The 72,089-nt window shown below is 34.8% G+C and overlaps 1 pseudogene; it reads right to left on the bottom strand.

Annotated features, from left to right (window-relative positions):
- Positions 1-49,350: 49,350 nt before the first annotated feature.
- LOC149170516 (U4 spliceosomal RNA) lies at positions 49,351-49,487 on the bottom strand (annotated as a pseudogene).
- Between the last annotated feature and the right edge of the window lie 22,602 nt (positions 49,488-72,089).

Raw genomic sequence — 72,089 nt, 5'->3', positions numbered from 1 at the left:
TGTTGAGTGATCTATGATCCAGGTGGATGTTGGTGGCCACCCACCTATCCCATTTGGACCCCCACAACTATCTCTTTCAGCTTTATCAGTTTCCTAAATTGTAGCACAGTTTACTATTTTTAGCAGTTTCTCGGGTCCTGAACTTCCGGAGTCGTTTTGAGGCCCTAAACGACATTTTTTGGGAAATCTGGGGCAACATGGGTCCATGGACTGATGTTGCCTCCCAAAGTGGTAGTGCTTGGATAGATCTTTCTAACGAGCTATTGTACACGTCACACGGAGATCATATGCCAAAGTTACTACCCCGGGAAATTGATGTACCAATTTACCCAAACGGGGCCCACAATTTGGTGTTTCATCTTCTAGGGTTAGGTTTTGGAATGCTAAGGGTTTTCCATTATTTCTCAACAATAAATAGGCCTTCGAGCCTCATTGTAACACAATTCAGAATAGCTCAGAGGCATGTAGCCACCACATCTCTTCTCATAGATAAGCTACCATTGCCCTAGCTGGTTTATTTCGATTTCTGGTTGTAAGCATATTTCAGCATTTTCCATTAATGAAATGAAGTATTATTTCCACTGCATCTTTGTGTATATGGTTATCGCTGTAATTTGTTGCATTCTTGTTTAAATCTGGATCAGTGGTATCAGAGCGGTCTACCTTTTCTCTGTTTTTCTTTGCATGTCCCCAACGAGGTCGGGATATAAGAAGTTAGGGTTTGAACTTGTCGAATCTTTGCAAGACCAGCCTCAAAAATCCCGACGGCCTCCGATGGCAGATGAGAAGAAAGACGAGGGGGCAGGAGATCCTATCAAAATCTTGCTCGAAGAAGCCCTCGAGTGAGAAAGGAACGCGATGATGGATAGCTTTACGTAGATCCTTCAGCGACTACCTAAAGGCACGCATCAGCTTCCAACGGCTACTCTGAAAATGCGACACCGTTTAAGGTACAAGTTAATTTTGAAATCTGCATCTTCGAGGGTCAAATAGATGTGGATGTCGTAGATAAATGGTTAAATCTGCTAGATGGGTATTTTTCTGTTCATGAATTTTCAAGTCGGGAAAGGATTGTTTTCTCTCTTCTCAAAGCAGCCCCCCACGTCAAGGGCTGGTGGGAAACCTACAGCGAGTAGAAGGATGAAAGTACTGGCTCACTATTTTCAGCTACACCCACCTGGAATTCATTCTGGGATGCCATCAAGGAGTAGTACTACCCTGTCGGAAGCTATGAGGATGAACACATAAAGTGGACCACGCTGCGGTAGGGAAGGGACCAAGACGTTCACGAGTTCACCAATCTTTTCCATACCCTTCGCACAAAGTTGGGTATTAAGGATTCTTAGCTGCATCTGGAACTCAAATACCGCGATTGCCTACACAGATATATCTAGGAAGAGATGGGGTTCTTGAACATCTCCTCACTCGGCATAGCATACCGATACGCTGTCAAAATCGATCAAAAGTTCAAACAGAAGAAGCGAGACTTTGGATATGAAAATCCGAAGCCCAAAGGACAAAGCGAAGGTGGGATGACCCAAGACAACCCGTCGAAGCCGCAAGAAAGGAACAACACCACGAAGGCGAAGATGGACACAGGAAAGTGGTCTGAGTTTCAAAAGAGTCCCACTCATAACACAAGTGAGTGTCGGACCAAGCAGTCGCTGGTGGCCAAGTTGAAGGCTTTTGAATCAGATGCATGTTCTGACCCTGAGCCAGAACCTGACAAGGGGAATGGCAAAGGGAAGCAGGTCATTGATGCGAATCCTAGAGCCACTATTGCCACTGCCAAGATCCAGAAAGATGAGCCTGAAAATCCAGAGGAAGGGGAGCCTCTTTTCCACTCACATATGTGGGTGAAGGGCTCGCCGATACAATTCATTGTCGACAGTGGCAGCCAAAAGAACCTCGTTTCAGCAGAGGTCGTGAAGCGGTTGGGCCTACCGATTACACCACACCCATAGCCATATAGTATCGGGTGGCTTCATGAAGGACGAGATCTCAAAGTTTGCTAGCAGTATCGCCTTCCCTATAGCATCAAGCCCTTCACAGACGAGGTATTGTGTGATGTTACACCTCTGGATGTTTGTGATGTATTATTAGGCCAACCATACTTGTGGAGGCGACATGTTGTGTATGAGTCAAGGCCTCGTGTTGTCGTTATTTCTTTAAATAATTCATTATACATGATACCAGAGGTAGCCCCACCTACTGCCACATCTTTGATCCTTACTAAGAAAGGTATCAAGCTCATCTCCACACCAGGAAATTTATCTGTCTGGTTCACTCCCAAAGTAAGGGGAAGATCGTTGCTACATCCATGACCCCTGTAAAGGGTTCCTCAATGCAGCAGCAACAACAAAGGGATACGGTCACGACAGAACACAAGAACAACTTCTCCTCACCCACATAGATACCACAGAAGTTTCAGGTGGGCAACAAAGTCTGGTTGCATCTACAGAGAGAACTCCTTACCAGAACCCATTAGAAGCTCAGACCACTCCGACATGGTCCTTACAGCAGTACCAAGGCTGTGGGGAACAATGATTTGGAGCATAGCATTCCTCCATTCCTTCGCTTGCACCAAGTGATCAATGTGGACCGTCGTTGACCATGCTTCCCACCATTTTTGAACACATCAGAGATTGCAGAACAGCTCACCAAGAACCAAGTTTAGCAGATGGAGGAACTGAACGCAATGGGGACCATTGCTTCCTAAGGGGGGAGGAATGATCCAGGTGGATGTTGGTGGCCACCCACCTATCCCATTTGGACCCCCACAACTGTCTCTTTTAGCTTTATCAGTTTCCTAAATTGTAGCCCAATTTACTATTTTTAGCAGTTTTTCGGGTCCTGAACTTTCGGAGCCGTTTTGAGGCCCTAAACAATGTTTTTTGGGAAATCTGGGGCAATATGGGTCCATGGACAGATATTGCCTTCTAGAGTGGTAGTGCTCGGATAGATCTTTCTAACGAGCTATTGTACACGTCAAACGGAGATCATATGCCAAAGTTACGACCCCGGGAAATTGATGTACCAATTTACCCAAACGGGGCCCACAATTTGGCGTTTCATCTTCTAGGGTTAGGTTTTGGAATGTTAAAGGTTTTCCATTGTTTCTCAACAATAAATAGGCCTTCAAGCCTCATTGTAATACAGTTCAGAACAGTTCATAGGCATGTAGCCACCACATCTCTTCTCAGAGATAAGCTACCATCGCCCCAGCTGGTTTATTTCGATTTCTGGTTGTAAGCATATTTCATTATTTTCCATTAATCAAATGAAGTATCATTTCCGCTGCATCTTTGTGTATATGGTTATCGCTGTAATTTGTTGCGTTGTTGTCTAAATCCGGATCAATCTACTAGATAACCTTACGACTAGGTACCTTACCTACTTGACCTAATCTATTGACCTTATGTTGGTGGTCTGACTCATTCAATAAATAAGCCTACCACAATATATAGCAGCTACGAGTATTATATGTTATAGCCATATGTATCTTCTAGAATAATAATACTCTGTGGTTTAGAAATTGCCCCGGCTATAGTAAGTAGACACCATACTGAGCTATTTCTTTCATATATATTAAGTTTTTTCATAGTGACCATTGAATCCACTCCAAGCAACTCTACAAAGTTTGCTCTGAAGGCTAAGAGATTTGTAGTTTTTGCTAACCACCTCGAGTTGGACCTTCTAGGGTTTGCTTTTCCCCCCTAACCAACCAATTTCGGTAGATAGCAATCGGTCTTATAGATATAGATGAAATAGCTTACTAAGATATCATTGAAGTATGTCAGCCATCATCTATAGTTTAGCAACAAGATGGATCAGAGCTATTAGCCGTTCGCTGCTTCAATTGTTCTAGCCATATATACCCTATTTTAGATTTGAATATATATATTTTCACTGATCTACATCCTTTTTTCTTTTCTTTTCATTGAACCTTTGTGACCAAAGCACTACTTTATTAATATTTTTATTTATTTACTTTTGTCATTTTATATTTTATATTTTATTAACTATACAATTCTTAATATTAAAATCTAGTTGACTTACCCAAACAAAATGAAATATTTTCAATTCATATCAGTAATATCCAATTCATATTAGTAAAATCCACTCTAAGTGCCCAAATAAAATGAAATACATCCATTTCATAACTTGGATAAAAATGATATTGAAAAAATGATTGTCATATAAAATAAAATACATCCATTTCATAATGGAATTAAAATATATTTCAACAATTAATTTTATTTTTTAAATCAAATTTTATAATATCACTGAATTTAAGATTCTGAAATACTAAAATCCAATAAAATTGATTAAAAATAATCTTAAAATACATCCATTCCATAAAAAAATTAAAATATATTTCAAGAATTAATTTTATTTTTTAAATCAAATTTTATAATATCATTGAAATTATAATATATTTCAAGAATCAATTTTATTTTTTAAATCAAATATTATAATATCACTGAAATTTAAAATTCTGAGATACCAAAATCCAATAGAATTGATTAAGAATGATATTAAAATACATGAAATTGAAATATATTTTCAGAATTAATTTTATTTTTTAAATTAAATTTTATAATATCCCTGAAATTTAAGATTCTGAAATACTAAAATCCAATAGAATTAATTAAGGAAGATGTTAAAATACATCCATTTCATAATAGAATTCAATATATATTTTAAAATTTTATTTTATTTTTTTTAAAATCAAATTTTATAATATCCCTGAAATTTAAGACTCTGAAATACTAAAATCCAATAGAATTGATTAAGAATGATATTAAAAAATTTGAGTCAACGAGGGGTGAAGGCAATGTTTAGAATGCCATGCCACTGGAGAAATGAATGCGGCCTGTATCCAGTATGAAGCTTTTGTTTGTTTCTGTGAGTGACAAAGCACCACCATCATTGAACCATGTGGCGCGAGGGCTATAAAAGGGGGTGTCCTCACCAGATTGATAAGGATCGCAATAACGTTTGCGAGTGTGATATTATTTGATTACCATGACGATGACGATCGGGTCATTTGGCTTTGCTTTGCCTCTCATGTTACTACTGCTCGTATCTCTGGTGGGCGCGGCGCAGACTGTACCCGTAGTGTCGTATGCTTGTAACGTGCAGAAATTCGATCCCACGGCTCCTTTTAACGCTACCCTCCAATATGGAACAGCACACGCCCTCGAGCGGTGTCGGCTACAAGAAGTCGGTTGCAGGCAGCGAGGCCTCACCCACTGCCTACGGGGAATCAGTCTGCGATGCGCCACTCTGTGCGACTGATTGCACCAACTGCCTTACTTCCATCTTCAACCAACTTTTGGCCATTTGCGGCTTTGCCATCGGTGCTCAGGGTAAATCCACTCAATGTTCCCTGCGCTACGAGCAGTACCAGTTTTAGTGAATCAAATGACCGACGAGTATCATCATCTAATATGGCTAAATAAAACACTAATATGTGTCTAAATAAAACCCCAAGGAATCACTCGATATTGATTCTTGTTTGATGATGTATCTATATTGTTATAGTCATGATTGTGTGGTGTGTTGTTTCAATGTAAATTTCAATTATAATGGAATAAGAGTATGAATGTCTGGTACATTTTAATGTAAATTCCAATTATAATGGAATAAGAGTTGAGTTATTAGGACTTTATAATGTGGTTTGTTTTAATAATTCGTTGCAGACGAATAAGAGTCATAGTTATTATCTAGGTTAGTGTGATTAATATTTGCATATTTTATATCATAGTTATTAAACTCAATTTGATATAAAAGGAAACTGGTTTATTTAAAATTTAATATAGAAAAGAAATTGAGAATATACTTCTTAATATGATTAACATATTATTTAATTTTTCTTTTCAAAATTTCAAAAAATTGAATTGAATAATTGATATATTAAAATTTTCAAAAAAAAAATCTTTAGATTTTTTTCTTATACTTATTTCCAACATTTACTTTGCATGCCTATATAAGATGATCCAAAAATAATGAAGGACAAAAAGCATCAACTTTATTGGTATTACAAAGTGAGAAAAAATGTAAATAAAATCTAATAACATAAATAACAAAACTTGAAATATGAAGTTCGACATACAGAATAAGACACCACATACTAAAAGTAAGTTTAAAGTGATCTCCACATTCCAAGAAATTTATACCTCAATCACTATTTCTATGGGATCCAATATATTTAACAATGTGTGTGTGCATATTATCCTTTGTAATAAGCCCCTCATTGAATTCCACACAATTGATCATCTATTTTGGAGTGGATTTAATAGCTATAGTAATTGCTATCATCCAAAAGAATTAGGAAAATGAATTATAAGTTTTCAAATTTTTATTTTTTAAAATATTAAACTTATACTTCTCTACAATATTTTGATAAAAAAATTGTATTTTTATTAGTTAGCTACAAATTTTTAATATAGAATTTCTATAATCTGGAAGGATGAATGTTGGCTCAAAATTTTGATGATGTGAATAATTTGGAATGCATTAATAGAAACTTCTGTTTTTTATTCCTATATTTTAATAATAAACTTCTCCAAAATTTTAATATAATATTTTCTTAAAAAACTACTACTTTTCATTCTTTTTAATATAAAACTCATAATCAACCAATCATTCCATTGTTTTAATAAGGAACTTCTCTAAATTTTTAATATAAAATTTTTAAAAGAGCTACTCCTTTTAATTTTTTTTAATATAAAATTCATAGTTAATCAAAGAAACCATATAATATGAGGATCAAAGTATCTTTCCACGCATAAAATATTACCAAATTTTCTAAAAATTTTCCTCAATACCAACGAATTTAGTAACTATGTTTTAAAAGCAAATCTAATCTATGTAATAAAATATTGCTATCTTTTTGTCAACTTGTGCTATGCCCCATATCTATTTCTTCTTCAAAAATAAACAAACTAATGAAATTATTACTTTTGTTGTCATCATATCAAAATAACTCGCTTTACATATCTTTTACTATTTATTTATAGATAAACTAATAACTAATTTATAATCATCATTATCTAACTTGATCTATCATCTAATAGATATTTGTGCATTTCAAATATAAATATAACCTATCTAATAAAATATTGTTGTCTTATTTGTCAACTTGTGCTATGACCCATGTCTATCTCTTCATAAATAGACAAACTAATGACGTTACTGCTTTTGTTGTCATCATATCAAACTAGCTCTAGCCAAAACACTTACATATCTTTTAGTATTAATTTTAGTAAATTTATTTCGAGCAAAGTAATCTTGAGTATGGTTATTTTTAGTTTTTTCTTTTTGAGCTTTTTATTTGTTATTCAGGTAGATCCTTGACATTGTAAAATTCTTCAAAATAGCTCGAGTCAAAGAGCTTACATATATTTAGTTTTTGTTTTCTAGTTTTTTTTACACGTTTTTTTTTCCAATAGAAAAAAACCCTTTCGATTCATTAATAAAAAAAAATACATTCATTTTAGATTCCATACATTCTATTAATCTTTCCTATATGTATTTTATCCTACCATTTTCTGTGACAAAAGTATGCATATTGTTTCAAACACGTTCTCTGTATTCATAGATAACCTATGTTTCTGAAAATTCCTTCCATATTCTATCCGTTTGAGTTACAAAAAGAAAAGTTCTATCTGTTCTCAATATCAAAATGGAATTCTATTCCCGATCATTATGTTCTTGCTTTTCAACATGAATTGAACCCTGCATTTACGACATATAACCATCAAATACTTGGTATCAAAATGGAATTCTATTCCCGATCTTTACAGCCTATAACCATCAAAAAAATTAATTGCCTTCCCTATATGGAATTGATGCACCCAACATTCATAAGTCTTCCCTATATAGAATTGATGCACCCAACATTCATAAGTCTGTCGTGCACATAAGCCACAAAATTATACTTACATGTCTCCGAATCAATTCCCCTTTTAGAGAGTCTGATCTCTCTGTCCTGCTCTTTGTCGGTTATTCCCACGAATCCTTGACATTGTAAAATTCTTTAAAATTAAAACTATTTACAATGTTAAATTATTTAAAATTAAAACTATTTACAATCCTACTCAAGGTATCATGTGATGTACCATCGGTGGGTTGGCCGGGGGTAGTTGTGATATTAGCCATCGGTATTGGACAATATAATCCGAGTTCAACATAGAATTTTGTTTATAAATGGATTTTCTGTTTGGTACCTTATGAAATCGCTATTCATGGTAGAATACTATGGTAACTGTTTGAATATAAAGAATAAGTACGAGGATGAAGAAATGAGTATTACACCAATCATATCTTTTTCGTCAAATGATAGTTTAATCCCTCGAATAGTTGGACCCATGATTTCAATTCTCTTGTGTGGGCTGCTATCGACAAATTACACATTCAAGTGAGATATTTCATTTGACATAACGACACTCTTTAACATCTCGGAATCAATCATCTTCAAAGCACTTTCCCCCCTCGATTTAGAAGCGAAATTTCAAGGATGCATATAATTCTATCGCACGGTAGAAATCATCTTCAAACCACCTTCATCGGTCGATTTTGAAATGAAATTTCAAGGACGCATATAATTTTATCGAATGGTATCAATTTATGCTAACCTTAGTTCTTAGTTCGGTGGAGTTCCACATTTTCTTTTTTGCCTCGGTCGATTTTTCAATATTAAAAAAAAAACATTTTTCTAATATTTGGATTAAGTTTTTTTTTATATATTAATGTGGATAACTCCATTACATATTTTATATCATAATTTATAGTTATGATTGTAATATTCATCAAAGATTTTTAGATATTTGCTTATTGATTTTTTTATTCTTAAACTAAACCATCTAAAAGATAAAATCCTTGAAAATAGCTCATAATCAAGTAAATAACATATTCCCCATTAGTTGTTTCCCACTCTACTTTAAACAGGTAAAATGGATCAGCAAGTGAAAAATGGATAGGAATAAGGTGTAAATAAATATGTATAGACTTACTATTGGTTACTACCTACCAAAATTTATGTAAGTCCTTATGTGAGAGCAAACAATTAATTATCCACTTAACATCTCTATTTATTAGTTCCTGCAACACTATATGAAAGCACATAATTTTTGAATGTTGTATTAATATGCCATGTTATTGGCCTATGATATTCTAACAAATACGATTTACAAGTTAAGATTTTTCTTTGTAAAGTAGTGGTAAATCTCTATAATTAGCAATGTTACACATTTTTAGAATGTATATGTGTTTTGATTAATAATAAGAACAAATTAAAATTAAGTTATAATTTAGTTAAATTTCATTCAGATATATATATATATATATATATATATATATATATATATATATATATATATATATATATGTTGGAAATATGAAATGTAATATAGGACAAGTGTTTTGATATTTATGATGGTTTGGCTCCTACCAACATGTACCAATAATTTAATTGATTTAGTTGTGCTAGGTATTTTGAAATCACTAGGTGTAACAAACACATATTTTGTAATTAATTTGAAATGGTCACTTGCACATGGGTATTTTCAGGGCCCCAAGTTGGTGCACCAAGGCCAACGAGCACCCATGACGAGCTCGAAAAACTGACTTGGAGGTGGGACGAGCATGCCTACGTGGAGGAGGGGTGCCTATGTCCACATAGGGGTAGTGTGCATGAATTGAGGGGCACATGCCCTGGGCCCGGCCCTACATGGCAGAGCGTTGGGCACTGCGCTAAATGAGAAATAGCAGGCACGTGACGATGGGCGTGCCTGCTTGACTACATGACATAACAAAGGGCACATGAGGGAGAGAGCGTACTTAGCATTATGATAGTCCAACTCAATGGATCCATACCCACTAGGATGCGCAAACCAAGGAGGGACACCCCGACAAGATGAGCAAGGCAAGGAAGTGCGATCGCCACGGCTGAGACATAGTGAGTGGGGGTGCGATGAGCGAGCAAGCGGGCAAAGTGATATATAGTGTTGGACATGGCAATGACCAATGGTGATAGTGTGGGATGGATGACAAACGAAATGCCTAGGCAAGGGCACACCCACCTAGTGGGGTGCCCACATGCCCACATGTTGGTCGGCCAAGCGGCGCACTCGCACAAGGAGTGAAGTTAGCTCAAAATGTGAAAGGGAGTTGGCCCACTTAAACTAAAAGGATAGAGCGACTATAAGTAGAGGAGAATGACACTTGGAGGAGGAAGAAAACAAGTTCGCATAAGACAAATAGATCATAGATAAGATTCCAAAAAGGGTGAAGTCTGCGATATTACAAAAATGTAAGTTGTGCGGTATCCCAGAGTTGTAAGGTGCACATTGCAAAATATGGAAACACAACGAAGGCACGTTCCAGAAAGAGGAGAGCTCGCCAAGCGAGATGGTTTCTGGGAAGGATCGAGGGTTGGTTTTCTATACTTTTTTGAGGTGTAAATCTTTGGGTTTCTGTTAGAGAAGGTACCAACCTTGGGTTGGGCACGCCCTAGTTGCAAAACTTGGCACTTTTGGCTAGTGCGTTGGGTTGGCCAACAACTGCCACTTCTTTGTAAAGCTTGGGCAGTGCATGGGTTTGGCCATGGTTGATCCTTTGTAATTATTTTGTAAATTATTTGAAGTTAATAAAAAGAAGAAAAGGGGAAATGTGTTTTGGGAGCTACCCCCTCCCATTGCATACTATTGTACATTGTTGGTTTTATGATGGCGCAGATTGTTAATGAAGTCTTATTTTGCTTCTTGTATTGAAGTTACAATATCACATAATTGTATAACCATCTAATGAAGTAATTAAATAACGAATATTGGAATTGGAAAATTGACAAAGTGTTGAATTATGCGTACTCCGAGTTAGAGTAGTTGTATAATTGCGAGGAAATATAATTGGTGCCACGCATCGCCCACGATGATCTTAAGGCATCACAACAAGGGGCCGTGACATATGGTATCAAATCCTACTTTGCGAAAGTGGGCGCTTGAAAAAAGTTGAAGTAAATAATGGTGTGGTAACCGCTATTGGAATGGCTAATGAACTAATCTTGTTGGAAGAATTGCGAGATGCTCAACAAGGGTTTCAACGAAGATTGATGGAGTTGCAAGAAGAGTTTTGTGTGAAAGAGAAGGGCCTTCATGATCCGGATTTAAACAGGAACGCAACAAATTACAGAGATAACCATATACACAAAGATGCAGCGGAAATAATACTTCATTTCATTAATGGAAAATACTGAAATATGCTTACAACCAGAAATGGAAATAAACCAGCTAGGGCGATGGTAGCTTATCTCTGAGAAGAGATGTGATGGCTACATGCCTCTGAACTGTATTACAATGAGGCTCGAAGGCCTATTTATTGTTGAGAAACAATGGAAAACCCTTAACATTCCAAAACCTAACCCTAGGAGATGAAACGCCAAACTGTGGGCCCCGTTTGGGGTAAATTGGTACATCAACTTCCCGGGGTCATAACTTTGGCATATGATCTCCGTTTGACGCGTACAATAGCTCATTAGAAAGATCTATCTGAGCACTATCATTGTTGGAATGCCCCGGATTCCCCAAAAAACGTCGTTTAGGGCCTCAAAACGGCTCCGGAAGTTCACGACCCGAAAAACTGCTAAAAATAGTAAGTTGTGCTACAATTAAGGAAACTGAAAATGCCGAGAAAGACAATGGTGGGGGTCCAGGTGGACTTGGAAGGTGGCCACCAATATCCACCTGGATCATTCCTCCCCCCTTAGGAAGCAATGGTCCCCATTGCGTTGAGCTCCTCCATGAGATGAGGAAACTTCTGCTGAACTTGTTCCCTGGTGAGCCACTTGCCCTGCTGAAGGAGTTGGCCTGCTTTGACAACTCGATACAGTTGGATATTCTGTTGGCGAGTGTTCTTGATCTATGTGTCCATGATCCGATCAGTTGCAGCTTGTTCCATGCAGTCGGGATTTAATTCTGTGGGTTTGAGCTATTCTGCAATGTCGGATGTGTCTAGCAATGGTGGAAAGTATGGCCGAAGGCGGTCCACATTGAACACTGGGTGCAGGCCAAGGAATGGGGGAATGCTGAGCTCAAATGCATTGTCTCCCATAGCCTTAATAATGGTGTAAGGACCATATCGGAGTGGTCTCAATTTCCGATAGGCTCCAGTAAGGCGTTCCTTTTGCAAATGCAACCAGACTTTGTCGCCCACCTGAAACTTGTGTGGCACCCGGTGTTGATCATGTCGCTGCTTGTACTTGGCATTTGATTTCTCAAGAATGTCATGGACCTGCTGGCGAATATGTTGGATGCGCTCAATGAAGCTGGTGGCCTTATCTGTTTCGGACTGGACATGAGCTGTATTCATGTGAGTAGCTGCAGGTGGCATGGCCACATCAATGGGGCATAGTGGCTGGAATCCCAAACCCACCTGAAAAGGGCTATGGCCAGTGGAGCTGTGAAGAGCTCGGTTGTAGCTGTGTTGAACATAGGGGAGGCTCTCGTCCCATGTGCGTGGATGCTTTGAGTTATACATGCGCAGAATGTGCACAATCATCCTGTTGACAACCTTTGTCTGGCCATCAGTTTGAGGATGGAAGGCTGTGGACTTCGTGAGTTTGGTGTCCAGCATTGACCAGAGACTGGACCAAAATGTGCTGAGAAATCGACTGTCCCGATCCGAGATGATAGACTGTGGGATCCCAAAGTGCACCCACACTCGTTCAAAGAAGAGTTTAGCAGTGGCTTCTGCTGTGATATTCTTCTTGCAGGCCACCATAATGGCCATCTTCGAGAACCTGTCGACGACCACAAAAACACAGTCATTTCCATGCTTAGTGGAAGGAAGGCCTGACATGTAATCCATGGAGATGGATTCCCAAGGTCGACTAGGGGTAGGCAACGGGGTATAGAGGCCGTGCTTCTTAATGGTCGGTTTGGCAATGGCACAGGCAGTACATGATCGGATGTACTTCCCAACATCCTGTCGAAGATTCGGCCAATAGAAATAATTTTGCAGTACTGCCACTATTTTCTCGACCCCGAAATGCCCAACAGCCCGACTGTAGTGTGCTTCCCAAATCATCTTGGCACGCTCGCTTAAAGGAACACAAAGGTGACCAAGGTGGCATAATAGGGCATCCTGGAGGTGAAAATCTGCAACATGCCGACCCTCCAAGAGTGTCTGGTATGTGTGGCCGAATTCTGGGTCGCTTTTGTAGAGAAGTGGCCAATCAGAAGTCTCGTGCCCACAAGAGTTGAGCACGGTGGTTAGCGCCATGATCGGTGGTCGACTGAGGCAATCTGCAACATTATTGGTGCTGCCCTTTTTATACTTGATATTCAAGTGAAACTGTTGCAGGTATGTAGACCACTTCTGATGGCGATCATTCTGCAATTTCCCTTGGGTCTGTATGAACTGCAGAGGTCGGTGGTCTGTGTGGATGACCGTTTCCTTCCCCAAAATGTAATGCTTCCATTTTCGGCAGGCCTGTACAATGGAATACATCTCTTTATCATAAGTGGGGTACTTCCGGACTGTGTCTGAAAGTGTTTCACTGTGATATGCCACTGGATGTCCATGTTGAGTAAGGACTGCCCCAATAGCATAGTCAGAGGCATCTGTCTCGACCTCAAATGGTTGTTGTAAATCTGGTAACGCGAGCACTGGTGCCGTGCAGAGGCGATCCTTCAACTCCCTGAATGCCTTCTGTTGAGATTCAGACCAAAAGAATTTTTCTTTTGCCCCGCCCTTGGTGACTTGACTCAAGGGCCAAGAAATATGAGAAAACCCCAACACAAACCTGCGGTAGAAGTTGGCAAGGCCTAGAAAGCTGCGGAGCTCTGTTAGAGTGGTTGGAGAGGGCCAATCCCGAATGACTTGGATCTTGGCTGGATCGACATGCACCCCCTGTTCATCAATGATGTATCCCAGATATTGAACCTGGGTCATGCCAAAAGTGCATTTCTCCAAATTGGCACATAGCTTGTGTTGCCGCAATGTTTGGAGAACCTGTCGGATGTGGTGGAGGTGCTCTTCCCAACTCTGGCTGAAGATCAGAATGTCATCCAAGTATACTACTACAAAGGAGTTGGTGAATGGCCGCAAGATGTCATCCATTAGCCTCATAAAGGTTGCAGGAGCATTCGTCAATCCGAAAGGCATGACCAACCATTCGAAGAGGCCCTCCTTGGATTTGAAGGCAGTCTTCCACACATCGGAGGGTTCAATTGGTACCTGGTGATATCCTGACTTCAGATCGATCTTGCTGAAATATTTCTCCCCCTTTAGTTGGTCTAGGAGGTCATCAATCCGCGGGATCAGGTACCTATTATGGACAGTGATCTTGTTCAGCGCCCGATAGTCAATACAGAGTCTCCACGTTCCATCCTTCTTCTGTACCAACACGATCGGGCTCCCACAGGGCGATGAACTCAGACGGATGTGACCTTTCTGTAGGAGCTCCTGAATCTGCCTCTTGATTTCATCGTTCTCCAGAACGGAGCGCCGATAAATTGGTCCATTGGGTAGCGGCACACCTGGGGTCAGATCGATGGAGTGCTTGACTTGACAGTGCAGAGGAACCCCTGCCGGGGAGGTGAAGATGTCCTCGTACTCCTCCACAACTTTGTCCATCTGTAGTTGTCGTGCAGAGGGACCCGTTTGGAGGCCGCGGCCACTGTCTTCTTCTTTCCTTGAGGGCATATCATCAGGAAAACAAATTTCCTGGTTTTGGAAATGATCTTACTGCATTGTTTTGCAGTAATCAAAGAGATGGCGGTAGGTGGTGCTACCTCTGGTATCCTGAACAACTTATTTCCCAATGTAATAATAACAGCACGGGGCCTTGATTCATACACAGCATGTCGCTTCCACAAGTATGGTTGTCCTAGTAATACATCACAAACTTCAAGGGGAGCAATGTCACACAATACCTCATCTGTGAAGGGCTTGATGTTGTATGGAAGGCGACACTGCTGGCTCACGCGAAGATCTCGTCCTTGGTGAAGCCACCCAATGGTGTATGGTTGTGGATGTGCTGTGGTCGGTAAGCCCAACCGCTTCACGACCTCTGCCGAAATGAGGTTCTTTTGACTCCCACTATCAACAATGAACTGTATCGGGGAGCCCTTTACCCACATCTGGGAGTGGAAGAGATGCTCCTCCTCCTCTGGATCTTCGAGTTCATTTTTCTGGATCTTCGCGGTAGCAACAATGGCGTTGGGATCCGCATCAATGATCTGCTTCCCTTTTTCATACCCCTTATCGGGTTCTGACTCAGAGTCGGAACATGCATCTGATTCTGAAACCTTTAGCTCAGCCACCAGTGACTGCTTGGCCCAACACTCACTTGTGTTGTGAGTGGAGCTCTTATGGAACTCACACCATTTTCCAGTGTCCTTTCTCGGCTTCGCAGCGCTGTTCTTTGCTTGCAGCTTCGGCTGGTTGTCTTGGGCTGTCCCGCCTTGGCTTTGTCCTTTGTTCTGTGGTTTAGGGGCACCTTTCCCCTGCTTTGGATTCGCAGATCCAAAGTCTCGCTTCTTTTGTTTAAACTTCTGCTCGACCTTGACGGCATATCGGTATGCTGCGCCGAGCGAGGGGATGTTTAGGAATTGTATTTCTTCCTGGATGTACTTGTGCAGGCAGCCACAGTATTTGAGTATCAAATGTTGCTCTGAATCCTTGATACCCAACTTTGTGCGAAGGGTATGGAAAAGATTGGTGAACTCCGGCACGTCTTGGTCCCTTCCCTGCCGCAGCGTGGTCCACTTTATGTATTCATCCTCATACCTTCCGTCAGGGTAGTACTGCTCCTTGATGGCATCCCGGAACGAATCCCAGGTGGGTGCGGCTGAAAATAGTGAGCCAGTACTTTCATCCTTCTGCTCGCAGTAGGTTTCCCACCAGTCCTTGACGTGGGGGGCTGCTTTGAGAAGAGCAAAAACAATATTTTCCCGACTCGAAAATTCATGAATAGAAAAATAACCCTCTAGCATATTTAACCATTTATCTACAGCATCTGCGTCTATCTGACCCTCGAATATGGGGATTTCAAAATTAACTTGTACCTTAAAGGGTGTGGCGTTTCCAGAGTAGCTGCTAGAAGCCGATGCGTTTCTTCTGGGTAGCCGCTGAAGGATCTGGGCAAAGCTGTCCATCATCGCGTTCCGTTGTCGCTCGAGGGCTTCTTCGAGCAAGATTTTGATGGGATCTCTTGCCCCCTCGTCTTTCTTCTCGTCCGCCATGGGAGGCCGTCGGGATTTGCGAGGCTGGTCTTGCAAAGGTTCAACCAGTTCGAGCCCTAACTCCTTATATCCCGACCTTGTTGGGGACATGCAAAGAAAAACAGAGAAAAAGCAGACCGCTCTGATACCACTGATCCGGATTTAAACAGGAACGTAACAAATTACAGAGATAACCATATACACAAAGATGCAGCAGAAATAATACTACATTTCATTAATGGAAAATACTGAAATATGCTTACAACCAAAAATGGAAATAAACCAGCTAGGGCGATGGTAGCTTATCTCTGAGAAGAGATGTGATGGCTACATGCCTCTGAATTGTATTACAATGAGGCTCGAAGGCCTATTTATTGTTGAGAAACAATGGAAAACCCTTAACATTCCAAAACCTAACCCTAGGAGATGAAACGCCAAACTGTGGGCCCCGTTTGGGGTAAATTGGTACATCAACTTCCCGGGGTCGTAACTTTGGCATATGATCTCCGTTTGACGCGTACAATAGCTCATTAGAAAGATCTATCCGAGCACTATCATTTTTGGAATGGGCAACATCAGTCCATTCCATGGACCCATGTTGCCCCGGGATTCCCCAAAAAACGTCGTTTAGGGCCTCAAAACGGCTCCGGAAGTTCAGGACCCGAAAAACTGCTAAAAATAGTAAGTTGTGCTACAATTAAGGAAACTGAAAATGCTGAGAAAGACAATGGTGGGGGTCCAGGTGGACTTGGCAGGTGGCCACCAATATCCACCTGGATCACTTCATGCATTGGATAGAGAAGGGATATCTGACCTGAATAGAAGTGAATTCTTGTGACTTGTGGAAAAAGTGGATTATTTATATGAAGGAATGAAGGAGTTGAAAAAAGAACATGGCATGCTTTGTAAGAAGATAGCCGAGGGTGAAGTGTTGGAAATTGTGAAAGGAACTCTTGGTTAAAATTTTGAAGAAGAGTTTCTGATCGAACAAGTCGTAGCTATTGACCATGTTCAGGAAGAATCTGTGCCGCATGAAGAAGCAAGTGTTGTAGATGTGCCGACGAAAGAGGGGGAACTTGGTGCAGTGGATCTTGCCTAGGTTGAACCAGATTTATGCAGAATGTAGCCATTGATGGAAGGAGGGACTCACTTGGAGAGATCTCATAAATATGTAAGTATGTTTCATTGAAAATTTTGGAAGATGGATCCTACGCAGAGATGTGTGAAGGAAACATGTATTTACTAGCGCAATGTTAAACCTTTCCTTTGAAGGATGGGATGAGTCCTTGTGCAGTTGGGTAACAAGGGACTTTGTTTGTTGCAAGACTTGTCTAGATAGTATTCGACATTAGGGTAGAAGGTGCGAATGGTTGATACAAGTGGAACATGATGAACTTATGCAATGAGTGAGTCATGCTTAGCTGAACAAAGATTTGGCTAAGTGCCTGACATGGCTAATGGAAAGATGGAAGAAAGGGCACACCGAATTTGAAGGCGATATAAAACATGTTTGAGTGGAATTCATCATCGGAGTCTTGTTTGGCCAAGGCAAACTCTTTGGTGAACCTTTAGTGGGGAAGAAAATAATGATGGAAGGAACTTTTGATAGTGATATGAGGGTAGGGGGACTAAATGCGCCAACCTGACTGAAGGCAAGGATGTGATGGCTAAGGTCACATTGGTTTTGTTGAAATGGATGATTTGGGAAACTAAAATCACGCGAATTGAGTAGAAGAGAAGGCCATGGAAGACTTCATGTAGGGGCATCAAACAAGGTTCTAACAGGGGATGTCACATATGGACATCAAAGAAAAGTTTCAAGCAAGGATGTCGTGCGTAATGGACTTGTCGATGCCACATGAAGATGTTTTGTAGATGGATTGATGGGGACATTAGGAAAATTCTAAAAACAAGACGATGGTCATTTTGAAGACGCAATTGACCTATGAGATCATTCATGTGATGAAGGAGGTAGAAAAAACTTGCGATGGGACTTGCGACCAAGATAAGTGTGCCTGCCCGAAGTGTTGGATGGAAATGGTTCAATGAAGCCTATGATGAATTGAGAGAAGTTGCAGCCAATGAATAATTCATATGATGGTGGTATTGGAGTATCTGGTTTGTTGAGGTGCTAAGGTTAGTATGGAACTTGACATTATGTAGTATGGGATGCACACCTTGGGCATAGTATGGGATGTGCTCATGGGAGTGACTCGAGAAGAAATACGCCTTGGAGTTTTATGGTGGTTGCAATGACGAAGGTGCCTTAGTCGAAGCACTTGGGCATGGGTTGAGTCTAACGGGACTTAGCCATTTTGATGGACATGGATGCTATTGGTATATGACTATGGGCAGCACATGGACGAGACGATGAGGTAAGTACAAAAATTTGCCTTTGAAATCATTGATGAGAAACATATCATAGATGAGATTAAGTTTTCTTCATGGACCTGGATATGGCACGATGAACATTGGTCGGGGGTCTAATATGTAAATATGGGAATAGTTATTGATGAAAGATAAAGATGTGACAAAATGTTGAAGAAGTGATCGACGAAGGCATGAGGAGGTGAATTCTCATGGATTTGAACATGATGGTTGGACTAATCACCCAACTCATTCGAGACATGGGGGACGTTAATGCATTGAGATGTGTTTGAGTTACATTAGACTATCGCACCAATAGTTCACATTGTGATGATATGTGGTGGATTGGCATGATATGAGTTGTGACCAAACCATGCAGCCGAGCTGGAGGGAGTAGCCTTCCGTGAGTTGCGGCAGTGTGGAGGATTGTGACGAGTTATGGACGATGACCATGATATTGAGGAGTCTTACCAACATATAATAATGGGCCTTAATGAATGTTCGTGTGATGAAGGAAATGAGTTCATGTCGTAGGTATGATTCACATTGGAGCTAGTGGCACTTCGTGACATATGGAATTGGCGATGGAGTTTCTAAGTGGAGTTTTTGTCGAGGCCGACAACCATTCTAAAGTGGGGGAGGATGTCAGGGCCCTGAGTTGGCACCAAGAAAAATAGACACCCATGATAAGCCATGCTCACTTGGTGGTGAAAAACTGACTTGGAGGTGCGACAAGCATGTCTATGCGATGAGCAGGCCCACATGGAGTAGGAGAGCCCAGGTCCATATACGGTTAGTGTGCATGAATTGAGGGGTTCATGCCCTAGGCATGCCCACATGAGACGGGGCACCAAGCAAGACATAGGGGGCACATCACGATGGGCATGCATGCCCAAAGACATGACATAATAGAGCGTGCATGAGGGAAAGCACATACTTAGCATAACAATATTATAACTCTATGGACATGTGCCCACGAGCACACTCGAAATAAGGAGGGGTACCCGGGTTCCATGACGGGCAAGGCATAGCAGTAAAGGTAAGGAAGTACGATCATGATAGGTGAGATATACTGAGCAGACAATGCGATGTGCAGTATACGATACAACATCGCTCAACAATGGTAGAGTGGGTAGCATGATAGGCGGAGCGCCCAACGAAGCGGTGTCCACATGCTCACAAGTAGGTCGACCCCGGGGCACACCCACCCATGAAGGGGGAACCAAACAAGGAGTGGGGCCAGCTCAAAATGTGAAGGGTCATCAATCCACTTAAACCAAAAGGCTAGGCTGACTGTAAGTAGAGGAGCTCGACACTTAGAGGAGGTAACAAGCAAGTTCACACAAGATAAAGAGATCACAAAGTAGATCATGAAAAAGGAAAAGTTCGTGACATCATAGAAATGTAAGTTGTGTGATATCACAAAGATTCAGGGTGAACATTGCAAAATTTGGAAATGTAGCTAAGGCATGTCGCATAAGGAGGAGAGATCACCTAAGCAAGCTAGTATTTGGGCAGGGTCGAGAGTTGATTTTCTAGACTATTTTGGGGCACAGATCTTGGGGTTTTTTAGTAGGCAAGATGTCAACCTTGGGTTGAGCACCCCCTAGTTGCAAAACTTGGTACTTTCAACTAGTGCATTAGGTTTGGGCCAATGACAACTAGTTCTTTGTAAAGCTTGGGAAGCACATGAAGGTCACCCATCCTAGATCGCCTCTGGCTCAAGTGCACTTAATTGCGGAGTTTTCCCCATAATCAAGCCCACTTAGCTTTCTACCCCATTTGCAAAAATTTAGCAATTACTGTGCCTCATGAACCATTCAAGTAGAGTTCCCTTCACTCTCTTGAATTTAAGTAGTAAGGGGTTTTCACAGTGCATTATATTAGATATCATTTTTCGGATTCGACTGTGTTAAGTAAGTTATTCATGTATGACCATTTCCATGAGGGGTAGTTGTAACTCACTAATTTCTAATGATTTTTTAATAGTCCACTTAGCACTCATTGCATCGGGTGATGCTCACAACGGTGAAGAAGGGGGATTGAAACTAGTGAAATGAATCACATAGTGTTAATCATCACTTCCGGTTATTCCCATATGCTCGGAATTGATTTCGGTGATATTTTTTTTCCTGTTGCCAAGGTAGATTCTATTATATTACTTTTATCTATTGCTGCTACTTTTGATTTTGAGGTAGAACACATGGATGTGAAGACAACATTCCTTCACGGGGATCTCGAAGAGGAGATCTACATGAAGCAACCAGAAGGCTTTGCGATGAAGGGGAAGAAAGAACCAGTATGCAAGTTAAAGAAGTCTCTGTATGGGTTAAAACAATCACCAAGGATGTGTTATCAGAATCTTGATACATTTATACGGGGACTTGGATTCACTAGAAGCAAAGCATATCATTGTGTGCATTTTAAATTAATTGTCGACCGTGTTATTTATCTCATCTTGTATGTGGATAATATCTTTCTAGTTGGAAATGACAAAGAAATTATCCAGGATTTGAAGACCCAATTGTCCTCCAAATTCGACATGAAAGATCTTGGCGCTACAAACTATATTTTGGGCATGGAAATTAAAAGAGAATGGGAAAGAAGGAAGCTTTGGTTAAACCAGAGGAAGTATGTCGCGACAATACTGCAAAGGTTTAATATGCAGGATAGTAAACCGGTGAAGGTTCCTATTCCTATTGGTGTAAAGTTATCTATTGAACAGTGTACCAAGACACAAGAAGAGGAAGAACACATGTCCCGTGTTCCATATGTAAGTGCAGTCGATAGCCTGATGTATGCGGTGGTCTGTACTAGACTAGACATTGCACATGCACTGGGAGTATTGAGCAGTTTTATGTCAAAACTAGGGAAGGAGCATTACACAATGGTGAAGCGAGTTTTCAGGTATTTGTGTGGCACTAGTGATTACGGTTTGTGCTACTAAGGAAGACTAGGATTGGATAGAGTTTTAGATATTCATGGCTTTGTTGATCCAGACAGGGCTAGAGATCTGGATTAGAGAAGATCTACACGTGGGTATGTGTTTAACCTATTTGGAGGTGTAGTTAGTTGGATGAGTAAGAAACAATCTCTAATGGCACTATCAACTACAAAGGAAAAATACATGGCAACCACTTATGCAAGCAAGGAAGAAGTTTGGTTGCAGAGATTGTGTTCAAGTATGGGGATAGACTGTGATAGCCAAAGTGCAATTTTCTTGGCAAAGAACCCTGCTTACTATTCAAAGACAAAGCGCATTGATGTTCAATATCACTTTGTGAGGGATATGATAGAAGACAAAAGCGTGTTGCTGGTAAAGGTGAACACTTTGAAGAATATTGCAAATGCATTGCCAAAATATGTGAGCTCTAATAAGTTCTCTTGGTGTAGAGAAAAAATGGGCACTGCAGGGCTGGATAAATGAATAGGCTTTCATGTGGAAAGAAAACAAGAAGCAGGAGAATGTTGGGTTGCTTTATATTCTTTCCATGACTAGCCACCCTAGTTAACCAGGGGGGCGGATGTCCCCCTTCATTGCGCCAATTGCGCAACGGGTGGGTCACAGGGGGTTTAAGGGGGGCAGGTAGCCTCCCTCTAGGGGGTCCAGGGTAGTGCCACGGGGAATTTTTTTTTTGGACCCTATATTAGGTGGGGCAAACCTACCTATGGTTTTGTGCATGGTTTTCGCACATGGTTTTGGGCGCAATGGTTCTCTGTCCATGGTATTGGATGCTTCGACATGTATATATATGTATTGTAACATTCAAAGGAACATAATGAAAAATCAATTTGTTAGTCCCGGTTTTGGGATCCATGGGAAAATCTCTGTGTATATGTGTTTTATGTGTTATGCTCTCGCATTGTTTATTTTTGTGTTTTATAATTCGTACGAAGGTAATTATATCATAGGAGTGATGTACTATGGCTTTAATAGCATAACCTTTGCATAATGTATCATACAATACCATGATATGGATTTAATAATACAAGTCTTAACATTATAAAGTAATATTTTCAAATGCTAATTGGGGGTTTAAAACATGTTCCATAATGTTTTTACCATGAAAACTAGTATATAGACCTTCTTACCATCATCCAAGTGTGATCATAATTGATCTATATGGTTATGCCACATTTGATTCCATATAAATATTTCTAAATACAAATATATGATTTGGTTGCATTACATTAACTAATGTAATACAAATTCAATATAAGAGTTATCATGAGCTTCAAATCATATTCAAATCGTTGCACTATACCAATATGGTCAAGGTTTTTCACTAATCCCATTTAGCCTTTCATGTGAGAACATAAAGATACATGTGTAAACCAACATTGAAATATCATTGATCAACTATAAAATGCATTGTAAAATTTCTCAATAATGCTCATGTGAAACGTGGACTCATGCACCATATAATGATATAGAAAACTATATCATATACTCCATATAATGATATACTAAACTAAATAATCTACAACATTATTAGGGGACCCGAACTATTTTAGTATGAGCATACAACATGGATACCAAACTTTGCAACACTACACACTTTTATAACACGTGGGGTATATGTGTGTCAACATGGAGGTCATGTTTCAAGTTCAGAGTTGGATTAGGCATAAGAGCTAATAACTCTATTGAGCTGATGGCTCTTAAACTACATTTTATTCTATTTATTAAAAAAATACCATAGAGTTGCAAGTATTTGAAGGTTAAATAAAGATAAAGGAGCAAAATTATATAATTTTTTCTCCCCATTATTGAAGGAAGTTTGAGATGTTTGCAATGCTCTCAATTACATTTCTCTTAATGATATTTATAAATAAAGAAACATTATACTAATGATATTTTAAAAACTGAAACTCATATGATACATATTCAATGGTACATCTCGTAAGACAAGGAGGGTCATACTTTTAATTATTTTCATCTCCCTTCTCATGAAGAAGCTCAAGTTTAAACACTCTTGCTAGGTTTTAGATGAAGAATCTTGGTTGGAAAACTTAATCTATTATATATATATATATATATATATATATTATTTTAAGCAAACATATATTAAGTAAGTAGGTTTTGTTTGTTATGGATGGCTAAGGAATATCCCAAAGCATGTAAATTTAAGTTGACACTATTTTATGTGGTATGTTAAAAGGTTTTTCTTTAATAAATTTGGTTATAACCACCTAGGGATGACACAATCCATAGATCTTAACAACGAAACTCATTACTTTGAGTACATTGAAATGCTATCAGAGCATATGACAAGTGAAATTTTGTTTTGTTTTAAAGAAATTATGAATGTTATTTTTTTGGGTTAAAAAGAAGAAGAAAATTATTAGCTTTGTATTTTTTGGAATCGAGTTTATGGTTGCATTTATCTTAAAATATGTTTTTATAATAACTCTTTATATGATTATATTTCCTTTACTAGTAGTAATAATAGTAGTCTAATTTTAAGGTGACATCATGATAGACACCAAATTGGTGTATGACACCCCCTTGTTTATGGAACAAAAGACCCTCCTTCCTGCAATAGTTTGACTGCTAAAGTCTACTCAGGTGTAGGTATTGTACACATTCTAGATTTGAAATTACATATTTTCAATGATGTACATCCTTTTTTTCTTCTTTTTTTCGTTAATTCTTTGTGCCAAAAGCACTAATCTAATAATATTTTTCATTTATTTTATATTGATTAACTACACAATTATTACTATTAAAATCTAGCCAATTTGAACAAACAAAACAAATATATCCAATTCTTACAACTAAAATCTAGTCTAGTTGCCCAAACAAAATGAAATACATTCAATTCATAATACTAAAATCTAGTAGAGTTGCCCAAACAAAACTAAATGCATCTACTTCTTAATACTAAAATCCAATCTACTTTCCCCAACAAATGAAATACATCCAATTCATAATATTAAAATTCAATCTAGTTAGATAGTATGATATTTAAAAAAATAGTTACCCATACAAAATGAAATATATCGAATTCATAATGCTAAATTCTGACTCAACTTTATGAAAATGATATTAAAAAAAATAATTTTCATATAAAATAACATACACCCATTTCATAATACAATTGTAATATATTTCAATGATTAATTTTATATTTATATTTATATTTATATTTAAGTTATGTTTTTTTGGAGTTATATTCATGGCCATATTTATCTTAGAATATTTTCTTATAATAACTCTTTTTTTGGAGTTATATTTATGGTCATATTTATCTTAGAATATTTTCTTATAATAACTCTTTATATCATTATATTTTGTAATAGTAATAATAGATAGCGTGTTAGTGGAGGCGATCTCTCGATATCAGAGTCTATGAGCATGGATTTAGAGGCTTTTCATTCCACCCTTATGGATCTGGCGCTCGAAAATGTCATGGCCACTGCAACCCGAGATTATCAGAAAGAAGTTATAGCTCTAGAACAAGCACAATCCTCCAGCACTATTCCTGCAGAAGTTGATCTAGATGAACTGATGAAGGATCTTGAGAGAAAGGGCCATGGAGAGTACATGGAGCGTGCTGTTGATGAGAAGGACAAAGTGATGGCTAGGGTTCTTGGATGCACTTTATAAGGCATTGAAATTCTTCAGGCCGCCTCCAACTCTGAAGGAACCCTTCCCTGTAGCGATCTGATCCATAACAGAATAGATGGGAGTTAACTCTGTGAACTTTAAAAGAATAGCCCCGAGATTTTCTCCGACTGTGTTTTCGAGCTTCATGGCAGATGTGGTAACAGACGCTCACAGGAAACAACACATGCATGCGCAAATAAGGAAGTGGCAGGGTCTAGGAAGATGATCACCCAGGTATAAATCTGTGCAATCAAATGGAAGGGTCTTTCGACCGATTGTTACCGTGGCAATCCAGATCTAGCAGATCTCATTTCTGGCAGTTACCCTGGTAGTCTAGATCTAGAAAATCTCATTTCTGGCAGTACTGTTAACTGTAGAGCTATCTATTTTTCTGAAGAAACGAACAATTATGATGGGCCCTTTGCGGATCAAAGTAGTTGCGTCCTCCAGGTTACAGATCGAGTCGACAAAGCAAAAATGTCAGTAAATCGGTGGTGGGACATGATTTTGCGGATGGATATAGACCATGTCGTAGATCCGCCCAAGCGTTCTACTGATCTGGCAACGCTCCAGACTTTCGCTCTCTACCAGACCAGACTTTCGCTCTCTACCTCGTTTCTGGCTAGAATACGATGAAGACGACAAGGAGGGTGTCCCAAGGTTGATGAAATATGGGAGAGAGGCATTTTTGTTCCCAAACAAATGTCCATCAGAGAAAAGAGAGAAGCACTACAGATGGGAAAAGGCGCAGTATTTCGAAATTTAGCTCAAACCCCATCTGGAAGGTCGGTCCTCATGGGGGTAAAAATTTATTACCTGGTTTGGGATTCGAAAAGGGAGATCCATAACAAATGCGGTATTCCAATGGAGTCACAGAGTCTGATCTATGTCGATAGATCTATTAAGGATGATCAACGACTGCAAGACTATGGTGTAGATCCGAACTCCACAATCATCATTAACCAGAGGCTGCAACAAAGTTAGCTTAGACCAATCCATGGATCGACTTCCTTTAAAGATGCTCTTAATGGTAAATCTCCAGCGTCAGGTAAATCTGAACAGACTCTAAACATGCGTGGGCCTTATATTGTGGAGTAGATAAAACAAATCTCGACAGTGATAATAGATCCAGCAACGTCAACTAATATTCTTACAATCTATTAATCCCACGACCAAAACCTCTAGATCTCTTCCAGTGGTTTTTTTTACGATTTAGATACCAAACTGTGAGGTTCATCTATGCTCCAAGGGCTTTTTATAGTAAAATCTGAATCATTAGAGATAAAAGAGTATGTTAAACAAGAGGGTACATGGTTCTGGGGTAGTGTGGGACTATTTATCATCCCATGGTTTCTAAAATTTGATGCCAACTCAATGGTGGTCTCCAAAATCTGAGTGTGTATAAGATTGCATAAGTTACTCCATTTCTTGCATCCAAAAGTCCTAGAAGGAATAGGCAACCTGCTAGGGAGATAAATGAAAATGGATCCACAAAGAACATACGAAGCAATATATACTTTTGTCCGAATTTGTGTAGAGGTAGACCTAAGAAAAAAACTTCCTGATCCTATTATTCTAATACACAAAAACCAGTGCTGGAATTAGTTTTTAGATTATGAGAATACTAAATTCACGTGCCATTTTTGTGTACAAACTCGATATTTACAAAAATGATGTCTTTTGACAAAGAAAGATCCTAGAAAGAAAAAGAAACCAGCTAAGAAACCTAAGGGATGGAATTCCCAACCCAACAACTTGATGAAGATGAGGATGAGGATCCCATAACTGAGGATAACTCAAATACACAAGCTCTCCCAACAAGCGAAGGAATCAATAATTTAGAAAGATTCATGTAATTTTGTTCCTTGCTTTTAGGGTTGAATAAAAGTATGATTCTTATTCACAAAAAAATAGTAGTCTAATTTTAAAGTGAGAACAAGATCAACATCAAATTGGTGTAATTTTGTTCCTTGATTTTAGGGTTGAATAAAACTATGATTTTTCTTCACAAAAGAAATTTGTAGTCTAATTTGAAAGTGAGAACAAGATAGAAATCAAATTGGTGTTTGACACCCTCTCATTTGTGGGGTCAAAGGACCCTCTTTTGTGCAACAATTTTAGTGATAAAGTCTAAATATTCAACCTCTTGTTCTAGATTTCAACCTACATATTTTTAGTGATGTAGATTTTTTTTTTCTTTTTTTTTTTCATTAAATATTTGTGGCAAAAGAACTAGTCTAATAATAGTTTCTTTTTTCTTTTCAATTTATGTTAAATTGATTAACTACAAAATTATAGACATACATCTCTACCCTGTTCTAGATTTGAACCTATATATTTTCATTGGTGTACATCCTTTTTTCTTTCCTTTTCATTAAATCTTTGTGGCTAAAGCACTACTTTATTAATACTTTTATTTATTTATTTTTGTCAATTTATATTTTATATTCATTAACTACACAATTCTTAATATTAAAATCTAGGTGACTTACCCAAGTAAAATGAAATATTTCCAATTCATATTACTAAAATCCAATTCATACTACTAAAATCCACTCTAGTTGCCCAAATGAAATGAAGTACATTCAATTGATAATATTAAAATATAATCAATAGAATAATATTAAAGAAAATAGTTAAAAATACAAAATAAAATACATACATTTCATAAAATTAAATAAAAATGATATTGAAAAAAATAAGTGTCATATAAAATAAAATATATCCCTTTCATAATAGAATTAAAATATATTTCAACCATTAATTCTATTTTTTAAATCAAATTTTATAACATTTCATTCTGAAATACTAAAATTTAATAAAATTGATTAAAAATATATTAAAATACATCTATTTCATACTAAAATTAAAATATATTTGCAGAATTAATTTTATTTTCTAAATCAAATTTTATAATATCTCCGAAATTTAAGATTCTGAAATACAAAAATCCAAAAAAAAAGTTAACGAGGTGCGAAAGGCAATGTTTAGAATGCCATCCGAGGTGCGAAAGGCAATGTTTAGGCGGCCTGTATCCACTATGAAGCTTTTGTTTGTTTCTGTGACTGACAAAGCACCACCATCATTGATAAGGGTGTCCTCAGCAGGTGGCGCGATGACTATAAAGGCGGGTGTCCTCATCAGATTGATAAGGATCGCGATAACGTTTGAAGGGATTCAAGGGATCGCAATAACGTTTGCCACTGATATTATTTGATTACCATGACGATGACGATCGGGTCATTTGGCTCTGCTTTGCCTCTCATGTTACTACTGCTCGTATCTCTACTGTCGCAGATTGTACCCTTACTGTCTCAGTATTACTGTAACGGAAATTCGATCCCACGGATCCTTTTTACACTACTCTCAATAACATGATCAACAATATGGAACAGCACACGTGCATGAAAGAATTTAACAATGTGTGTGCAAATTATCCTTTGTGTCAGACAACACAGAAAATAAACCTCTAATTGAATTCCACACTATTGATCATCTATTTTGCAGTGGATCTATTTTGCAGTGGATTTGATAACTATATTAATAACTATCATCCAAAAGGATTAGAAAAGTGGTTATAAGTTTTCAAGTTTTTATTTTTTAAAATATTAAAATTATACTTCTCTACTATATTTTAATAAAAAAATTGTATTTTTTAATCAATAATTTATTATTAGTTAGCTAATTTTTAATATAGAATTTTTATAATCTACTAAACATTGGCTCAAAAATATGATCTAGAATGCATTATGAATATAAACTATTATTTTTTATTCCTATATTTTAATAATAAACTTCTCCAAAATTTTAATATAATATTTTCTTTAAAAACTACTACTTTTCATTTCTCTTAATATAAAACTCATAATCAACCAATCATTCTTCTTTTTTAATAAGGAACTTCTCCAAATTTTTCATATAAAATTTCTAAAAGAGTTACTGCTTTTCATCTTTTTTAATATAAAATTCATAGTTAACCAAAGAAACCATATAGTATGAGGATCAAAGTATTTTTCCACCCATCAAATCTTACCAAATTTTCTAAATTGTTTTCCCAATACCAACAAACTTAGTAACTATGTTTTAAACACAAATCTAACCTATCTAATAAAATATTGCTATCTTATTTGTCAACTTGTGCTAAGCCCCATATCTATTTCTTCTTCATAAATAAACAAACTAATGAGGTTAATACTTTTGTTGTCATCATATCAAAATAGCTCTCCTTACATATCTTTTACTATTATTTTATAGACAAACTAATAATTAATTTATAATCATATTTATCTAACTTGGTCATACTATCATCCAATAGATATTTGTATATTTCAAATATAAATCTAACCTATCTAATAAAATATTGTTGTCTTATTTGTCAACTTGTGCTATACTGCCAATCTATCTCTTCATAAGTAAACAAACTAATGAGGCTACTTCTTTTGTTATCATTATACCAAAATAACTCTAACCTAAACACTTACATATCCTTTAATATTAGTTTTAGTAAAATTATTTCAATCAATCTTGAGTATGTTATTTTTAGTTTTTGTTTTTTAGCTTTTTGTTTGTTAGTCACATACATATCCTTTAATATCCTTTAATATTAGTTTTAGTAAATTTATTTCAAGCAAAGTAATCTTGAGTATAGTTATTTTTAGTTTTTGCTTTTTTTGCTTTTTGTTTGTTATTCACATAAGTTCTTGACATTGTAAAATTCTTCAAAATAGCTCCGGTCAAAGAGGTTACATATATTTTAATATTATTTTTAGTAAATTTATTTGAAACATAAGTAATTTTGAGTATGATTATTTTTAGTTTTTGTTTTCTCGGCTCTATAAGAGTTACTTTTTTTCAATAAAAAAACATTTTCGTTTAATTAATAAAAATAAAATACATTCATTTTAAATTCCATACATTCTATTGATCTTTCCTATCTGTATTTATCCTACCCTTGTCTGTGCCAAAAACATGCATATTGTTCCATACACTTTCTCCTCTGTATTTATAGATAACCTATGTTCTGAAAATTCCTTCCATATTCTATTTGTGCAGTTAATTCTATGTGTTCTTAGTATCAAAATAGAATTCTATTCTCAATCTTTATTTTATTGCTTTTCAACATAGATTAAACCCTGCATTTACGGAATATAACCATCAAAAAATTAACTGCCTTCCTTATATGGAATTGGTGCACCCAACATTCATAAGTCTTTTCAACATAGATTGAACCCTGCATTTATGACATATAACCATAAAAAAATTAACTACCTTCCTTATATGGAATTGGTGCACCCAACATTCATAAGTAGGTCCTGCACATAAGCCGCAAAATGATACTTACGTGTCTCCGAATCAATTCCCCTTTTAGAAAGTCCGATCAGTCTGTCCTGCTCTGTCCTCCTCTTTGTCGCTTATTCCCATGAATCCTTGACATTGTAAAATTCTTCAAAATTAAAACTATTTACAATCCTACTCAAAGTATGAGGCTGAAGTATCATGTGATGTACCATCAGTGGGTTGGCCGAGGGTAGTTGTAATATTAGCCATCGGTATTGGACAATATAATCCGAGTTCAAGATAGAATTTTGTCTATATATTGATTAGCATTTGGGTAGAATACTATGGTAACACCAATCATATCTTTTTCGTCAAATGATAGTTTAATCCCTCGAATTGTTGGGCCTATGATTTCAATTCTCCTGTGTTGATTGCTATCGACAAACGTCAACGTATTGATGATTACACATTCAAGTGAGATATTTCATTTGACATAACGACACTCTTTAACATCTCGGAATCAGTCATCTTCAAACCACCTTCCTACCTCGATAATCAATCATCTTCAAACCACCTTCCTCCCTTGATTTGAAGTGAAATTTGAAAGATGCATATATTTTTATGCTAACCTAAGTCATAGTTTGGTAGAGTTCCACATTCGTTTTGCCCGCTGTAAAGTAAAGCTGATGATGGATTTTTCAATTATTGAAAAAAAATTAAATATTTGGATTAGACTTTTTTATTAACTGTGGATAATTATGTCATATATTTTATGTCATAATTTATAAATATGATTGTAATATTCATCAATGAATTTTAGATATTTGTTTATTAATTTTTTATTTTTAAGCTAAATCATCTAAAAAATAAAATCCTTCAAAATAATTTATATTCTAAAAACAAACACCACTTATTAATAATTACATATTTAAGTGAGATATTTCATTTCACATCACAACACTTTTTAACATCTTCGAATCAATCATCTTCAAACAGTTTCCTCCCTCGATTTAGAAGTGAAATTTCAAGGATGCATATAATTCTATAGCACGGTAGCAGTCATCTCCAAACCACCTTCCTCGTGGATTTTGAAGTGAAATTTCAAGGATGCATATAATTCTATCGAATGGTATCAATTTAGGCTAACCTTAGTCATAGTTTGGTGGAGTTCCACATTCTTTTTTCGGTGATGTAAAGTGGAGGGTGGATTTTTTAATATTTAAACAAAAAAAAATTAAATATTTAGAATGGGTTTCTTTGCATTTTAATATGGATAACTACTTTATATATTTTATGTCATAATTTATAGTTATTATTGCAATATTCATCAATAAGTTTTAGATATTAACTTAATGATTTTTTATTCTTAAACTAAACCATCCAAAAAATAAAATCCTTGAAAATAGCTCATAATCAAGTAAATAACATATTCACCATTAGTTGGTTCGAAACTTGGACTAAATCCCATCGATGTGATTAATCCGAAAGACTTTTTTTCCCATGGAAAAATCGTAATTTTATTCATATTGAGTAAAATTACATATTGTAGATGCTGAAACAGCATATGCTTTATCAAAACTTGTCCTGATGCAACAGGATCTAAAATGATTTACTGTCTATCTATGCTTTCCTACCTTTCTTTTTTCCACTTTCTGCCAACCTTCATTGTTGGGCGTGGCTGTTACAATAGCCATGTGTGCTTCATTTGTGATAGCCAGAATTTCTTTTTCAGAATCTGAGCTTTCTGTAGAGTGTGCTCGCTTGTTGCCTCCAATTTCTTGTCCTAGGATGAGTTTCTCACTTTGCTGTTGTGGATTGGTTTGCACTATTACAGACCCCATCTGTTTTTCACCATTCTGTGGGCTGTGTAGGATGCTTTTTTCGCTGTGTTCTGGATTATTTCCTGGATATTCTGCTTCTTGGAATATGTTGATATCTTCTGTGTTTTTTCCTCTTCTATGTCATCTGTCCATGTGGTTGAAAACTGCCATCCTTTCGGCTTTAGTGGTCGTCTTTGTTTGCTGTCCTTTTTGTTTTGTGGGCACACACTTTGTAGATGGCCAGTTTGATGACATATGCGACATCTGAAGGTTGTGTTTTCATAATCAAGTGGCTAAGCCCATTGCTTTTCCTTGTGGAATAAGAGGATCTGGTCTGGTAATCCCTGGCTGAGATCAACCTCCACACAGATCCTGGAAAAAGTATAGATTTCCTTGGAGAGGCATTTACTGTCTACTTTTAAGAATTTCCCCAAAGCATTGCCAATGCTTGCTAATATTTTGATGTGCCAAAAGTGTAGGGGAAGGTTGCATAATTTTACCCACGTGGGAATTTTTGAAACCACCATAGTTTTGGGGTCAAATTACGGGAACCAAGATGTCATAAATAGTGTAGCATTACCCCAGAACCATGGTCCCTCGTTCAGTGCATATTCCTTGTCTTTTACTGTATCGAATTTGACAATAAAAACCCTTTTGAATAGAGGTGGATATCAGAGTTTTTTGTCCATGTGAAGTAAATCCATTGACGAAGGGCTTCCGGCTTGGGCCAAAACCCATTGAACCTGCATATCACTGCTTTAGATAAATAATCATCATGTATTTCATTTACCTCAGGTACAACAATTGTTATTGTAGGGTTCTGTGTTGTCTGCTCGACGATGTAGGCTCTAGGGATTGTAGCTTGTTGTTCTGTTTGTGCTTGCGATTCCTTCTTCCCTTTCACTGCATCTTTGAAGGAGAAAGGTCCTTTTGAGCTCGTGCCTAGACATCCTCCATGGAGTCTTGTGCTGAGGTAGATGGTTGAGTCATTGCCTATGCCGTATTCTTTTAGTTTTTGCTCCTCCTCCAGTACTTTTCGTATGTAGATCAGGAGTTGTTTGCATGATGGGATGCCTATCCTTTCTTGTATCCTCCGTTTGAGTGTTTTTATCTCCTCCCAACTCCCTATCCTAATGCATATTGTGTTCCCTTCCATGGATCTGATAAAGAGGGTACTTTGTTTATCCTTGGGCACTTCACGAGCGGATGCTTCCAGATGTATTGTGACAGGTGTGTGTCTCCAAATCAGATCTACGATCTGGGGCTATGATCCAGTCCGAGAGGGAGCCTTTGTGTGTGGATGCCTCTAGATCTGAGCTTGGTTTGGGCTGTTCTATATGTTTAGCACCAGATATATTAGATTAGTGGCAGATCTGAGATTAATACACCCTCCCGTGGTGAGGGAGGTCGATCCGGGTCCATGCATGGCAGATATTCCTCGTTGAGAGGAGAGAATCCATTTCGGTTCCCATGCATTTTCAGGCAGCATCCGATCTAGGGCATGGTGTCGGTTTCCCCAGAAATTGATCTGCTCCGGCGCCCTGGAGTCACGCACATATAGGTCTCTGCCCTTATGGGCTGCATCGATCTGCTCTGCGACATCCGTTTCATGGTCATCCTTAGGAGCAATCAGTTGGTGTGCATCACCCTCTCCAGATGCGGGTGTGACCTCCAGTGATGGTGGGGTAGTCTGAGACCAGTCCTAGGAGGGTGGGGGGACTGAGTCTTCTTCAGACCAACTAGTGAAACAGGCTACAGAGTCATCAAATCCCCTTCGACCTTGGATCTGGACAGATGCAGAACAACTATCTGCATAAACCCTCGCTCTTCCCTTTGTATACGCACCATTCCTGCTACCCGCTCGGCCTATGCTCGTCAGGTCTCTCGGGTTGCCCTTCTTGCATACTAGATCCACTTTTTCCAATTCATTCTTCTCTTTTTTGCCGTTGGGGTAGCGAGATACCCGTCGAGCAAATCCTTCCTTCCCACTTTTGTTGATTTGGTTCAGCTTCGTGGCCAGGGCTGGAAGCTTGTGGATCTGATCGCTTTCGGCTGTGGATGAAACGGCTGTAGGAGCGGCGGCCATTTTCGATCGCACGAGACAATAGGTTTTTTGGCACAGTATAAAGCTAATGTTTTATTATGAAGATTAAAACTTGTCTCTATACATATTATTAGCTTAATCTGAAAGACTTATATCAACATATTCACCATTAGTTGTTTCCCACCACCATTTAAACAAGTAAAAATGGATCAAGTAAAAAATGGATAGATATAAGGTGTAAATAAATATATATTCTAGCTAGCACTTATGCAAGAATAAAACTTTATAGACTTACTATTGGTTACTACCCACCAAAATTTATGTAAGTCCTTATGTGAGAGAAAATAACTAATTATCCACTTAACTGCTCTATTTTATTAGTTCCTGCAATGCTATATGAAAGCACATCATTTTTGAATGGTGTATTAATAAGCCATGTTATTGGCCCATGATATTGTAACAAATACCATTTACAAGTTAAGGATTTTCTTTGTAAAGTAGTGGTAAATCTCAATAATTAGTAATGTTACACATTTTTAGAATGTATATATGTTTAACTCATTAATAATAAGAAGAAATTAAAATGAAGTTATAATTTCGTTAATTTTCATATATATATATATATATATCTATATCTATATATATATATATATATATATATATATATATATATATATATATATATATATATATATATATATATAGATATGAAATATGAAATGTAATATAAGACAAGTGTTTTCATATTTATGATGGATTGGCTCCTACCAACATTTACCAACAATTTAATTGATTTAGTTGTGCTAGGTATTTTGAAATCACCAGGTGTAACAAACACATCTTTTCTAATTAATTTGAAATGGTCACTTGCACGTAGGTATTTTCAGGGCCCCGAGTTGGCGCACCAAGGGCAACGAGAGTCCATGATGGGCCCAAAAAAATGACTTGGAGGTGTCATGATCACGCCCACGTGGAGGAGGGGTGCCCAGGTCCACATAGGGGTAGTGTGCATGAATTGAGGGGCACATTCCCTAGACCCGCCTGCAAAGGACAGAGCGTTGGCCACTGCACTAAGCGAGAAATAGTGGGCACGTCACGATGGGCATGCCCGCCCAACAACATGACATAGTAGAGGGCACGTGAGGGAGAGCACGTACTTAGCATAATGATAGTCTAAATTAGTAGACCCATGCCCCATGGGATATCCACACGAATGAGGGACACTTGAGCAAGATGGGCAAGGCAAGGAAGTGCGACCGCCATGGCTGAGACATAGCGAATGGGGGCGCGATGGGCGAGTGATCTGGCAATGCAATATATAGTGTGCGATGGTAACGACCAATGCTGGTGGTGTGGGATGGACGATAAACAAAGCACCCAGGCAAGGGCACACCCACCCAGTGAAGGGGTGCCCACATGCCCACAGGTAGGTCGGCCAAGGGGTGCACTTGTGCAAGGAGTGAAGTTAGCTCAAAATGTGAAAGGGCATTGGAAAACTTAAACTAAAAGGATAGAGTGACTATAAGTAGAGGAGATCAACACTTAGAGGAGGAATCAAGAAAGTTCGCACAAGACAAAGAGATCATAGATAAGATTGTAGAAAGGGCGAAGTCTGTGATATTACAGAAATATAAGTTGTGTGATATCACAGAGTTATAAGGCACACATTACAGAATATGGAAACACAACGAAGGAACATTGCAGAAGGAGGAGAGATCGCCAAGCCAGATGGTTTCTGGGAAGGGCTGAGGGTTTGTTTTATGGACTTTTTTAGGGCATAAATATTTTGGTTTCTGCTAGACAAGGTGCCAACCTTGGGTTGGGCACACCCTAGTTGTGAAACTTGGCACTTTTCGCTAGTGCATTGTGTTGGTGCAATGGCTACCACATCTTTTTATACCTTGGGCAGGGCATGGGATTGGCCATGGCTGATCCTTTATAATTATTTTGTAAATTATTTGAAGTTAATAAAAATAAGAAAAGGGGAAATGTGTTTTGGGAGCTTCCCCCTCCCATCGCATACTCTTCTACATTGTTGGTTTTACAATTTCACATAATTGTATAACCGTTTAATGCAGTAACTAAATAAAGAAGATTGGAATTGGAAAATTGACTAAGTGTTTAATTATCTGTAGTCTAGGTTAAAGTAGTTGTATAACTGCGATGAAATATCACCGGTGTCACAACTCGCCCACTATGATCTTAAGGCATCACAACAGGGGGCTGTGACATATGGTATCAGATCCTACTTTGTGAAAGTGGGCACTTGACAGAAGTTGAAGGAAATAGTGGTGTGGTAACAACTATTGGAATGGCTAATGAACCAATCTTGTTGGAAGAATTACGAGATGCCCCACAAGGGTTTGAACGAATATTGATAGAATTGCAAGAAGAGTTTTGTGTGAAAGAGAAGGCCCTTCGTGTATTGGCTAGAGAAGGGATATATGACCTAAACATAAGTGAATTATTATGACTTGTGGAAAAACTGGATTATTTATACAAAGGAATGAAGGAGTTGAAAAAAGAACATGGCATGTTTTGTAAGAAGATAGCCGAGGGTGAAGTTTTGGAAAACGTGAAATAAACTCTTGGTTAAAATTTTGAAGAAGAGTTTTTGATCGAACAAGGCATAGTTATCAACCATGTTGAGGAAGAAGTTGTGATGCATGAAGAAGAAAGTGTTGCTCATGTGCCGCTGAAAGAGGAGGAACGTGGTGTGATGGAGATTACCTAGGTTGGACCAGATTTGTGCACATTGTAGCTACTAAAGGAAGGAGTCACTCACTTGGAGAGATCTCATAAAGATGTAATTATTGCAGTAACTTGTGTTTCATTGAAAGCTTTGGAAGATGGGTGATATGTAGAGATGAGAAAAGGAAACATGTTTTTACCAATGCAATGTTAAACCTTTCCTTTCAAGTATGGGATGAGTCCTTATGCAGTTGGGTAACAAGGGGCGTTGTTTGTTGCAGGACTTGCCTAGGCAGTATCCGACCTTAGGGAAGAAGGTGAAAATGCTCGAGAAAAGTGGAACATGATGAAATTATACAATGAGTGAGTCATGCTTAGCTGAACAAAAATTTGGCTAAGTGTCCGGCATGGCTCATGGAAAGATGGAGGAAAGGGCACACCGAATTAGAAGTCGATATAAAACATGTTTGGGTGGGATTCATCATTAGAGTCTCGTTGGGCCAAGGAGAAGTATTTGGTGAAACTTTAGTGGGGGAGAAAACAATGATGGAAGGAACTTGCGATATCAATATGAGGGTAGGGGGACTGAGGGCGCTTGATCCAAAATGGATCCTAAAAACCTCTAAGTCTTCATATAGATAACTATCAAAAACACTATCACATGGGGAAAACATTAAGAAATGGTGGAAAACACTATCGCAGAAGAAAAAACCACGAAGAATGGAGGAAAACAGAGTAAAGTGAAGGTTCAAACAGCGCTACATAGGAGCCATCAGATCAGGCAGATCAATGGTCCAGATCAAATCAGCATATCGCAATCAGCGGAGGCTAGTGGGAGATATTGAAGGCATCCGTATGAAAATCACGATAGTGATCAGCGTAATTCAACGAGGACCGTCAATGGAGTGCGCCGATCAATGGTCCAGATCTACTCAGAATATCGCATCGCTAAAACACAAGGAGGACTTAACCCGCGGCCCGAAGACTATGCGATATGCGATTGCTATATATCGCATCGCAATATCACATCGCAACTATATAAGCGGTGATAGAAAAGACCAGCGACCATGCAATACGTCGATGTGCCGATAGCCGATAAGGCTAATCGGAGCAATCGGCGATCGGAGATCGGGGAAGATATGCGACATACGATAAAGGCAGACCCGAAAGGGTTTATGGATGCGAATTAATATATTTTGAATTCCAATATAAAGCCATTTGTCAGGTATGAATTTTATTATATGTTGCATGGGTTGTGTTTGTGATTTGATCTGAAATATTTTGTGCACCTTGAATTCAATGTTGTATCAGGATCATGAGACCTGAAATGACTTATCATTGAATGATCTGATATTGGTTAGGCTAGATATGGTTGTGTACACTTGTTTTATTCTTTAAATGTCATGATTTGGGTTTCTCTGAAGTCTGAAGTAACTGCGAAGTTGTGAGTTAATATTTGCAGATCTATATGTTGGTTCACCTCAGTAAAAGCACGTATACATGAGGGTTCGACTATTCCAAGCAGTGTGTACCAAGGAAAAGCCTATTCTTTAGTAATGATTCATCTATCTGATCAATTTTGTTGTTTTACTGCTATCTATCAATGAAGTCTTCTTAGATCTAAATGTATAATTGGATGGATAAGGAGTTTGATGTCTGATTGATTGATTGTCTAAGTGAGAAGGGTTATCTCTGCTACTGCTTGTGTAAAGCTCTGTAAATTGATAGTAGATGTTCAGTATATTGCTGGTTGGTACAAACTTGATTCAGAAGTTTTATGTTTCAATAGTATTGAGGGTATACACATGTTTGGTTAAAGGAAGTAGCGTATACATGTAGACTGGGTTCAGTAAAGTAGAATATACATTATGATGGATGATTTTTGAGCTTGCAGCTGGTTCTGAATGATGATGCAGGTTTCTGGGTTCAACACAGTGTTCTGGTGACAACAATCTAACTATTCAGATTAACTGATTATTGGCTGATGTAGTTGGAAATTTCTGATGGGTCCAGTATGAAAATTTGATGAAACGAAGCCTTCATTCGTATTGTTGTGTACCAGGAGCATCTAGTCTGAAAATTTATGAAATGTGGTTCCTGGAAGAAGAGAGAAGGTAGTAGTCTTCTGTAGTCCGGTGCCTACGTACTAGTAAACACATTGTCTAGTACAATAGCTAAGGTGTTGCAGCTCCCTTCCAGTAGAAGCTGGAAAAGAAGAGAAGGTTGTAGCCTTCTGTAGGTGGGTGCCTATGTACTGGTTTGAGTCTGCACCAGTACAAGATTGTAAAAATATTTTCTTAATATTAGAAGAAGACAAAGACAAGAACAACGTGTGGTTTTCTCTTGCATTATGTTTCCACCTTAAATCTTGGTGTTCATGTGTATTGCTTATGTTTGATGGTTTATTCTTTTATTAATGCACATGGTTATTGTTTAATGTTTAATAAAGTACTAATGCACTAATTAAAGATCAACATATGATGAATTAACTGAATCATAAGTTCACAAGATAGATGATGGTTTTCTTACGAACAGTTGTGTGCACATGCGAGTTCCCTTCACTAAAGTAGCATATATAAATCTGATTATGGAAATGAAAAAGTTATTGATTCACCCCCCCTCTCAATATTATTCCCAAAAATTGGTATCAGAGTAGGTCCTTTATAAGAAGCTTGATTGCTTGAAGGAGATCCGTAGTATCAATGGGAAAGCAACAAAAGAAGAAATCATCTCAAAAGAAGAAGACATCTCAAAGGAACGGTGGCAGTGGGAGAGACGATTGGCCATTATGTGGAAGAAAATATTCAGATTTAGAATCACCTCAGAATGAAGATGAACAAGCAAAAGAATTATCAAGTATGAATTTGTTGTCCTCTGGTGATACATTTCTCTGTTCCTTTGAAGATAATGAAAGTGACAATGAAACAGTTGAATTTTCTCTTATGGATGAAAGATAATGAAATCAAATAGAGGTAGAATTTAAAAAGCTCACAAACACAATTAGAGATCAAAAAGATATAATTGATAAAAGGGAATGTGCCTACAAAGAAGAAGTTACCAAGTTAAAAGCCCAGTTGGAGGAAGGAAAGAAAATAAAGAAACAATACAAAGAAAATGAAGATCAAAGTTAAAGGCTACAGGATGAAGTGACATCATTGAGAAATGAAGTGAATGAAAAGGACACAAAAACCAAGGAACTTATAGAAATAACTAGCTACTGTGAAGGTCTTGAAGTTGTGGTCGATTCTCTAAAAGAAGATATCAAAAATTGAAATAAGTAGAATGAAGAACTACTCCAAGCATTTGAAGAACAAGAAAATTAAGTTCTCGAATTAAGGCAACAAGTGGAAGAAGGAAGAAATAATGAAGAAGCAGTATCTTGAAAAGGAAGAGCAATATCAGGTTGAGGTAAATATTCTAAAAAGTAAATTGGAACGAACGGATAAACTTTTACGATTTCAAGATAGTACTAAGATTTTGGATGATATTCTTAGTAGTAAAATGTCTCATGCCATCAAATCTGGCCTTGGTTTTCATGAAACTGTTAAAGGTGAATCTAGCTCACAAACTGAAGTAAGGAACTCTAGTGAAAAATTTGAAATGCTCAACAATGAGATAAGAGGTCAACCCCATCAACAACCAAGGAGATAAAGTCTTCAAATAAAATCATTTACTCCTAATCATGGAAGTACTAATCGATTCTCCTATGATGAATAATGTTGAATTTTTTATATGTCATAATTTTGGACACATTGCAGCAAGATGAAAAAGTGGAATGGTTTAAGCTAATAACTGTCACACAAAAAGATCATCATCTTCCAGGTACTTTAAGGGATATTGTTTTTCTTGAAATATGTTTGGTCACAAATCCATTAACTGTTATAGAGGGAATATGAAAAATATAAGATGTTATGCTTGTAACAAGTTTGGGCATATAACAAAAGAATGTAGGATCAAATTTTGGCCAACATACCAAAAGGAGCAAACATCATCGCACTCCAAGGTATGGAAAAAGAAAGAAGTACAACCAGAAATATGTGGCATAGCTCAATATGAAGACAAAATAGACTCGAGAGGAACTGAAAGTATGAAATTTTAGTGTTCTGATTCTCATATGTAGTTATCATGACGACAAGTTGTGTATATACGCAAGTTCAAAGCTCCACAATCGCGTATATGTTGGTTTAATGAAGAAGTAGTGGGACAGACTCAGAAAAATAATCTGATATGGTTCAGAAATTTATCAATTATCTTTTATTTCTTGATGATTGATGACGATAGTCTGTGGATGTTATTTAGAAGTGATTTTGATCCTCATAAGTTGTTGATTAATTTATGTATAACTAGTTGATGATGATGCCTTGATTACTCTTACTGATACATGCAATGATCAGATATGACAGTGAACAATTGGAACAGGTTCACGGGGAGAATATGCTATGCTTACATTATTGGAATTATGTTTAGAAGTCGTTGGTACATAAATATTCTTATCAATGGTGATGCTTATGTTGTTAAGTGTTTAAATGATACATCATGGTATGCTACAGTCATGGGTTGCCTATGATGAAATCTTAGATGATACTTATATTTCTTGAGCCACATAGTTGTTATTCAAATAAGATTTATGGATGATTGTGGATGACTCTTTTGATGATGCTTATAGTACATATGTTATTTTGCTTACTTGGTGATCTTCATAAGGTCAAGGATAAGAACAAAGGTTGAGTACACAACTTCATTATTTGATGATGATATGTGTCACTCATTTCTTTTATGTTGTTGTCATCAGGCCTTCAAAGATGCATGAAGTTCATATGGTGCATGATTCCTATAGTTATTAGCTCTCACATGGTATAGTGGTTTAGGATTGTTGCTGTTGATGGTATCAATAAAGCTTGACAAATGACTATGAGCTCATGGCTTTCTAGACACATATTGCTTTCTCTTTGATTGATACACATTATGTTGGATACATGCATGATTACTTAAGTTTCATATTGATAAATATTGTTGGTTTGCCAAGAGAATGGTGTTATTGGAGGTCTCATGAAGACATAGCTATTTGAAGACATGTATATTCGGAGACATGGCTCACTTAGTCCCATAATGATGATTCCTTCTTACTTTATGATGATATGTTTGATACTCACATATGTCAATTATCATGGTTAATGCTTATCAGATGTGGGATGTTCCCTAGTGATGATACATGGTTGATATATTGAGGGTTCTTGTGTAAATATCATGCAGTTCTTGATCATGATGTTACGATCATAGATGATGACTATGCTGTTTTCACATACATATGATGTGAATGATTTTGTGGATATGACATATGCTCTGATTGATTCATGGAAGGTCATGATAAGGCTCTTTGTACTAAGCAAATGGAGCAAGTTGATCTTGATGAGATCAAGAGGATGAGTTGATATCTATATATGTCATACTTTATCATAGGTCGATGATATCTACATAATCATATCTTGGGAATTGATTATGGACATATACAGGTTGTTGGTCTGGATGCTGCTGACATAAGCTTATGGTGCAGATCATATATAGTGTATGATAGTTGTTGATGACTATCGTGGTCTTGTTGAGATATTTGTTCTTTCCTATAAATGTCATGTATATCATTTGACATAAAGGTCATATAAAGGCCCATGATGTAATAATATGTCTCTGTCTGTCATAGTCTTCTAATGAGTCTTTTTTGTTCATATGGTGTAATTTGTACCCCCACTATGCATGGGAAGGATGATGTAATAATTGTATTTATGTCATGTATAAACAATTGCTATATCCCCACTTGGTTGGGTGATTGATGTATGTATGAGTCATTGGTATTAGGAAGGTCATACTCACTTAGTTGAATTATAGAGTCATGTTATTCTTTTGAAACATATCTCTTTAGACTCTGCGTGTACTCAAGGGGACCATGGACAACATAATGTATATCAAATGGGGAGAGTAGCTTGGTCCACCCTTTGCCCTTGATGTCAAAAGGGGAGAGTTTTTTGGTGTTGCTTGTTATCTCTAATAGTTTCTACAACTTGCAGTAATAAACAACTTCATGGTTACCATCAAGTCCAAAGGGGGAGATTGTTGGCATTATGATACAAGTGTTGTCCTTGATGGAAACTCACTCATAGGTTAATTCAGTTTTGATAAAAGGAAACCCACAGTATAACAAGTCTATTCAGAGGTAATAGGGCATTGGTACACAGGAACAGGAATATGGAACTAAAGTATACTGATCAGAATGAAGAAGTTGAAGGAAAATGATGGTGTAAAGCACTTTAAGATGTATACAGAGGTCCTCTTAGTCAGGAAAACATATACACATTGGTTCATAGAACAAAAAAGCGTATACATATTCATGCACTTTCACAAGAAAGAAAGCACGTCTATGTTGGAAAATCAAGGAAATTCAAGAGGAAACAATACCAGGGGTCAATACCATGGTACTAGCCCACAATATTTAGCGTAGTAATGAATATTTGATCCCGTCCAAGAGTACCATGGGTCCTAAGTGGTTTTGATCCAAGGTATTGAGAAAGGCCTAAAACTATATGAGGAGGAGAAAATAAAAAACAAAGAGTGTGCAAGTGAAAGGGTTTCTCAGGAATACTTCAATCTGAAGTATATTATACGTTGCAGGGGTTGTGTTCGTGATTTGATCTAAAATATTTTGAGCACCTTGAATTCAATGTTGGATCAGGATCATGAGACCTGAAATGACTTATCATTGAATGATCTGATATTGGTTGGGATAGATATGATTGTGTACACTTTTTTTATCCTTTAAATGTCTAATCTGGGTTTTTCTCAAGTCTGAAATAGAAGCAAAGTTGTGAGTTAATATTTGCAGATCTATAAGCTGGTTTTCCTTGGTAAAAGTGCGTTTACATGCAGGTTTGACTCTTCCAAGTAGCGTGTGACAAAGAAAAGCCTATTCTTCAGTAATGACTGATCTATCTAATCAGTTATGTTGTTTAAATGTTGTTTGTCAATGAAGTCTTCTTAGATTTGATTGTAACTAAATGGATAAGGAGTTTCATGCCTGATTGACTGATTTTCTAAGTGAGAATAGTTATCTTTGCTACTTCCTGTGTAATTCTCGGTAAATTTACAATAGATGTTCAATATATTGCTAGTTGGTACAGACTTGATTCAGAAGCTTTATGTTTCAGTAGTTTTGAAGGTATAAGTAGGTTTGGTTAAAGGATGTAGCGTACACATGCAGGTTGGGTTCAGTAAAGTGGTGTATACATTCTGATGCATGATTTTTGAGGTTGCAACTAGTTTTGAATGATGATGCACGTTTCTGGGTTCAACACAGTGTTTTGGTGACAGTGATATGACTCTTCAGATTAGCTGATTATTGGTTGATGCAGTTTGAAAGTTCTAATGGGTCCAGTATGAAAATTTGATGAAACAAGGCCTTCATTCATATTATTGTGTAGTGGGACCATCTAGTTTGAAAATTTATGAAACATGGTTTCTAGAAAAAGAGAGAAGGTAGTAGAGAGTAGGAGCACTAGAAATTACACTAACATAAACTCTGATAAGATGATGGGATATGCATAAAGGAATGTTGGGTGAGTTTGAGTATACTATGGAGGTGTTAAAGACACAATTCCCATAAGATAGAATGGATTTGTTGATACCAAGAATTGTGAAACCAAGCTTTTCTCGAAATCTGTTATGATTTGGAGGTAATTCGAACTTAGTGGAACATGTGGATTGCTATAAAGACCATTGGGAGATATAGGGAACCTCAATTTAGAAATGGGTGCATAAATTTGTGCAAACCTTGAAGGAATTTCTGAAGAGTTAATATCTACAGGAATAGATGAAACAAAAAGCAACCTATTAGTTGGAATTGTGTGTAAGTTTTCGTGACACTTTTAAGAGCTACGGATGAAACAGACATAGTGCCTAACCATTGGTGCGACAGAGGATGATCCCGTGGAATACCTGCGTCACTTACAATTCAAGGAATTGGATGGGGACCACATAGTCTAAGACACAAGTGATACCAGTAATCTTATTCAGTATAGTGGACCCCTAAAGAAAAATATTATAAACATTGGTACTGAGGAGGGTCCCAAGCTACCCATCATTCAAGACTATTAGTATGAATATACCTTTGCAAAGATAGTAACTCTACTCCAGGAGTATGTTGATATTTTCTCACAGAGATTCATTGAAATGAAAGGTGTGGAAGATTTGGGGGAAATGAATATAGAGACAAAGCCAGTTGCCAATCATATCAAATCCTTCTCAAAGTCCCTCTGTCTTGGGTAAGGAAGGAGAGAATTCTCTCTCTCGCCTAACCTAACAACTTGTATTTTTTTTTGTCACGGACCAAGAAATACTCATTTGTTAGCCAAGGGATTCTCACCTAACTCTAAAGCTGACATATTCAGTTGGATGAATGGATGAATGTCATGTTCTCTGAACCCCTTCTACCAGCTAGTTAGTGGCATCTCGGCCCTAGCCCCTTATACCGGCCCCACCATAGCTAAGCAAATCACACCATCGAATTGAATCGGGGACCCAATCACCCACCAGAGCTTGTAAAAATCTTGTGGCCCTAGCTTGTTACCAGAGTTAGTGGCTTGTGAAAATGCCCTACCTCCATATATAGGGATAGGGATATAAAGTTAACCCCCCCATCTCCTTCATGACTATTTTGACTTTGACCCCATGAAGTCAATCAACCCAGGACTATATCAAATAGGTCCATCTATATCCCAAAAAGGTCCACCTATATCAACCATTTGAATCTATATTATCATTGATACCCTTTGATTTAGGGCAACTACTATTATATCGTCTTTTAGGTAAGGGACAATTCATACATACCCTTTGAATTTGACCTATGATGCAAGGAATAAATGACTTAAGCACTCTCATCTCTTTTTTCTCCTTTGGAAATGGGGTTTGGAACTACTTTTGAAATTAGGTTTGGAACTGCTAAACCCCTTTGAATTTGGCACCATTATTCTCCTTTCATTGGGATTTATACCTTTCTCTTCTCCTCTTTTATCATATAGGAACAATTTCTACTTATCAAATAGGAAAACGCTACCACTCTTCAATGAGGCAAGGGAGAATTTAGACCTTCCTTCGTCTCCTTAGATTTATTATAGTTGCCTGCTTGCGCATCCTCTTCTGTTGGTTGAGTGTGCTAACGAACCCTTGCTCCACTTTGATTTGGTCAAGCAAGCAAGAAATTCCTCTCCCACTATTGAGAGCCTAATTGCGCATCGTCTCCCTTATGGTTGAGTAACTAAAGTTCCTTATGTTCTCCTACTTTTCTTATTCCTATACTAACCAAAGGTATTTATAAATCCTTGCAGGGTAGGTTCCAACCAACCAAGTAAAGATCAAGGGTAAGAGACCATAACCCCACTTCGCTTATAATTGCATAGTTCTTTATGATAATCCCTCAGAGAATGGTAGAGGGATGGCAGGCCATAACCAAACCATTTCCAGAGAGTGTGCTTGATTGCAGGCATGCGTGCTAAAGAAAGTGGTAAAAAATATGGGGTTACGAGATGTTGGAATACTATATGCTAAAGTAGAAACAATTATATAATAGTAAAGAGAGACTTCAGTAGGTAGAGATAGAAATTAGATAGGGGTAGTCCATTAATCAATTAGTCAGCATGTTACTGTGAGTGAGTTGTCGGGCTAACTCCTCACTCGCTAGAATGTGTGTAGGAGTGTGAAATCCAATATAGGGTTGTTCCCTCAGAGGGAACTAGATTGGCAAAGGCTATTTTCCTTCAGTGGGTGTGTGTAATCTCGGTGTAGTAAGGGCTAACCCATTCTCTCCTACTGGCTTGTGTTATTATCCATAGGTGTAGACTATAGGGGAAGATTTTCTCCAGGAAAAGAGGTTATGGTAGGCTTTCAGTTAGTCTACTTTGAGATTTTCCCTTATCACACGCATTCTTATATATATATATATATATATATATATATATATATATAGATATATAGATATATATATTATGGCCCTCCCCTTCCTTCACGATAGGATGGGCTGCGCAGATTTAACCTACAAACTTCGCGAAAAAAATTCCAGGCGTCCTGATATGCATCGATGGCTTACACTATATAACTCAGTGACAGACTTGGATGAGTTTTAATCCAATTACCCTATGTTCCTCCCCAATCCATGATTTTTTTTCCATTCTTTTTTCAAACGACTCTACCAAACACCGTACGGTGATTTGGTCGCTCGCAGATTAAACACTCATGTAATTCACTTGCATGATAATTTTTTTTATTTTCTGATACTCCAGTTGATTTGCTTTAGAACCTTAACGAATTGTTTGGAGTTGAGAACCTGAGAACCATGACAAATTGTCTGAAATTGAAAAGTGGGTGGGATTTTTTTTTGGTGATTTTAGTTTTTTTTTTCTAATGGTATGATATTTTTGTTGGTGCTTCCTGTATGAATATACACCACTCCTCCAACTAATTGCACACTTTGATAACCTTTTTTTTTTTTTTTATAATTTAGAGTAAGATTAAAACAAAACAAAGATTAAAGTTAATAGTGTGTATTTTTAATTATTTAAAAATTTTATAGTGTGTATATTATTAATTATTTAAAAATTTTGAGTGATAAGAGGGATAGTGATAGTGATGAAAGCTTTTTATACCATTTTGAAATGATTTGGATTTAATTATCTCAGGAATAAGATGATCATCCTTTTCAAACCATTGGTGACATATCTAATTAAAAATAACAGTTGTTGGTAGTTTCATTAAATTGTACATCAATTTTACACTTTCTTGCTGTTAATAATAACTCCAAAAAACAAGTGTCTCTATAACTCCAAAAAATAGGTGTCCATTAATTTCACCATTACAGCAAAAAAACAGGTGTCCATCAATTTCACCATTCCAATCGGCAATGAAAATAATAGCTTGAAAAAACAGATTTCCATCAATTTCTTTTCCTTGGTTGATAAGTGGGTGAATCGTGAAAATCAGGCTTACCCTGTGGCTGAGAGGCCACGACTCAAGGGCATCTAAGCCGTCAAAGTCACCTTGGGGGATTTCACCCAACCTGAGCCAGTAGAAACCATGCTGATTTTAGACTAGAACCCGTGACCTTAAGGTATCGGCGAGGCTAGACTAGAATGGGTGACACAGGGGCATCTAAGCCATCAAAGTCACATGGGGGGATTGCACCCTCCCTGAGCAGCACCAGCGGAAACCATGCTGGTTTTAAGGTATCGATGAGACTAGAACCAGTGATCTTAGCTTACCTTTGAGCTCCTTCACCCACTGTTCTAAATCTCTTTGATAGGTTTCCATCAATTTCACCATTCATTCTGTTAATAATAACTCTGTCACTCCATTTCTGATTGTAAATTGGAGGAATAATAGAATAACTCTCCTACTCCATCTCCGATTGTAACCTTTTGAATCCCACTCCATCTTGAGTGTTTATTAAATATTTATTGTAATTAGTATTCATACCATTCCATCTATTATAATCAAAGGCTCAATGGATGCATGCATTTCTTTCTTAGTGCTTGGAATTGTTGAAGGATTACTCCAAATATTTGAAGGGGCTTTAGCTTCTATTTGCTAAGAAAGGTGCAAAATCTTTTGCAACCTTCTTTTTCTCTACCTAGTATTTTTTTCAAGATTTCTTTCAAGATGCATTGGAGGAACCCTTTTGGTTGAAAATGGTAATAGTAGCAGCAAGAATTAAATTTCCTTTCTCATGAGCTGCATGAATAAATGATACAAGTAGATGGTGATAAGGGGATGTGGGCAAGAACAGTAGTTTTCTTTTAGAGTAATTTTATTTAGAAAAAATTAATGAATAATCTCAAATTCTAATGAATAATCATATTCGAATTGTCAAATACTTAGAATTGTTTTTCTGATTGAACCTCAAATAAAAAAATGAAGTCAAACAGTTTTTGAGTTCCAATCCCATAGGAAGTACCACTGAATCTGTACATAGAGTTGATATTGACGTACATACCTTACCGCAAATAAAATGTTTTCTGCAGAAAGAATGAATAGATAACATATACTAGAATCATAAACTAAATGGCTTTGAAAAAAACCCAACCAAATGGTAATAAACCAGCGATGCAAGTTCTCTTGTAATATTGGTATTCTGGTAACCAGAATAATTCATCCACATACATTAAGAAATATCTTACCGAACTTACCATTTCTTCACCCAGTCCTAAATAAACCCTGAACATCCACGAAGAAATATCTTCCCAAATTTGACATAGGCCAACAAATTCCATATACGACAATATTATACCTTAACCAGCAATTCCCAAAAAGGCGTAGCCCAAGCCAACGAGGGGGGCTGGAAATAGCTTTCAACCAGCAATTGACGCTCCTCGGTTTTACCTCACTGGATGCGTCATTGCCCCAAGGGCAAAGATGGCTACGTATCATTTGTTCCAAATCTTTGTATTTATTTTTCTGAATTGTGAGATGTGTGAATGTTCAATTATTTGGATGATTATAATGTTTAAAGAGTAGATCCATAGTTTTTTTCAATGATATGTGAATAATTAATTAATAATATATGAAACTTTATTTGTTTATATTTATGTGTAAGTAAATGGTAATTATGTAGTATTTTAAAAATTAAGGTTATGAGTTTAGTGTTAAAAACAAGATTTTGTTGAGTTAATTATATATGGATATTGAAATATGAAGAAAATGAGGAGGACTTTTATGTATTGAAACTTTTTAGTGGTTAACTTGTACAATTTAATCAAAGAGGTAAAAAATATTGGGTGAATTGGAATAATTAGGTTAAAGTGCACAAGCTTTAGAGAAGATGTTAGCATTAGAGAAGATGTTTCTCACTTTCACTACACTATCACTAATAGTCATTTGAGTTGGGAGATATTAAAAGAAACTAATTTCTCAACAATGTTTTAATAAATTCATGTTACTTGTAAACATTCACTCACAAAACCTTGATACTGAATTGACATTAAATACCTCTCCAACTAAAATTCATTTATTACCCATGCAATTGTTAGATCATTCTCCTCTATTTAAATTTAATATAATTATATTCACGTGTTGTTAGATTTTCTATTGTTTATAATTTGGACAAGATTGTTTGGAATTACAAGTAAATTTGAGTGAAGAAAAAAATTAAAAATTACAACTAAATTTGAGTAAAGATTGTTTGGAATTACAGGTAAATTTGGCAAAGATTGTTTGGAATTACAAGTAAATTTGAGTAAACAATATAAATTAAGATTAATTGAACAAAATATTGTCAAATTCCAACCAAAAATTCCTAAACATCTAGGTTTTAGACAAACCATAAAAAATATTTATCAATACATAAAATAAATATAATAATTCAGATTTAAGATTAAAATCAACTTATATATCGTTATTTTTTTAAAATAATGGAGAAATATATAATTAATTGTTTTAGAAATACATTTTCTTAATGGTCAAGAACATATAAATTATAAATATTATGATTACTGTATGATTAAAAATTACATTATTAAATAAGAAATACTATCTCAATAAATATTAAGAAATTCAAATAATTAAAAAAATATATAAATATATAAAATTATGTTGAAAAATCTAAACTTAAAAAATACTACTTTTTATTATTATTTAAAACGTACCACATAATCATAATCATATAGATAATAATGTAGTCCATTAGAATGATTAAGTTGTGATATTAATGGAGTCCATTACAACGATTATCTTATGATATTAACAATCTATTGTTTTATTAATAAATAATTAAAATGATTTTAGATTAATTCCAAATATGAAAAAATTAATATATAAGAATGTTTTGTTTTAGAAATTTAGTAATATAGCTTTAATTTGATATTTCTTGATTCATTATCATTGAGTGAACAAGAATTTGTCAAATTCCAACCAAACATTATTTAGGTGGTTAGTACACCTTAAATACTACTCCTTATTTAGGTGGTTATTACACATAATCACAATTGACAATAGTTAATTATGATTCACATTACATACATAATTACAACATGTAACTAAAATAAATTCACTACTATACAAAACAAGCAGCCATGTGATCTTGAATCTAGAAAAAAACCAAGTTGTTCCCCAACTATTTTTTATTAGTTAAAATTTCTCTCTTACACAACTATTAACATATGGGTTTTAAACGTAATTGGTTGTTATTAATATTATAGGAATTTGGATAATGTATATGTGTTTAGCTGGAATGTATTAATTTAAATCATTAAATGTATTTAATATTTTACTGAGAATTGTTTAAACATTTCTTTTAACTTTTTTCAAAGAAATAGAATTATATAATTATATAAGATAATAATGAAAAAACTTTTCTCATTATATTACATGCATATTATAACATGTTAGAAAAATAAGAAATGGATTTTATAAAATTATATTATAAAAAGTTATATTAAATCTCTTAGTGTAACCTTTTTTTTTTAATTATCTCCTAAATTATAATTAAAAAAAAACCATTGTATAATACAAATATGTATAAGGATAGATTAATTAAATAAATAAAATGTTTTGAAATGTTTTTTTAAACTTTAAATACCTTACTTAATATATGCTTAAATTCATGTGTTGTTAGATTTTCTGTTGTTTATAATTTGGCAAAGATTGTTTGCAATTACAAGTAAATTTGGGTAAAGATTGTTTGGCATTACAAGTAAATTTGGCAAAGATTGTTTGGAATTACAATTAAATTTGGGTAAACAATAAAAATTAAGATTGAGTCAACAAAAAAATTGTCAAATTCCTAAACATATAGGTTTTAGACAACCCATTAAAAATATTTATAAATACATAAAATAAAAATAATAATTTTGTTTTAAGATTAAGATCAACGTATATATCGTTATTTTTTTTAAACAATGGAGACATATAGAATTAATTGTTTTAGAAACAAATTTTCTTAATAAATATTAAGAAATTCAAATAATTAAAAAAAGTTATAAATATATAAAATTATGTTGAAATATCTCACAAACTTAAAACATACTACATATTAATTTAGTCCATTAGAATTATTAAGTTGTGATATTAATGGAATCCATTACAAAAATTATCTTATGATATTAACAATCTATTGTTTTATTAATAAATAAATAAAATGATTTTAGATTAATTCTAAATATGAAAAAAATTGACATATAAGAATGTGTTCTTTTAGAAATTTAGTAATATAATTCTAATTTGATATGTCTCTATTCATTATGATTGAGTCAACAAAAATTTGTCAAATTTTAACCAAACATTATTTAGAAGGTTATTACACCTTAAAGACTACTCCTTATTTAGGTGGTTATTACACCTAATCACAATTGGCAATAGTTAATTATGATTCACATTACATACATAATTAAAACATATAACTAAAATAAATTCACTACTATACAAAACAATTAGCCATGTGATCTTGAATCTAGAAAAAAAAACCAAGTTGTTCCCCAACAATTTTTTATTAGTTAAAATTTCACTCTTACACAACCATTAACATCTTTTATGGGAAATTGTGTAGTCCAACAAAAACATAAGATGGTGTTTTCCAGGCAATTTTTTGTTGGCATTATGAATTAGGTGTTTTCCTTCATGGAAACCTACCTAATGAGTTGTTCTTATTTGATATTATAAATATATTTGTAGAGACATTATAGCATCGATATTAAACATAGACCTTAATATAAACATAATTATAGGTTTACTAACATTAATAATCTTGGATTATAGATATTAGGTTTAGAAAATTGTGGAATTGTGTTCAGTGTCCTAATAATGTTATCATCACTCATTTGATTTTATACAATGTGTATATGTGATTTTTTTTTATATGTGTAAATGGTAAATTATGTATGAATGTTACTTTTAATTTTATTCAACATTAAATTGTTTTGTTGATATCAAATGTGTTTTTATTTTTACTATTAGGTGATTTCATTTTTTGATCATGGATCCATCTATTTGGAGTTGTCTTCCATTCGAAGTTCTTGAAATTTCCTTCCTGTGGCTCCCTTTATCGACTGTGATAAAGTTTCGCATCGTTTGTAAGAAATGGAAGAATGTTTGGCAAAATCCTTTTTTCTTGTTATGCTGCAAGAATGTCTCTATGAATGAATTTGGATATATCGTTCCTTTCTTCAATATTGAAGACAATTGTTTTGCTCCTCAATACCTTAATCAGAATGGGCACATATCTTAGTTTCATTTGTGATTCATAGATTCAAGATACAAAGTAGAATGTATTGTTAGACCAATGGTGGTTTTATCCTTACCAATAGAATGCTCCCATACACACAAGTATTTTTTACGAATCCATTTACAAAGGAATTTTAAAACATAGGGCCAATACGAATTGGACACTAAGGATTCTTTTCATTGTTAGAAAATGTAAGCAACGAAAGACAAGATTAGGTTGTTCTAAAACGTATGTATGACATAATCCAGTCAAACTTTTATGTTTGCAGTAGTCTTGATAGGGTATCGCAAAGGGCTGATGTTCGATTTGGTGGCACTTCACCCCCTAAGAATGTAGTGTTTTATAAAAGTAATTTTTTTTGGTCGTATCTTGACAAGGAGTATGAATATTATCATCTGTACGGGTATACAATCTACTGGTTTGATGTAATAAAAAATGAATGGGGTTTTTCATTTGTTCCAATCAGTGACATACATTGCATGTCATTAGTAATATACATCAATCAGTTGATATGCCTTATCAATGGTGGCTCCACTTTTGTATGGTCAATTGAAGAATTATATCATTTCCAATTTGGTCAACCATGTGTTGAACAAAGAATTGACTACTTTGAAGATGATTGGGGTTTCATATGGAAGTTGTTGGAAGAAATTTCTGTAGATATAAATAGCAAATGTCTTGGTTATCTTCCATTTTGAACAATCCATGGTGTGGTTCTTATGTGCAACTGCAATGAAGTTCCTTTCCTATTATATGACATGATGACTCGCATATGTTTTCCAATAGATATTGATAATTCAACTAATGAGTAGATGTTTAGGTTTTGGTACCCAACATTGGAGGATTGCAATGATTTGATTGAGTATGGAAATGTTTTTGCAATTTCTCCCTGTATGGATTCTGTTGATGAGATTCCACCATTGGATATGGATATGGATTCTTAGGATATTAGTATTCTTAGGAGTTCTTATAAATATTTCATTTTTACATACTGTCTATGGTTGTGGAAAATATTTCCATTTTTGTCTCTATACATACTATGGGTCTTTATGGTAATACTTTAAAATTGCGTTTGTATCGATCTTTATGATGTAAAATATTTCATATTGTTTCCCCTGAAGTTTTCTTATTTACATGTAAATGTGTCACGATGTTATGCATTTTTGTTTATTTGTATAATTATAATTTCTATGAGTTATGTTATACATGTTATTTGTATTGGTTTTTGTCATTGATTCTCAAACAATGTTATATGTTTATGTACATTTTAATATTTGCATTTATATTTTGATAGTATATAGTTCCAAATTTTTAGGTATACTTCTAATTCATATAATTCTTAGAGTATTATGTCTCAATAGTATGGGTTTCGTTTTGATTCTAATATGATACATGGAAATTTAGACTTTTTTGTTTAAGCCATTTGGAAGAATTCATTTCTGTTTTTTTCCATTTTGAAAAATTTATTTTTGTTTTTAGCCATTTGGAAAAATCCTTATACATTTTGATAAGTTTATATGGTTGGAAAAAAATAACATATACACTTTTTATGTTTTTTACAATTTCCAAAAAAAAACTTGTGCCTTTTTCATTTTTTTTCATTTTTTTATATTAGATATTTGTTATGTTCCATGTTTATGATTCCATAATGAATAATTTATTATTCATTGTAGACATGTCATCTGAACGTACAAGCAAGCATACAAGAAAATAAAATTTGTCACTAGAATCACGTGAGAGGTCTAATGAAAGTCGTCGTTTACGGTATCAGCAAAATAAGGATGCCATAAATGAGCATAGGAGAGCTACATATAAGAGAAAAACGAGTGAAGCTACTCTTGAAAATGATTTTATAATTCCTCATAAGTATCGTACTATGGATGATATAATGGAAAGAACAATTCCTCTTGATAGTTCATTATCAACTAATGCTCCTCGTCATCATAATCTTGTTGTTCAATGCTATCCTGAAAATGTTCATAACATTAGGGAAACATATTGCAATAGGGAAGAATGCCATATAGATAATGTGGATGCAAAAGTACACCCTAACCCTTCCGTGTGTCCAATTGTATGTTTTGATGGCCAAAGGTTGCAAAACATCCATGGTGGAGGTAATGATGACATTTTGTGTGATGATTTGGATGATAGTTTAGTTGGCAATTTGTTTGATAATTTGGAGCCAGTTTGCTCGAAACATCGGATCCTCAAATCCTGCTTCTCAAAGTAATGTGGTCCCACCAAGATTATAATGTTTAAAGAGTAGATCCATATGTTTTTTTGAATGATATGTGAATAATTAATTCATAATATATGAAACTTTATTTTTTTTATATTTATGTGGAAGTAAATGGTAATTATGTAGTATTTTAGAAATTAAGGTTATGAGTTTAGTATTAAAAACAAGATTTTGTTGAGTTAATTATATATGGATATTGAAATATGAAGAAAATGAGGGTTACTTTTATGTATTGAAACTTTTTATTGGTTAACTGGTACAATTTAATCAAATAGGTAAAAAATAGGTAAAAAATATTGGGTGAATTGGAATAATTAGGTTAAAGTGCACAAGATTTAGAGAAGACGTTAGCATTAGAGAAGATGTTTCTCACTTTCACTACACTATCACTAATGGTCATTTGAGTTGGGAGATATTAAAAGACAAACTAATTTCTCAACAATCTTTTAACAAATTCATGTTACTTGTAAACATTCAGTGACAAAACTTTGATACTGAATTGTTAGATCATTCTCCTCTATTTAAATTTAATATAATTATATTCACGTGTTGTTAGATTTTCTATTGTTTATAATTTGGACAAGATTGTTTGGAATTACAAGTAAATTTGGCAAGGATTGTTTGGAATTACAAGTAAATTTGAGTAAACAATATAAATTAAGATTAATTGAACAAAATATTGTAAAGTTCCAACCAAAAATTCCTAAACATGTAGGTTTTAGACAACCCATTAAAAATATTTATAAATACATAAAATAAATATAATAATTCAGTTTTAAGATTAAGATCAACTTATATATCTTTATTTTTTTAAAACAATGGAGACATATAGAATTAATTGTTTTAGAAACCCATTTTCTTAATGGTTAAGAACATATAAATTATAAATATTATGATTACTATATGATTAAAAATTACATTATTAAATAAGAAATACTATCTGAATAAATATTAAGAAATTCAAATAATTAAAAAAATTTATAAATATATAAAATTATGGTGAAAAATTTCAGAAACTTTAAAAATACTACATTTTATTATTATTTAAAACATACCACATAATAATAATCATGTAGATATTAATGTAGTCCATTAGAATGATTAATTTGTGATATTAATGGAGTCCATTACGATTATCTTATGATATTAACAATCTATTGTTTTATTAATAAATAAGTAAAATTATTTTAGATTAATTCCAAATATGAAAAAAATTAATATATAAGAATGTGTTGTTTTAGAAATTTAGTAATATAATTTTAATTTGATATTTCTTGATTCATTATGATTGAGTCAACAAGAATTTGTCAAGTTCCAACCAAACATTATTTGGGTGGTTAGTACACCTTAAATACTACTCCTTATTTAGGTGGTTATTAGACCTAATCACAATTGACAATAGTTAATTATGATTCACATTACATACATAATTACAACATGTAACTAAAATAAATTCACTACTATACAAAACAAGTAGCCATGTGATCTTGAATCTAGAAAAAAACCAAGTTGTTCCCCAACTATTTTTTATTAGTTAAAATTTCACTCTTACACAACCATTAACATATGGGTTTTAAATGTAATTGGCTGTTATTAATATTATAGGAATTTGGATAATGTATATGTGTTTAGCTGGAATGTATTAATTTAAATAATTAAATGTATTTAATATTTTAATGAGAATTTTTTAAACATTTCTTATAACTTTTTTCAAAGAAATAGAATTATATAATTATATAAGATAATAATGAAAAAACTCTTCTCATTATATTACATGCATATTATAATATGTTAGCAAAATAAGATATGGATTTTATAAAATTATATTATGAAAAGTTATATTAAATCTCTTAGTGTAACCTTTTTTTTTAATTATCTCCTAAATTATAATTACAAAAAAAACCATTGTATAATACAAATATGTATAAGAATAGATTAATTAAATAAAAAAATCTTTTCAACTTTTTTTTTTAAACTTTAAATGCCTTACTTAATATATGCTTAAATCCATGTGTTGTTAGATTTTCTATTGTTTATAATTTGGCAAAGATTGTTTGGAATTACAATTGTATTTGGGTAAACAATAAAAATTAAGATTGAGTCAACAAAAAAATTGTCAAATTCCAATCAAAAATTCCTAAACATATAGGTTTTAGACAACCCATTAAAAATATTTATAAATACATAAAATAAAAAAATAATTTTGTTTTAAGATTAAGATCAACTTATATATGGTTATTCTTTTTAAACAATGGAGACATATAGAATTAATTGTTTTAGAAACAAATTTTCTTAATAAATATTAAGAAATTCAAATAATTAAAACAGGTTATAAATATATAAAATTATGTTGAAATATCTCACAAACTTAAAACATACTACATTTTTTATTATTTAAATTTCCTAATATTTATTAATTTAACCTTCATATATCACATAATTATAATCATGTAGATATTAATGTAGCCAATTAGAATGATTAAGTTGTGATATTAATGGAGTCCATTACAAAAATTATCTTATGATATTAACAATCTATTTTTTTATTAATAAATAAGTAAATGATTTTAGATTAATTCTAAATATGAAAAAAATTAAATATATAAGAATGTGTTGTTTTAGAAATTTAGTAATATAATTTTAATTTGATATGTCTGGATTCATTATGACTCAGTCAACAAAAATTTGTCAAATTCCAACCAAACATTATTTAGAAGGTTATTACACCTTAAAGACTACTCCTTATTTAGGTGGTTATTACACCTAATCACAATTGACAATAGTTAATTATGATTCACATTACATACATAATTAAAAAATATAAGTAAAATAAATTCACTACTATAAAAAACAAGTAGCCATGTGATCTTGAATCTAGAAAAAAAAACCAAGTTGTCCCCAACTATTTTTTATTAGTTAAAATTTCACTCTTACACAACCATTAACATCTTTTATGGAAAATTGTGTAGTCCAACAAAAACATAACATGGTGTTTTCTAGGCAATTTTTTGTTGGCATTATGAATTAGGTGTTTTCCTTCATGGAAACCTACCTAATGAGTTGTTCTTATTTGATATTATAAATATATTTGTAGAAACATTATAGCATCGATATTAAACATAGACCTTAATATAAACATAATTATAGGTTTACTAACATTAATAATATTGGATTGTAGTGAATAGGTTTAGAAAATTGTGGAATTGTGTTTAGTGTCATAATAGTGTTATCATCACTCATTTGATTTTATACAATGTGTATATGTGATTTTTTTTTATATGTGTAAATGGTAAATTATGTATGTATGTTACTTTCAATTTTATTCAACATTAATTTTTTTTTTGATATCAAATGTGTTTCTATTTTTACTGTTAGGTGACTTCATTTTTTGTTCATGGATTCATCTATTTGGAGTTGTCTTCCATTCGAAGTTCTTGAAATTTCCTTCTTGTGGCTCCTTTTATCGGTTGTGATAAAGTTTAGCATCATTTGTAAGAAATGGAAGAATGTTTTGCAAAACCCTTGTTTCTTGTTACGTTGCAAGAATGTCTCTATGAATGAATTTGGATTTCTTGTTCCTTTCTTCAATAGTGAAGACAACTGTTTTGCTCCTCAATACCTTAATCAGAGTGGGCACATATCTTAGTTTCATTTGCGATTCATAGATTCAAGATACAAAGTAGAGTGTATTGTTGGACCAATGGTGGTTTTATCGTTACCAATAGAATGCTCCCATACAAACAACTAATTTGTAACGAATCCATTTACAAAGGCATTTTAAAACACAGGGCCAATACGAATTGGAGACTAAGGATTCCTTTCATTGTTAGAAAATGTAACCAACGGAAAATATGATTGGGTTGTTCTAAAACATATGTACGACATAATCCAGTCCAAATTTTATGTTTGCAGTAGTCTTGATAGGGTATGGCAAAGGGCTGATGTTCCATTTGGTGGCACTTCAGCCCCTAAGAATGTAGTGTTTTATAAAGGTAAATTGTTTTGGCCATATCTTAACAAGGAGTATGAATATTATCCTCTGTACAGGTATACAATCTACTGGTTTGATGTAATAAAAAATGAATGGGGTTTTTCATTTGTTCCAATCAATGACATATGGTGCATGTCATTAGTAATATACATGAATCAGTTGATATACCTTATCAATGATAGCTCCACTTCTGTATGGTCAATTGAAGAATTATATCATTTCCAATTTGGTCAACTGTGTGTTGAACAAAGAATTGACTACTTTGAAGATGATTGGGGTTTTAGATGGAAGTGCTTTGAAGAAATTTCTACAGATATAAATAACAAATTTTCTGGTTATCTTCCATTTTGAATAGTCCATGGTCTGGTTTTTATGTGCACCAGCAATGAAGTTCCTTTCCTATTATATGACATGATGACTCACATATGTTTTCTAATAGATATTGATAATTCAACTAATGAGTAGATGTTTAGGTTTTGGTACCCAACATTGGAGGATTGCAATGATTTGATTGAGTATTGAAATGTTTTCGCAATTTCTCCCCGTATGGATTCTGTTGATGAGATTCCGCCATTGGATATGGATATGGATCCTTAGGATATTAGTATTCTTAGGAGTTCTTATAAATATTTCAATTTTATATACTTTCTATGGTTGTGGAAAATATTACCATTTTTGTCTCTATACATACTATGGGTCTTTATGGTAATACTTTAAAATTACGTTTGTATCGATCTTTATGATGTAAAATATTTCATATTGTTTCCCCTGAAGTTTTCTTATTTACATGTAAATGTGTCTCGATGTTATGCATTTTTGTTTGTTTGTATAATTATAATTTCTATGAGTTATGTTATACATGTTATTTGTATTGGCTTTTGTCATTGATTCTCAAACAATGTTATATGTTTATGTACATTTTAATATTTTCATTTATATTTTGATAGTATATAGTTCCAAATTTTTAGGTATACTTCCAATTCATATAATTCTTAGAGTATTGTGTCCCAATAGTATGGGTCTCGTTTTGATTCTAATATGATACATGGAAATTTAAATTTTTTTGTTTCAGCCATTTGGAGGAATTCACTTCTATTTTTTTCCATTTTGAAAAATTTATTTTTGTTTTTAGCCATTTGGAAAAATCCTTATACATTTTGATAAGTTTATATGGTTGGAAAAAAATAACATATGCACTTTTTATATTTTTTACAATTTCCAAAAAAGAACTTGTGCCTTTTTAATTCTTTTTTGTTTGTTTATATTAGATATTTGTTATGTTCCATGTTTATGATTCCATAATGAATAATTTATTATTCATTGTAGACATGTCATCTGAACATACAAGCAAGCATACAAGAAAATGAAATTTGTCACTAGAATCACATAAGAGGTCTAATGAAAGTTGTCGTTTACGGTATCAACAAAATAAGGATGCCATAAATGAGCATAGGAGAGCTACATATAATAGAAAAATGAGTGAAGCTACTCTTGAAAATGATTTTATAATTCCTCGTAAGTATCGTACTATGGATGATATAATGGAAAGAACATTTCCTATTGATAGTTCATTATTAGCTAATGCTCCTCGTCATCATAATCTTGTTATTCAATGCTCTACTAAAAATGTTCATAACATTGGGGAAACATATTGCAATTTGGAAGAATGCCATATCGATAATGTGGATGCAAATGTCCACCCTAACCCTTCTGTGTGTCCAATTGCATGTTTTGATGGCCAAAGGTTGCAAAACATCCATGGTGGAGGTAATGATGACATTTTGTGTGATGATTTGGATGATAGTTTAGTTGGCCATTTGTTTGATAATTTGGAGCCAGTTGCTCGAAACATCGGATCTTCAAATCCCGCTTCTCAAAGTAATGTGGTCCCACCAAGAGAATCAGTCATCCCTGATAGCATTTCACATGGAAAAATGGAGGTAACACAATGATATTTTGATTTTCGCTGCAATAGTGGTTGTTTTATTATGTTCCTATATTTACAAAGTTTTGTTTACTAAACTTATGTTATTTTATTCTCTTGGAATAGGATACAACTTGTTTTAATATAGGTCTAGAAATTAACTCCCAAAGTGTTCCATATACTAATATGAGAAGTGAAGATGAAGCATGTCATAACCTTTTTGTGCATTCTCCTCAACGATCAAATTACTAGACTAATGTAAATTTTCAATGTTTTTGATTTGCTTTTCATTTTTAAAATTTTTAGTTGCTTGGACATTGAATTTTATGGCGTATTTTATTTTCTTTGAACATGACACAAGTCATTTCAATAGAGGCATACAAATTAACTTCATAGATGTTCCATCTACTGATGTTAGAAGTGAAGAGGAACCATCTCATAGCATTCATCCACATCGCCAAACAAATGTAAATGTTGAGTGCATTTGATATTTTTCTCATTTTTTCATTTACAGTTGCCTGGAAATTGTATTTTGTAACCTTTTATGGAGAAACCATGATCTCATCTCATTAGGTTGGAGAATTGGAATCCAAAACATCAAATTGTAAAACTAATGTAGATGTTCAATGTATTTGATTTCTTTTCCATTTTTGAATATTTCTTTGTTGGACATTTAGTTTTATAACATATTTTATTTTTTTGAAACAGGAGACAACTCATTTGAATAGAGGCATAGAAACTACATCCCAAAATGTTCCATCCACTGATGCTAGAAGCTAAGAGCAACCACCTCATAACCCTCATACACATCAAGACACAAATGTAAATTTTGGATGCATTTGATTGTTTTTCATTTCTTTCCTTTATAATTAGTTGGAAATTAAATTTTAAAGTCTTTTATGAGAAAGAGACCTTTACATCCTCTCAGGTTCACGAATGCACACCATAAATTTGGAAAGACATATCATAGATCCATTCCACATACTTCAAATTTCCGAAGGGAATCTCGTGTTATTGAAGATGAAGTACATGTTAGAAGAAATTTTACTCTTCCAAATGGTTTTCAACATGGTTCAGCCACTAGAGATCATATTCATTTTTATGAAAACATGATTGCAATTCATAAAAGATTTCAAGCAAAGATAGATAGATTGTCACTTGTCTAAATGTGTCACATTTTCCAAGAATCATATCCCAGAATCCATGTTGTGAGACATTCTGAAGGACCTGTTTGCAGACGATGTAAGAGTGAAAGAGGAGCCCATCATTTTTGTCGATATACTAACATGGATCCTGGTGATCAACCTCATATTTTAAGAGTTCTTACTCAAGTTGAATAAATGCTAATAACACATGTGAATCCTATTTTGTAAGTGACACATGCTCGAGGTGGGCAATATAAGTATAGTGGTCATACAATTAGCTTTCCTCAAGATATTTCTACAATTGTATAAAGTCTTCCTTGACATGTTGAATATATTGAATTTCTAATTGAGAGGAAACATGCTGCTCAGTCTAAATATTGTGAATGTTATGTCAAAATATCTCGAGTGATGGCTGCATTAATTTTCAAAATCCAACATGATCAATATTATCGAGATGTTGTAATTGATTATGATTCAGTGAATGCTCTGCCCAAAAGATCAACAAATGTCTTCTCTAGGCTTAAATTTGTTGATTTTGATATTGAAGAATCTGAGACCAATGAAACTAATAATGAAGGGTTTCTTGCTAAGCATTTTCCCTCTCATCCTTCTTCTTTTGTTGCTTTCCTAGCAAACGAACGAAGAGAAGTGGAAGAAATTAGAGAATTTCTTGATAATGTTGATTATTCACATGTTCAAGACATGGACTGGCCTAGTATTGGAGCCTCTCTAGTGACCGAATATAATATAGAGAGGTTATTAGATATGGAATTCCCACCATTGTTCCCCACTGGTGATGTTGATTGGTTGCAAACCACGTATTTGTAGTGTTGAACTTCATGAGTATGCATTGCATCTTCTTAGGTACTATGATCAGAGATTTGGAATCCATCCTCGCTTTCGATATTATCTATTAAACATGATAATGTAGCATCGAAGCCAAGAAACTGCTGCAATTTCTGCAAAGAAACATTTACTTGATAACTTACCTACGACATTTGAAGAGTTGTGTCACCAACTATTTGATTTACTAGATAATAAGTTGGTTGAGCATATTGTGCAGTTTGGTTCTTCTTTGAGAGGTACAAGGGCATACTGAACTAAATGTCAATCTGAATTAATGGACATGATTACTCAGTTAGGATGTCCATCTTTATTTTTTACTTTGAGTGCAGCTGAAACAAAGTGGTTAGAGTTGCATAACCTCATTCCCGTACATTCACATTCTTGTCCTTCAAATGAGCATCGTATGAAAATTGAGAATGTTATCCAGTACCCTCATATTGTTGTGACATTTATGCACCATAGATTCAATATTTTTTTAGAGGAAGTTATCCAAAAATATCTTAAAGCTAAAGACTTCTGGTACAAGTTTGTGTTGTTGAATTTTTTTCTATACTTTTTCAACTTTTATTATGATTCTATTTATATTGTTTTTAGTAACTATATCTTCATTTTTTTCAGATATGAGTGGAAACATAGAGGTTCAACACATATCCATGGTTTCTTATGGTTGGAAGGTGCTCCTAACATGGAAATACTTAATTGGCCAAATAGTTCTGATGTAGAACTTGTAAAGATATTCTTCGACAAATATGTAACTGCATGGAATCCACATGACATACATCGTCACAACATAATGGTTCCATGAAGCCTCAATGATGACCCTTGCCTATTGAACACTGGTCATATTTTCTCTTCTAATCCTCGTAATAATTACGAAGAATTGTTAAACCATGACTAAAGGCACATAAAGTGTATTGTAGATTCTTGTTTGTGAAAAAAGGGTACTATTATAACATGTCGGTACAATGCTCCATGGGATCTTTGTTATGAATCAAGATTTTTCATAGATGATCGAGGAAGAAAAAAATATGAGCCAGCAAGAAATGATGACAGGCTTAATGTACATAACATTGACCTTCTAACAATGTGGCATGAAAATGTTGATTGCCAGCTAGTTCTTTCTCACTATGCTATCTTGAAATATATTTCTAAGTATGCATCAAAAGAAGAGAAAAGGTTTGAAAGTTATCATCATATTCTAAATAGAATTCCAAATTCTATTGGCTCTGAGGATCATGCTTTATGCGCATATAGAAAGTTTCTTGTAGAAATGATTTTTGACCGTGACACTGGAGCATAAGAAACATGCCATATGTTGCTTAAGCTACCTCTTGTTGTTTTTCAGAAAAAAAAATTCCTTGAATGTTGGAAGAAAGTTTTTTAGGAAAATCTCAAGGGATGGCTTTCAATGTTCATTTGAAAATACTTTTGTTCAACATTGTTAGAAGCGACCTTTTTTCCTTGAACGTCTATCTTTGATAGAAACAAAAAGAACTTGGACATTTGATAGCAAGCGTAAACAAGATCCATGGAAGCCTAGAGATGTTCATGCTATTGTTCGAGTTTTGCCATGGTTTTATTCTATTCCTGGTGAGGCTTCAGAGGAATTTGAAACCTTTTGCTAGATAGAATTTCTCTTGTACAAGCCATTTCGTGACATTCCTGTAGAAATTGGCTTTTTAGCTGAAATTATTATTGAAAATTAGAGGAAATTTTGATATCGAGCAAGGCATGTTGATCAAAATCCATCAATTATAGACAAATTGAAGACGAAGAAGATGGTGATTTTTCTAACCAGGAAATGAATCTTGAAGATGATTTTCGAGAATGGCAGATTTTCTCTCGCTTGGTTCCACCAAATGATGTGAATTTTCTTGATCTTCACACCCTTGGTCAAAGGGACTTTGATATATCCTTTAACTAGGAAAGTACAACTATTTATGATGATGTTGCAGAAGAAGCTATTAATTTTATAAGGAATGCAAAATCAAGGGGTGATATTGTTGACCTTTCAAATAGAACATTTTCATCTCCAGATTCTTTGTTGGAAAAACAATGACTTGCTTTTGAAATTTTCTTAAGGAACTTTGCTAAATATGAGATTCGTGAAGCTCTTCTTATGATTATTCAGGGCACTGTGGGTACTGGGAAGTCTTTCCTTATCCATTGTATTTTTGAAGCTCTTTCTGATCTATCAATTAATGGAAGAAGCCCTTTTCTTCTTCTTGCCCCAACAGGAATAGCTACTTTTAATATACATTCAAAAACAATACACTCAACTCTAAAAATTCCAATTAAAGATATGCAACCACTACAGGGGAAGTCACTTGTAGTATTCCAAGAAGAAATGTGACATGTTAGATATATATTGGTTGATGAAATGAGCTTTCTAGGATCAAGGTTGTTTATGCAAATAGATGCTCGATTACGAGAAGCATTTCCAGAGAAAAAGAATTATCCTTTTGGTGGTAGATCCATCATCCTTGTGGGTGACCTTGGCCAACTACCTCCTATGAGAGATAAGCCTTTGTATGTAGGTAATATAGCAGGGAAAGTCGTGTGGAAGAAACTCAACATTGTAGTCACTCTTGAAACAATATTTTGCCAACAAGGGAATAATAAGAAACAATTTTGTTTTCGTAGAGTCCTCTGTTAGGCCCATATACTACTAGTGTAACCCCTTATTGTTATTAGTATAACCCACTTATTATATTGATGTACCCATGTAGTGCCCATATCAAGCTCCTCAAACTCTAGAGATAGAAGGACATATCAAGAAGAAAAAGGTTCAAGCAGTGAAAGATCACATTGAGCATCAACAACAAGTTCTCCAACTTTTAAAGGATAATGCCACTTCGGTGCAAAATCAAATGAAACAACATGTAGATCAACATCATAGTGAAAAAAGTTTTGATGTAGGTGACTGGGTATTTTTACTGCTACATCTAAAGCAAGCTATTTATGAGAAGGAAATGTTGGCAATACTACATGCACTTAAAAAATGGCAACCTTACCGAATGGGAAGACTCTTCAAGGATGAGGATGTGGAAGCATTGTTTTGTGCTATTTCTATTATCCAACCAGATTGGATAAACGAAGCAAGGGATGAATGGAAGAAGGACAAAGAAGTATGGCCACTTATTCAAAAGTTGCAAAATATCCCAATTCAAACAATATTGCTAGATATTAAAAAGGAAGGAAAAATCATATTGGAACCTGGAGCAGTCACAGAAACAAGAACCCGACAGCTACGAAATCGATCAATTTCAGAGTATCTCATCAAGTGGAAGAACTTACCCACTGAATATTCCACATGGGAGGACAAGAATTTTATACAGAAGCATCAAGAACTACTCAAGCATTGAGGACAACACTTTTTGAAGGAGAGGGGCATGTTAGGCCCATATACTACTAGTGTAAACCCTTATTGTTATTAGTATAACCCACTTATTATATTGATGTACCCATGTAGTGCCCATATTGTTACTATTGTGTCCCATAGAAGCCCACTATTGTTATTATTGTGCCCTTACATTATTAAGGTTATGTCGGCTCTGATTATGTTATGACCCCTTAGACTCCTATATATAGAAAGGAGGTATTTTCATTTGTATCATCCAAGAATTGTTCATTTATGTAATTTAAAGGAGGTTGCCCCATCGAAGAGGCTGAATTCTAAGGCATTGATCTATCTTTTCTATCTTTTCTTGACATGGTTTCATAACATCCTCAATAACATAAGAAATGTAGAACATGTTCTTGAAGATTGGGAGTTTCTTATGTCATAGACTGATATGAGGTTGCATCCTAGATAAAGAGATTTATTTAATGCAAGTAGTTCACATGTTTATAACAAATAATTTGGTCTCCTTCCAAATAGGAATATGTTAAAATCATTAAATTCTCGAATTGCACGATGTGTTTCTTAGCATTCAAGGTGTTCAGAAATCAGTGGTGTTGATGATGATCAATTGGATTGTGAAGTTTTGTTGTGTCGTGGTCAGCATGTTATGTTGACATGTAATTTATGGGTTGAAGCTGGCTTGGTGAATGGTGCACTTAATTATGTTAGGGATATATTTTATCCACCTACCTCTAAGCCACCTCAACTTCCAATGTTCACAATTGTGTTTTTGATAAGTATGTTGGTGTTCCATTTGATGCAAGCAATCCAAACATTGTCCCTATCACACCAGTGATAAGAGGAAATCGAAAATGAATTCCTTTGAAGATGGCATGCGCTCTTACAATCCACAAGTTATAGGGATTGAATTTAGAACGAGCGTCAGTTGATATTAGGAATAAAGAGAAGCAAGGCCTTACCTTCATAGCCATATCAAGTGTGAAATCAATAGATGGTTTACGCATTGCACCACTTTTTTCTTCTCAATGTTATGCAAAGATGAAATATAGGCATATGTTACAATTAGGAAGAAGGAAGAGGAGCGATTGAAGTCCATATCGCTATGACATACAACTAATAACATTGTGACCTTCTTTATAGTATGTTTTTTGAATTGCTTTTATTGTCCTCTTGATTTACTTTTAATATAATAATAATTTTCATATATTTATTAGATTAATAAATCCATCATATTCATAGTAATATTTGAGAAAGTTGTTTACATCGTTTTTCATGTAGTTCAATTTAGTTATTTTTTTTAAGTTCCTATTGCTCTCTTCTTTGCAACATACCATTCAAACATAAACAACGCGTTATATGAACCAATCATTCAAAATCATTTTTATAACTGGTTCATATTGTTATTAATATTGTGGATTCATATGACATCATGAAATGCAGAAATGGAGGTTTTCAATATTGGCCATCACCATGGCAAATATTCATTTTTTGAATATTGGCCATGGTTTTATTCTATTTCCACAATTTTTTCTATTGTATTGTGAAATGAGGCTTATATATGTAGAAATTTTTATATCATTTGGTTCATGTAACACTAGATTGTTTTTTCATGTAACACTATAACAATAAGTTTTTTAACATAAATACGAATGGGGTGTTAGGTTTTATGTGTGTGTGTGTGTGTGCTTATTTATTTGTTCATGTCTTTATCGATTTTTCTTTTGTTTTTGTGTCTTTCAAATCCAAATATGGACAATAATGATGTCATCTATTATTCCAAAACAATACGTGATATTGCTATAGCTATAAGCTTTCTTTCCTATCTACGGAACAAGTTTGATAGAAAACATGGGTTCCATCCTACTTTTATTGATGATCATATTTGTGAGCTAGATCAAATGAAAACACATGTAAAATACTTGAAACATGTGCACCAGAGGGAGTCTGGGAGGAGAAGAAGAAGGAATTGGTTGGAAAGTGTTAAGTATCATGATCATTATCCTGTTGATTTGAATTGGTGCTGTTTTTGTCATCTATGTGGTTGTGTTTTGGAAGAGGCCACTCCATAGAGGAATTTTGATGGAGTGTTTTGAGTTCAATTTTGTAGTGGAATTATTTGATGTAAAGAAAACAAAAAATATATGTTAAGACTCAATGTTCTTTCTGTGGTTGCAATTTTGGTTTTTTTTTTTTTTTTACTCTCGTTGTTGTTTTTATGTACAAAATTGTATATCTCTCGTCTTAAAATGTCCTATTATGTTGTTCTTCTTTAAATCCAATCTGTGTAATTTAGATGTGTTTCTTGCATTTATGTCGCTTTGCTCCAATGGCAGTGTTACTACTTTATATCTTTCTCTTGCATTTGTGATTGTTGTGGTCTTTTGTGTGGATTTGTTCACTTTGTTCACGTCTTTCATAAATGAAAATATTGTTTACATTTATAATATTGTTGTTGGGATTTCATGTTCTAGGTGTTTATATCAATATTCTTGAGATTTATACTATTAATACATTCATGTATTGATATCAATGTATTTATGGCTGAAAATTTATTTATTGTTTATAATGTAGTGATATAAATGTGTTATTATTATTGTAATGATGATTTATCATCTTTTAATGCTTTATGGTTTGCAATGTTGTTCTTATATTGGTTTTGGTTTATGTTTTTTATTATTGTTTTGTGTTATATCATTAGTTATGTTTATAATATTGATGCCATGGATTTAGGGCTTAGGTTTGGTTTACTATTTCCTTGGGTTTATAATATTAAATGATTAGGTTTATTTGTTCTTTAAGTTTGTAATATTAATAATTCCTTCGGTTTATCATTTATTCCCTTTGGTTTATTAATCCCCAATATTAAGGTTTAAATAATAGTCCTATGGTTTAATATTAATGCCTTACATTTACAATGTTTATCCCTTCAATTTATTAACGTGTTGCTTTTATAATATTAACAACCCATATGGTTTATTGATCCCTTAGGTTTATAATATTCATAGTCACGTGGGTTGATCAATCCGTTGGGTTTAAAAAATTAATTCCAATCAATCCCTTCTGTTTTTAATATTGAACCTTGTCATTTTTTATCCTTTGGGTTTCTAATATTTTTCCTTTGGGTTTATGAATTCCTTAAGTTTATAATATCAAATTCTTGGGTTTCTTCATTCTTCAAATTTTTAATATTAATAATTCCTTGGGTTCATTATCCCTTTAGGTTTTAGTGTTAATCCCTTGAGTTTATTATATCAATCCCTTAGGTTTATTATTCCCTTGGGTTTATATTATTAGTGCCTTTTGTTTAATAGTAATCCCTTAGGTTCATAATCCCTTGGGGTTTTAGTATTAATCCCTTGGGTTTATAATATCAATCGCTTGGGTTTATTATTCCCGAGTCAAACATGGTTTATTATGATGTCGACCATGGTCCAATATGGAATTGTGATAAGGATTATCTCAATATGAAAATCAATGATGGTCGATCATGTTTATTTTAATGTTTATAATATTTGTCTTAGGGTTTATATACATTGGGTTTATAATATTAGTCCCTTGGATTTAATATTATTCCCTTGGGTTCATAATCCCTTGGGGTTTTAGTATTAATCTGTTCGTTTTATTATTCCTTTGGGTTTCTCACATTAATCCCTTGGGTTTATTATTCCCTTAGGTTTATAATATTGAATCATGGTAAACCATTGCCAATAATAGCCAACCATGGTCAACCATGCTTGAATGTCACATTGTGACAAGGATTGTCTCAATATGAAGATCAATGATGGTCGATGATGTTTATTTTAATGTTTATAATATTTGTCTTAGGATTTGTATACGTTGGGTTTATATTATTAGTCCCCTGGGTTTAATATTATCCCCTTGGGTTCATAATCCCTTGAGGTTTTAGTATTAATCCCTTTATTTTATTATTCCTTTGGGTTTCTCATATTAATCCCTTGGGTTTATTATTCCCTTAGGTTTATAATATCGATCATGGTAAACCATTGTCAATCATAGCCAACCATGGTCAACCATCCTTGAATGTCACATTGTGACAAGGATTGTCTCACCATGAAAATAAATCATGTTTATTTTAGTGTTTGTAATATTTATATTTGGGTTTACAAATGGTGGGTTTATAATATTAGTCCCTTGGGTTTAATATTATTCCCTTGGGGTTTTAGAATTAATCCCTTGTCTTTATTATTCATTTGGGTTTATAATATCAATCCCTTGGGTTTATTATTCCCTCAAGTTTATAATATCAATCATGGTCAACCATGGTTGAATGTCAAATTGTCACAAGGATTGTCTCACCATGAATGAATCATGTTTATTTTAGTCCTTGTAATATTTATATTTTGGTTTACAAATGTTGGGTTTATAATATTAGTCCCTTGGGCTTAATATTATTTCCTTGGGTTCATAATCCTTTGGGGTTTTAGTATTAATCCCTTGGGTTTACTATTCATTTGGGTTTATAATGTAAATAACTTGGGTTTATTATTCCCTTAGGTTTATAATATCAATCATGGTCAACCATTGTCAATCATAGCATCAAAATAAACTATGTTTATTTGAGTGTTTGTAGTATTTTATCTGGGTTTCCCAATGCTGGGTTTGTAATATTAGTCCCATGGGTTAAATATTATTCCCGTCGATTCATAATCCCTTGGGATTTTAGTATTAATCCCTTCGTTTTATTATTCCTTTGGGTTTAGAATATCAATCATGGTCAACCATTGTCAATCATAGCATACCATGGTCAACCATTTTTGAATGTTGTATTGTGGCAATGATTGTCTCACCATTAAAATAAACCATGTTTATTTGAGTGTTTGCAGTGTTTATATTTGGGTTTAAAAATGTTGGTTTTATAATATTAGTCCTGTGGGTTTAATATTATTCCCTTGGGTTGCCCACGGGGCTTTGGATTGACGGTGAATGGGTGCGCTGTTAAGGCACTCCTTGTGATAGGTCACCGGTTCAAATCCCCATGGGTACTTAGGTTAGTCTTAAACTAGAAAAAAAAATATTATTCCCTTGGGTTCATTATCCCTTGGGGTTTTAGTATTAATCCCTTAGTTTTATTACTCCTTTAGGTTTATAATATCAATCCCTTAGGTTTATTATTCCCTTAGGTTTATAATATCAATCATGGCCAACCATTGTCAATCATAGACAACCATGGTCAACCATGGTTGAATGTCACACTCTGACAAGAATTGTCTCACCATGAAAATAAACCATGTTTATTTTAGTCTTTCAAATATTTATATTAGGGTTTACCAAT

The sequence above is a fragment of the Pinus tabuliformis genome, chromosome 4_2 (genome assembly GCF_031772625.1).
Source record: "Pinus tabuliformis cultivar Carrire ecotype Pingquan chromosome 4_2, CPIR1, whole genome shotgun sequence".
NCBI classification, from domain to species: Eukaryota; Viridiplantae; Streptophyta; class Pinopsida; order Pinales; family Pinaceae; genus Pinus; species Pinus tabuliformis.
This window is presented reverse-complemented; position numbering and strand designations above follow the sequence as displayed.